Source organism: Salvelinus namaycush, chromosome 37 (assembly GCF_016432855.1).
Source record: "Salvelinus namaycush isolate Seneca chromosome 37, SaNama_1.0, whole genome shotgun sequence".
NCBI classification, from domain to species: domain Eukaryota; kingdom Metazoa; phylum Chordata; class Actinopteri; order Salmoniformes; family Salmonidae; genus Salvelinus; species Salvelinus namaycush.
In genome coordinates, this window is record NC_052343.1 from 998,848 (window position 1) to 1,070,936 (window position 72,089).

At 44.7% G+C, this 72,089-nt stretch overlaps 3 protein-coding genes across 7 annotated transcripts in view; all 3 read left to right on the forward strand.

Annotated features, from left to right (window-relative positions):
* The first annotated feature begins 7,501 nt into the window (after positions 1–7,501).
* Positions 7,502–28,038, forward strand: LOC120031349 (AT-rich interactive domain-containing protein 1A-like). 4 transcript variants are annotated; one of them, XM_038977059.1, is made up of 20 exons: positions 7,502–8,708; positions 12,310–12,528; positions 12,669–13,292; positions 13,487–13,621; positions 14,342–14,582; positions 14,865–14,954; positions 15,284–15,457; positions 16,132–16,477; positions 18,873–19,018; positions 19,543–19,649; positions 19,915–20,124; positions 20,392–20,596; positions 21,618–21,747; positions 21,922–22,109; positions 22,201–22,360; positions 22,559–22,684; positions 22,915–23,032; positions 23,168–24,032; positions 24,225–24,355; positions 24,836–28,038. In XM_038977059.1, exons 1-20 carry the CDS (start codon positions 7,794–7,796, stop codon positions 26,759–26,761), a joined length of 7,056 nt encoding a protein of 2,351 aa, XP_038832987.1. In that variant the 5' UTR covers positions 7,502–7,793; the 3' UTR covers positions 26,762–28,038. The 4 variants fall into 4 exon arrangements, with proteins under 4 accessions (XP_038832987.1, XP_038832989.1, XP_038832988.1 ...); XM_038977061.1 differs by having other exon boundaries at positions 13,487–13,594; XM_038977060.1 differs by having other exon boundaries at positions 7,505–8,708; positions 22,915–23,011.
* A 543-nt stretch (positions 28,039–28,581) lies between these two features.
* pigv (phosphatidylinositol glycan anchor biosynthesis, class V) lies at positions 28,582–31,061 on the forward strand. Its single transcript, XM_038976736.1, has 3 exons — positions 28,582–28,908; positions 29,056–30,222; positions 30,389–31,061. Exons 1-3 carry the CDS (start codon positions 28,846–28,848, stop codon positions 30,677–30,679), a joined length of 1,521 nt encoding a protein of 506 aa, XP_038832664.1. The 5' UTR covers positions 28,582–28,845; the 3' UTR covers positions 30,680–31,061.
* Positions 31,062–70,990: 39,929 nt separating this feature from the next.
* Positions 70,991–72,089, forward strand: part of zdhhc18a (zinc finger DHHC-type palmitoyltransferase 18a) — a 13,249-nt gene continuing 12,150 nt past the window's right edge. For both annotated transcript variants that reach the window (XM_038977196.1, XM_038977197.1), the window contains exons 1-2: positions 70,991–71,705; positions 72,059–72,089. The exon at positions 72,059–72,089 is cut by the window's right edge and continues 130 nt beyond it. In XM_038977196.1, the coding sequence (XP_038833124.1) occupies positions 71,476–71,705; positions 72,059–72,089 (261 nt within the window). In that variant the 5' untranslated portion in view covers positions 70,991–71,475. The remainder of the gene's footprint in view (positions 71,706–72,058) is intronic.

Genomic DNA, 72,089 nt, shown 5'->3' on the forward strand with positions numbered 1-72,089 from the left:
TGCTCCTTAATAGTTTTTGTTGTTTAAACTTCAGTTTATTTTAGTCAATTCTTCAACACTTTTTCATAGCTGCATTCTTGGTTAAGGGTGTGTTAAGTAAGCATTTCACTGTAAGGTCTACACCTGTTGTATTTGGTGCCTGTGACTAATAAAATTTGATTTGATAAAACACATGGCTGGTGAAGGAGACTGAGCCAAGCATAACTGGTCTAATGTGACAATATACCTTTATTTACAGTTATGTATACTGAACAAAACAATTTCAAAGATTTTACTGAGTTACAATTCATATATGGAAATCAGTCCATTCAAATAAATCCATTAGGCCCTAATCTATGGATTTCACATGACTGGGCAGGGGCGTAGCCATGGGTGGGCCTGCCCACACACTTGGGAGCCAGGCCCACCCACTGGGAAGCCAGGCTTAATCAATCAGAATGAGTTTCCCCCCCCCACAAAGGGGCTTTATTACAGACATAAATACTCCTCAGTTGCATCAGCTCTCTGGGTGGCTGGTCTCAGATGATCCCCGTAGGTGAAGAAGCTGGATGTGGAGGTCCTGGGTTGGCGTGGTTACACGTGGTCTGCGATTGTGAGGCCAGTTTAACGTACTGCCAAATTCTCTAAAACGATGTTGGAGGCGGCTTATGGTAGAGAACTGAACATTAAATTCTCTGGCAACAGCTCTGGTGGATATTCCTGCAGTCAGCATGCCAATTGCACGCTCCTTCAAAACTTGAGACATCTGTGGCATTGTGTTGTGACAACTGCACATTTTAGAGTGGCCTTTAATTGTCCTCAGCACAAAGAGCTCCCGTGTAATGACCATGCTGTTTAATCAGCTTCTTGATAGGCCACACCTGTGAAGTGGTGGATTATCTTGGCAAGGGAGAAATGTTAACTAACAGGGATGTAAACAAATTTGTGCACTACATTTGAGAGAAATAAGCTTTTTGTGCGTATGGAAAAATTCTGGGATCATTTATTTCAGCTCATGAAACCAACACTATAAATGTTGCATTTATATTTTTGTTGAGTATAAATACAGTATAAATAGGACATCTAGGGTACTGTATTTGTTTTTAAGTTCCTTTCTGACCAGGAGATGGCACCAGTGTATCCAAATCCCCTTCCCTTAAGAAATTATACTCCAGTTTTACAGGTGGCCAAAAAAAACTAAGTTAGGAGGGGTGAGGGCCACATTAAATCTGTGTTTCTGCACAACTGGCCCTGTGTCCGTTCTCTGGGATGGGAAGGCCCTGCATGTCTTCCAACGCGACAAGTGGCTTTGAGAGAACAGGGACAATTCTTTCCATCTCTCCTCAGACCTTTTGTCCTTAGTGAAAGGTCAAAGTCCTTCCAGGTTTTTCTGCTATAGTTCCCTGATATTAAAAATGCCCGTTTAAGATTGATATTTAGTATGGACCTCCTAGATAGATGCCTCTTCTCATCAATTGGGGATGTAGGCGCAGACACAGATGGTGCTAACATTGGAAAAATAATGGCAGACTGTAGTACCTTGAAAGGCCGTATCCCGACTGCCATTATAATCAAATCAAATGTTATTTGTCATATGCGTCGAATACAACAGGCAAATGCTTACTTACAAGCCTTTAACCAACAATGCAGTTTTAAGAAAAATACAAAAAAAAAAAAAGTTACAAATAATAAAGACCAGCAGTAAAATAACAATAGCGAGGGGGTACCGGTACAGAGTCAATGTGCGGGGGAACCGGTTAGTTGAGGTAATATGTACATGTAGGTAGAGTTATTAAAGTGACTATGCATAGATGATAACAGAGAGTAGCAGCAGCGTAAAGGAGGGGAAGCGGGGCAGTGTAAATAGTCTGGTTAGCCATTTGTTTAGGAGTCTTATGGCTTGGGGGTAGAAGCTGTTAAGAAGCCTCTTGGACCTAGACTTGGCGCTCCGGTACCGCTTGCCGTGCGGTAGCAGAGAGAACAGTCTATGACTAGGTTGGCTGGAGTCTTTGACAATTTTTACGGCCTTCCTCTGACACTGCCTGGTATAGAGGTCCTGGATGGCAGGAAGATTGGCCCCAGTGATGTACTGGGCCGTAAGCACTACCATGTGTAGTGCCTTGTGGTCGGAGGCTGAGCAGTTGCCATACCCGGCAATGATGCAACCTGTCAGGATGCTCTCGATGGTGCAGCTGTAGAACCTTTTGAGGATCTGAGGACCCATGCCAAATCTTTTCAGTCTCCTGAGGGGGGATAGGTTTGGTCGTGCCCTCTTCACGACTGGCTTGGTGTGCTTGGACCATGTTAGTTTGTTGGTGATGTGGACGTCAAGGAACTTGAAGCTCTCAACCTGCTCCACTACAGCCCGTCAATGACAATGGGGATTCTCCTTTTCCTGTAGTCCACAATCATCTCTTTTGTCTTGATCACGTTGAGGGAGAGGTTGTTGTCGTTACACCACACGGTCAGGTCTCTGACCTCCTCCCTATAGGCTGTATTGTCGTTGTCGGTGATGAGGCCTACCACTGTTGTGTCATCAGCAAACTTAATGATGGTGTTGGAGTCGTGCCTGGCCATGCAGTCATGAGTGAACAGGGAGTACAGGAGGGGACTGAGCACGCACCACTGAGGGGCCCCCGTGTTGAGGATCAGCGTGGCGGATGTGTTGTTACCTTCCCTTACCACCTGGGGGCAACCCATCAGGAAGTCCAGGATCCAGTTGCAGAGGGAGGTGTTTAGTCTCAAGGTCCTGAGCTTTAAGGGCACTATGGTGTTGAACGCTGAGCTGTAGTCAATTAATAGCGTTATGACATATGTGTTCCTTTTGTCCAGGTGTGAAAGGGCAGTGTGGAGTGCAATAGAGATTTCATCATCTGTGGATCTGTTGGGGGTGGTATGCAAATTGGAGTGGTTTTAGGGTTTTTGATATAATGGTGTTGATGTGAGCCATGACCAGCCTTTCAAAACATTTCATGGCTATAGACGTGAGCCTACAGGTCGGTAATCATTTAGGCAGGTTACCTTAGTGTTCTTGGGAACAGGGACTATGGTGGTCTGCTTGAAACATGTTGGTATTACAGACTCAGTCAGGGACAGGTTGAAAATGTCAGTGAAATCACTTGCCAGTTGGTCAGCGCATGCTCGGAGTACACGTCCTGGTAATCCATCTGGCCCTGCGGCCTTGTGAATGTTGACCTGTTTATAGGTCTTACTCACATCGGCTACGGAGAGCGTGATCACTGTCGTCCGGAACAGCTGATGCTCTCATGCATATTTCAGTGTTGCTTACCTCGAAGTGAGCATAGAAGTAATTTAGCTTGTCTGGTATACAAATCTAGAAGATGTTTTATTGTCATATACACCGAATAGGTGCAGTGAAATGTGTTGTTTTACAGGATCAGACACAGTATTACGCCAACCCTGGAACAAATTAGGGTTAAGTGCCTTGCTCAAGGGCACATTGGCAGATTTAGCTTTAGAGTACTGGGCAAAGTACCATCATTCATGAAGAGTGTGTTGTCGATGTGCTCTTGTCTGTGAAAGGGTTACTGTTAAATTTCACACTCCTCAAAAAGGCTCATTGCTCCCCGTCCTCTGTCATCTCAGTGAGAGGAATTAGTCGGGCGACTGGTCGTATATATGTTCGGTTCTTTACCTGGATCTCCACTGATCTAACACGACCATTGGTCCCAGGCATGATCTTTAGTTATACGGCCCACCGGCCAGGAGGCTTGAGGCAGCTGAGGGTCCACAATCATTATTACTTGGCCAGTTTCCAGACTGGCCATTTCTCTCCACCATTTCCCTCTGTGCTGTAGGCTTGGTAGGTAATCCCGAATTAATCGGGCCCAGAAATGGTCAGCCAAGATCTGACTGTGTTGCCACCGGCGTCTGCTAACGAGGTTGGTATCAGCATACATGACTTGATGAAGTGATGCATCTCGGCATCCCATCAAGAGTATATTCGGTGTAACCGGATCGGGGTAAGCGATGTCTGCAGAGAGATATCCCAATGGTTTGGAGTTCAGTATCCCTTCCACCTCTATCAGGACGGTACGCAAGACCGTTTCAGTGACAGTTTGGTCCCCCGAGTACGACTCGTAAGGCCGTCTTTACAGATTTCTCTCGCTCCCATGAGCTCCTGGAGGGTTAAATTCAAATGAGATTTATTGGTCCATCAGCTGATCCTGGAGGCATGGCTTGGAAGGCTTCCTCCAACCTGGCTTCTCCTGCCTTGAAGTTTGTGCCCCTGTCAGCCAGGATCTCGTAGGGTTTCCCCCGTCGGGAGATAAACCGCCGCAGGGCCATGAGGAAGGCTTCAGTATCCAAACTCTCCAGTAGGTCCAGGTGGACACATCTAGTTGTCAAACACTTGAATAGAATGCCCCAGTGCTTTTCCACTCGACTTCGCTTGATCGTCAAGGGGCCAAAGCAATCTACTCCTGTTGACCAGAAGGGTGGTTTGAGGAGGTGCAAGCGAGCAGGGGGTAAATCTGCCATTTTGGGCACAGTGGCTCCGTCCCGCCATCTCTGACATTCTACACAGGCGTATTGATGCTTACGAATGGCTCCTCATCCTCCAAGTATCCAGTACTTAGGCTGAGGCTACTAGCAGTTTCATAATGTTGGCTCCCTCTTCTGGTTGCGTGAAGGATAAACCTGGGACTGCTGATGAGCTCATTGGGCCTGTCACCTACTGTCCCAGACCCTCCATTGGTGGCAGCCGGAATTGGATGAGAGCCCTCCCACCTGATGTTTGATGACTGGCCTGGCCCAGGCCATGGACGAGAGGAACGATTTGCCGTGGTTGGTCATTGGTGGAAAGGCGAAGGAGTGATGCTTTGTCTAGATGAAGGAGGAATGCTAACTTGTGTCACTGGCATAGAGGGCGTTGGCGGAGCGGCCTGTCCCCCGTGCTCCGTGTTGGCTGTTGACCTTGGAGCCTCCGGGGACTGTGTGCCATGCTGTACCAGAGGAGCAGATTGGGAAAGAAAGGCAGACAGGTCAGGTCCATGTGGAGGGGTGGTCAGGTCAACTCCCTGTTCGTTCCTCTCCAGGAAGGATGAGACCATTTGTGCCTCCTCCAATTCCCTTCTTGCTTGGCGGTGCCGTCGCTGCTGTGCCAGGTCCTTGGCAATGAATTCCCGGTCCTGCAGAGCTCTACGGACCTGCACATCCAATAGGTGACATCGTTCGTCAGCCTGTCGTTCCTCCTCAATCTGATGCTCAATTTCATCCAACGCTAGTAGTTTCATCCTCTCTCGTAGGACAGCGGTCTGTGAATCGCTGAGGGCTAGTGAATGGCGGCTGCCATGGCCACTTCCAAAGGGGTATCCACTTGTCGAACTCTCACTCTGTCTAGAGTGCCTCAACGATTTCCCTCAGCAATCCAGTTCATTAAGAAGTCAATAGGAATCATCCTTGAGTCATTTAGGCTCGTAACTATTTATCATAATCATGAGAAGAATAATACAAACAGTGATCGGTTATTCAATCTATAATCCCCATTAGATTGATATCAGAATCGATCAGTTCAGCAAACAATGACGTTTCATATTTCACCCTTTCAAGTGTCTTAATATGTACATGTAATTTCATTACATATTAACCATATATCAATGGCATAATTGGCCTCTGATGATCTGTAGGGCCGTGATCATTGCCCATTCACATTACAACAATAGGTTTGAAGCGTGCTCTCCAAGCCCCGCTCCACGGTAATAACTATAAACAATAACTGATGGCCCACTCTCCCGATCGCAACAGATAGTTCAGATGAAAGGTAACAGATTCGGTGGACTTACGTGGATTCATGGACGCACAGAACTTCTGGATTAGACGGAGTTAAGGAAGAGAAAGCAGTGAGATCGGGCGATGGAGATTTCCTCCTTTTACGGAGTTGAGAGCTGTCGGACATTTCCACCTGACCTAATTAAAGCACCCCTGGCCCAGCTGAGCAAGTGGCCAAGAATTAAAGGATTCTTCCACCAACTCCATGGGCCTTTTCTACAGTTACAGAGTAGCACTTCTGTCGAGAATTCCCTAGTGTGTGTATGTGTCATAGAGTGGCACCTCCTTCCTCAGCACACTCCAGACAATGTGTGTGTTTACGTGTGTATGTGTAACGGATGTGAAATGGCTAGCTAGTTAGCGGGTACGCGCTAATAGCGTTTCAATCGGTTACGTCACTTGCTCTGAGACTTGAAGTAGGGTTTCCCCTTGCTCTGCAAGGGCCGCGGCTTTTGTGGAGCGATGGGTAACGATGCTTCGTGGGCGACCGTTGTTGATGTGTGCAGAGGGTCCCTGGTTCACGCCCGTGTCGGGGCGAGGGGACGGTCTAAAGTTATACTGTTACATATGTGATGGTCTGGTACTGAGTCTGGGACTGATCATCACTCTCAGGCTATGAGTGGGTGTGCCAGGGAGAATGTGAGGTTGAGTTGTGAATGTTTATACATGTGAGTGTGCCTCCTGACTGGCACTTACTGCCTTTTCCCTTAGCGCCCCCTGTACAACTGTGTTTGTGTATGGGGGGAACTGTAGATTAACCTCACATTGATCAGAATATGGCTTAAATGCAACAACACAATTACCCCCCCCCCCTCCCCTCTCCTCTTAAGAAATTGTGATACACTCAAAGTACAAGATCTAAAATGTTAATAAAAATGTGTTTTACATTTGACTCTGAGTAACTATTGATATGAGTGGGATCTAATAGTTATTATTCACACTGCCAAATCATGAAACACGACCACTCAATCATCAGTTGCCTGCTTCAGGGCAAGCAAGGTCAGGGTTGGCAAGCCAGCGTAGTTCAATGTTGGTGGCTGAGAAAGCTGTGTTCACTGCCCATCCCCCACACTCACAAGAGGAGTGTTTCTGCTAGCGCTGCTGCCGTTAGGAAAGAGAGACAGACCGAGAGGGGGTGGGTAGCGAATTAGTGTGAGGGTGCATTAGTAGTCTCGTTCTGGCTAAGTTTTCCCTGTAAAATTCTGAGCTAATATCAATTTTAGGCCCCAACTGGGTTTTGATATTTAGAACATGCTAACATGACCAGATTGTAGCTGATTTGTGTGACAACCTTATTTTTTGTTTCACTTCCTCATTCATTCTGGCGACCTCATCACATAGTATGCACTCCGCACACGATGACACATCGACACTGGTGAAATGCTACCCCTCAGTCCTGGCCCAGAGCAGGAGTCTTTCAACCAAACAATATTCATTGATCGTGGATACATCACAATGAAATAATGTATCTAATAGTTATTATTCACACTGCCAAATCATGAAACACGACCACTCAATCATCAGTTGCCTGCTTGACTGTCGCATGTTGAATTGTTCAAAAACAGTCGATAGAATGGAACAAAGCAACGATTAATGTTTTGAGAATCGTTGCATTTAAAACCCAAACACCACTTTATGAATGCAACCACTCTTGTGCCCTTATGCAATGTGAAAATGAACGAATCCACTCCGTGTTCCCACCTAGCTCAAATCCGTACTTTACTTCTGTCTGTACGGCTTAGTAAAATGGCTGTATCTCGCGGAGCCTCGTGCTGGTTCGCTCCGTTCCTTGCCTCTATTCTCGCTCACTAATAGAACCCCCGGAATATATGTCTGTTTATGCATCCTTGAGGTTTATTATTACGTGTCCAATTATTTTCACATCGGAATCAGGAGACAAAACCGGATTCGGTCCGGTGAAAGGGGTGGGAATGAGTCGGGACAAGGATAAATGGTTATAAACAATTATTTATATTCAATGCTAGCGTTTGATTGTGACTGACTCGCCGAGAGAGGGGGGTATTATGGCCGCTCAGGTCGCCAGCGCCGCCACTCTCAACACAAGTCCGCCTTCCGAACTAAAGAAACCGGATCGAGACCCAAATGAGGATTCTATACTGGGGGAAAAGCAGCAGGAAAACAAGCAGCCGGGATTAGAGCGCGGATCTCCGGGCCGGGGGGATCTGCAGGACGGGGCCGATGTTGAAAATGCAGGGGGAGGAGGGGAACCTGAGATGAAGAACGGGAACGGGAACCCTTCCAGGACTAATAATAATCAGAATGATTCCATCGGATCCGAGGGGAATAACCATCCCGGGATGGTACACCACCACGGGTCCGGTTTTCCTCCACCTTCTTATGGATACAGTCAACACTACGGCCGGGCCCCTTTTCATCAACATGGCGGACAACAAAGCCCTGGCATGGCAGCTGCTGCAGGTCCAGCCGTGCCGTCGAGTAATATGATGGACCCATATCAACCCAATTCGCACGACCATGGCTTTTCTAATCACCAGTTTAACAATTACAATCCATTCCCGAACAGAACTCCCCATTCTGGCCAAGGATACGGCATGAACCCCTCACGTAATACCCAGGCTCCGGCAGCTGGGGGACAGCCAGCTAACGTTAAGCAGCAACCAGCAGGAGGACCCACAGCAATGGCTGCATCTTACAACAACCAGAGATATAATATGGGGAATCCACAGCCAACGTCTACCCCAACTCTCAACCAGCTACTAACTTCTCCAAGCTCCACGCGTATATATCCAAATTACCCATCTAGTGAATATAGTAATCAGGAAGGCGCTAGTAAGGGACCAACAGACACGGGCAGTAGCGGTCAGTATGGAGGGGGGAATCCGGGTTGGCAACAAAGGACCCATCATCCGCCGCCTATGAGCCCTGGAAGTACAGGGCAACCCCTAGGTAGAAGCCAGGTAAAGGCCAATGTTCCACCGAATCTTTATTGCTGTACATTTGGTGTAATCTTATGTATGTAGTTCATAAACGTAGCAGGCCAGCCATTGTTGCTTGCCAGTTTGCTTGCGAAGACACTCTAAAATGGCTGCCTCTCGTTTTTCCAACACCACCTCATTAAACAGTATTTATTTAGTTGGTATGAAATGTATCACTTGCAGGCAACTGTTCTTCGGTAATCCTCCTTATGAAATCAAACTTCGAACGTTCAGAAAATGGAGGCCCGAATCTCGAAAGAGGTGAAAAAGCTCTAAAGGCCTATATTCATTACTCTGACTTGTTTCTCGGCAGGGCGGTATACAACGTAATTAAACAGTTATTCCATAATATGGGTATTTCTTATAGTTTGTACTGGTAACGTCAGTCGTTTCGGAGTACAATTTAATGCTTATGAATAGACTATACATTTTTATGTCGGCAAGTCTGTTTTGATCATTATGGAAATTGTGAAGGAAATGCACAACACTTGCAAGCCCAGACCACTGATGTTGCCTAGACTCAAGTGTTCGTGTGTGTTTGAAAGTGATTTGAGGTGGACTGCACAAGTAACTAAATGATGTAAAATGCTACATTTTAATCAACACACACTGGCCTATGTATTTATGAAACGGTGTCATTTGGCGCCTCTGTTGCCAGGAACTGCTTCCCCCACCACATTCTGCTTGTAAACATTGGCCTAGTGATTTGTGTGACTGACTGCAGATTGCTTTTCTCTGGGATTTGAATTGTGGAGGTAAAAATCCTGCTGTCAAACCCAGTTGACAGTTGGTTTTGGTTTGACATGCTAGCTGAGATCTGATTGGCTCCTCACCCTTCGCTCTTGGCCATTTATAATTGAATATGCTGTAAAGCAACAACAGTTTCTGATAAGTGCACACCACAAATCCATGATTGCTCATACTATACACATTTTTGGCAATTTCTCTAAATTACTACTTTGCAATCATCTGTTTCCCACACTTATGACATGCCTGTTTGCACTATTCCACATGCATTCTATAGTAAGGAGAGATGGTCAGAGTTTGGCCCATTGACCAAGTATTTCACGTTAACCTTTGTCAATCCAGTTTGATATTGTGATCCACTGTTTTTTTTATTTTATACATGGTATAGCCTAACCCATACCTGTTGAATTTCTATATTCATTAACAACCGCAACCGCGACCAACATGGCAAATAGAAGAGTTTGCGGAACTCGGTAGCCTACATGTATAAGTTCGGAACCGTATTTGCACCAACCTATAAAGAAAGGCAGATGAAAATGGCCATAGTGCGTGCTTAACAATGAGTGTAAAGATACTATCTCCTCTCATGTTGGGTCAAAGTAAAATGACAAGATAAATCACCCAAGTTAATAATTTATTATACTGTCATTTTAAATCGTTTTTGTATCTGCACCATGCATTTATAAGCTACAAATCTTAAACTAAGCAAATGTTCTTAGTGGTTGAGATGTGTACAGTCGATGGCAGATGAGCAATCCATCACAAACAATCCATATCACAAAAATGAAACATTTATCATGATAACAATTTGAAGGACCATGAGACCATGTGGGTGTGATATGAAATTGAAAGAAAAACATTGCTAAATTAACATTATTTGACAAGTTCAGGTTGCACCGACTCTATTTTGACAGGGGTTTTTCACATTTAGAAGCAACTGAATTTGACCCATGTAGGCCAGGGTTTCCCAAACTCGGTCCTGGGGCACCCCTGTGTGCACATTTTAGCCCTTGCACTACACAGCTGATTTCAAATAATCAGCTTGATGGTGAGTTGGTTATTTGAATCAGCTGTGTAGAGTTTGGGCAAAAACCAAAACGTCCATCCAGGGGGGGCCCTAGGACCAAGTTTGGGAAACCCTTATGTAGGCTACAACAAGATCTTGCTGCAGTACCTGAGAACACAATCTGGAGCAATCATATTTGGGTGTGACCACTGTAAATATCATGGAAAGCTGAAATCTGCTCTGACGACCTATCTACCCATGAATATCACCCAGAACTAACCAACTGTCATGAAATGTATGTACATACTTCGAGACTACAGTGTGGCCAATCTGATGTATGCTCAGCTGTCTTTGCTTACATGCCATAGCTCACTAGCATATTAAAGCAGTAATACTCATGCACCTTTACTTTTCCCTAAAAAACTTCTACCTGACAATGTTTTGGTCATCAATAGGATCTTTGTTAGGTTGGTGATGGTAATGCATGCCAATGTTAATGTGTTAGGGAGACATCATCCACTATGTCCCATTTGATGGGTTCATCTATCAATGACATACAGATGTATTCCTGAGGCAAGGTTAGGTCTACATCCTGTGGCATTGCTGTGTGTTGACCCTGCATAGCGAGGTGAACATGAGCCGTGTGTGTGTGAGACATGAGTAGCTGCTGTATCTCATGTGCCACTCTGTCTCTCTGTGTGTGACTAAGAATTCCTTCTAACCCCCCTTGGCCAATCACAGAGACAGTCCAGCCGCCTCTCCCCCACCTAGGGAGTCTCCACTCTGTCTTATGCAGATTAGCCATGTGCTGCTTTTATTTATTTCAATTAATTATCTGGAAGCTGGGAAATGTCAAGAAAGGCTTTTTGCCCTCCATTTCTAAAGGCCTTTGTTTAGCAGTGACGTGCCAGAGCTGTCTCAAGTCTCAGAGCAGTGTGCATTGACAAGGGTACAGATAAAGAAACAAAGCCCATAAGAATCCACTGTGGTAAATGAATGCTTATGTTTTCATTAGCTTGTCCATTTGTTGTTATTAACGTTATCAACATGGAATATTTTGACGACCCTTGTTTAGGTTGTTTTGAGTTGAGCAAGATAAACTGATAGACCTAAGGGTTAGTGATTTACATAGAGTGAAATTATAATGTTGAGATGGTGGCCTAGAGATTTAAGAACTTTCTCCACTGAGAGGATACTTTACTCATAGTTAGTTGTGTTTACATCATAACACAGTATATTGAGTAGGCTACTTCTCCTTCCATTTCTGATGTCATTCATTCAGAGCCAGAATTGCCCCCCCCCCCCCCCCCCCCAGAAGGGAAACCGGCTTGCAAGCCAAACAGGACCACAGCTGGGATGTGTTTAAGATTGGGCAGACTGCCCTCCATTTGAGATGAGATATATATATATATATTTATTTATAGCTCTGACTTCCGTAAATATGGCACAAAAAAGGTTAAAGTCAGGTTAATGACCGTGGGAAATGTGAAGGAAAAAAACTCCTCGTTCCCTTTGCTCTAGTAATGCTCTCACGTGTTCTATGGACTTCCCCTTTGTCATGTTTTTAGTTTTTGTGCCTATCTGGATGGGAAAATGCATACCTATAGCTCTTGCTGTGTTGGGAAGCTTGAAATGTGTGAGTTGGCTTGCATGTGAGACCCCTGCTAGATAATTAAAGTGCCTATAATATATAGTATAGTCATCTGCCTGTATACAAGTCTTTTGTGATCTATGGTACATCCGGTCAACCGCACTTCTCAGTATTTTTTAAAATAGTGTTCATGTTATGAAGTGTTGTTCATGTATTGCATCTTTGTTTCTGCTCCACAGCCCCCAGGTGCAATGGATCCGATGGCTAAAATGAGAGGCCAGACGTACGGAGGGGGCAGTCCATACTCCCAACAACCTGGGCAGGGGCCACCCCCAGGAGCCCAGCAGGGTCACGCATACCCGGGCCAAGGCTACGGTCCCCTTGGCTCCCAGAGATACCCGGTGGTCATGCAGGGCCGCACCCCTGGGGCTATGGGGGGCATGCAGTACGGGCAGCAGGTCAGTGGTGTCATAAAGCTGAATTATTCCTATATTCTCTCACACCGGAATCAGCCCTCTTCACACACTACTATATGGATTGCTTGTCATATGCCTAACCATTTTCTTGTTTTCTAACTTTCGTCTGTATTTGTGTATAGATGTCGTCTTATGGGCAGCAGGGACCAGGAGGCTATGGGCCTCAGGGCCAAGGGCCCTACTACGGCCAACAGGGCCAGGCTTTACACCCAGGCCAGCAGCAAGGGCCCTACCCCCAGGCACCTCTGGGACAGCAGGGTGGTCAGACACCCTACCCTCAGCAGTCCCACCCTCCCCAGACGTCAGCCTCACATGCCCAGGGTGGGCCGCCCTATCCGCAGCCCCACATGCCCCCCCAGTCCCAGGGCCCGCAGCCAGGTCCATCCCAAGGGCCCCCGCAGTCTCAGCCGCCCTACTCCCAGGGCCCAGCCCAGGCTCAGGCCCAGTCTGGTCAGCCTCCTTACCCCCAGCAGCAGGGGCCTCCCAGCCAGCCTCCACAGCAGGCTAGCTCCCAGGTCCCAGCAGGGTCGCAGCCCCAGCTTAGCTATCCACCCACGCAGGGCCCACAGCAGCCCCCCACACAGCAGCAGCAGCAGCAGCAGCAACCCCAGACACCCTCTCAACCCCCTCAGCAACCACCAGGTCACAGCCAGCATCCACAGGGCCAGCCTGCATCCTACTCCCAGAATCCTCCACAACAGCAACAGCAGTCACCTTACCAACGCTTCCCTCCTCCACCACAGCAGGTACAACTAAGTTTGGTGTGTATGTGTGCGCGTAATTGATGTTTTATGATTGAGGTACCTTTGATATCGTCATTGAACGTTCAGTACCGGTTGCCATACTTGCTCACCAGATGGAATGTATTGTCACTGTGTATTCTCATGTGCGCATATATGTGTATGCTCTTCAATACTGATTGTCTCGTTCTCTCCCCCAGGAGATATCCCAGGACTCGTTCAGTTCCCAGTCTAGCGCCCCTCCCTCCAACCAGCCCAAAAGTGTCTCGGAGGACGTCAGCATGCAAGGCCAGCCGTCCAGCCTACCGGTGAGTCCTCACCCAACCTGTGCAAAGGTATACTATACATCTATAAATCATTATTACATTGTTCTAAAATCATAATGCATTGAAAAACGTTTGCATGATTCCGTGTGACCCATTTTAGACTTAACATAGTAAAACCGTTGTGTGTGCAGTTGTGGTTAATTAATGCTACCCCTGTTTATTGTGTATATCATTTGAGTGTGTGTGTCTGTAGATGTCATTGGGTATGCGTAGCGTGTTTTGTGGACTTGCAGAAATATTGTCTGGGAGATGAATATTAGTAAATTTGAGCAGAGCTCCGGCCTGGATAACACGAGAGCAAAAGTGACGGCGCACACGCCTAGCTTCTGTGTGAGAGCGTGTATCAGATTCAAACATGGCAGGGTTACGGCGCGCTGAGTCGGCACACGTCCACCGTAACCATGACAACCCCCTGCTCTAATATGCCCTCTTTTCCTCGACAAGATCAATAACAACAACTGTGTGTGTGTCACATGTCTCCAAACCTAATAGAAAGTGTGCTGTCATGCTTTCTAAAACTGAGGAGATTAAATTGTGCTTGCATCCTGAATGTGCTTCTGTTGTGCTAGTAGACAGAGCTACAGGAAATGCATGGAGTCGTTATCAAGACGTCTCACTGCTAACTGTACAGTCAGCTAATAGCTGTCGTGTCGATTCCATCAGGCCGGCGTATTTCCACAGCGTCTCCTCACCATAGGCCCCGCTGTCTCCTGTCTTGTGTGTCTGCAGGATCTCTCAGGCTCCATCGATGACCTGCCCACGGGCACGGATGGCGCTCTGAGTCCTGGCGTGAGCACTTCAGGTGTGTCAAGCAGCCAGGGCGAGCAGAGCAACCTGGCCCAGTCGCCCTTCTCGCCCCACACCTCTCCCCACCTGCCAGGCATCCGAGGGCCCTCACCGTCACCCGCCGGCTCCCCCGCCAGTGCCACCACCTCCCGCACGGGGCCCCTCTCACCCGCCACAATGCCAGGTGAACACACGTACACAAGAGTGCGCACACATGCCATTTGTTATACATATACACGATGACAACAATATTAATATAGATTGAAACAATGGAACTACTGCAGCAAAGCACCTTTTAGAACCGTATGATGCTTGCCTGCAGTAGCTCCACTGTTTCAATCTATGGGAATTTTGTTGGATTAACAATATTTAAGGGACACTTAAGTTAACTAAGTAGTGACATTAGTGGCCTTGTTCCTACTTAGACTTGTTATTTACATACTGAGACGACCCTTCTGTTGTTTAGGGACCCAGATGCCCCCTAGACCATCGAGTGTACAGTCTGATGGGAGTCTGCACCCCGCCATGAGCCAGTCTCCGATGGCCCAGGAGAGAGGTGAGTTCACCCTGACTGAGAATCCCCTCACACAGTACTACCCCGCTCTGCAGGGACCACTGACAGTGTGCTGTTTTAAAGAAACTTTGGTTGCACTTTATTTTATGGTACCACTGGTATTTACCTGGTACTTAATTGAACATTTTGTGGTAACAATGGGTACTTTCTGGTACTTCAAATAATATTACATGTAATTGCCATTTTACCATGTACTTTCTAAGTAAATACTGTCTCATTTCTGTACCAAAGCCCTCTGATGTGTTTTATGAGAGATTTCCAGTGTTGGAGGATTAACATCTCTTTCACGCTCTCTTCTCTGACCCTGCCAGGGTTCATACAGAGAAACCCCCAGATGCCCCCATACGGTTCACCACAGTCTGCCTCTCCCCTGTCACCCCGACAGTCCTCTGGAGGCCAGATGCACCCTGGGATGGGACTTTATCAGCAGCAGAACAACTCCATGGTGGGCTATGGACCTCAGGGTGGGCAGTATGGCCCACAAGGTGAGTTCTGTGGGTTACACTGTGCAACAAAGGAGAGGGGCTGGTGGCAATTAGTTAAAGGATCCTTTGGTTTAGTTTTGCTTCAATAGAATAGAACTCACTTCTATGTTAAAATTTCAAAATTTGGTACACTTGAAAAAGAACAACTCAGTTGATATACCAAATAGACTTTTAATCATTTTGATCTTTAACATTTTGGTTATCCTCTGACTGCCAATGTATAAATGCATCCCACTTAATTATCTCACCATCCTTTGAAGTTGCTTCTTGTTTGTTCCCCCAGCCAAATCCATGGAATATGTATTTTTGCCTCATAGGAATTCCATCCTATCAGCTCATCCCTCCCTCTTTGAGCCTAGTGCAGCTATTTTTAGCCATGGAGAACAGTCAGCTGACATAGCAGAGCCCCCCCCCCCCCCTGTCAGTAGAGCTGCCACTGTGATGGCAGGCTCATTAGCTCAGTGTGCACAGCTCCACTGCCAGCTCAGTATAGTGCCTTGCACAACTTCAACAGACATTAGCAGTCAAGTACACCTTTCACAATAAAACCCCAAGTTGATTAAATATTTAGTTTGTTGTTTTGCGCTTATAACTAGTCTTCCCAATGTCACCTGAGCAGTGTATTTATTTTTTTACACATTTTTTACACACTGTTTTTGTTAATTTTATTACAGGTTACCCCCGGCAACCTGGATACAACAACATGCCCAATGCCAACTACCCTGGCCCTGGCATGGGCAACCCCATGAACCCTGGCCCTGGCATGGGCAACCCCATAAACCCCATGTCTGGGCAAGGGGGGCTGCCGTACGCAGGCATCCCCCCTGGTAGAATGCCTGCGGGCCAGATGGGAGTGCGTCCCTATGGCCCTAACATGGGGCCCAACATGCCACCCAATATGGGTAACATGCCACCTCAGGTGGGCTCAGGGATGTGCCCTCCCCCCGGCCTCAACCGGAAGGCCCAGGAGGCTGCAGCTGTAGTCATGCAACACGCTGCTACCAACTCCATACACAGCAGGTACACTATACTCTTTTCTAACCCATATTACACATGTACGGTGCATTTGGAAAGTATTCAGACCCCTTCAGACTTCTTCCACATTTTGTCACGTTACAGCCTTACATGCTGACCAGACCAGTTGTTGATTTTGTCCACCCACACTAGACGTGATCAGCAGGTTGAAAATCAAAACAAACTGAACCAACAATATTAATTTGGAGACAGGTCCAAAGCATTAAACATTTAAGGCAATTTAGCTAGCTACCTTGCTCTTGCTTGCTAATTTGTCCTGGGATATAAACATTGGGTTGTTATTTTACCTGAAAGACACAAGGTCCTCTACTCCGACAATTAATCCACAGATAAAACCGTAAACCAAATCATTTTTTTCTAGTAATCTCCTTCAGGCTTCTTCTTTGGACTTTATATGGCGGATGGCAATCAACTTTAAGGTGCATTACCACTACCGACTGGAGTGTGGACCTCAGTTCATCTTTCAATCACCCATGTGGGTATATGCTCCTACAAACCAATGAGGAGATGGGAGAGGCAGGGCGTCAAGCGTCACAAATAGAACTAAGTTCTATTTTAGCGTCTGGCTACGCGTACGCTCGTTGACGCGCAATGGCGTGAATGCAATGATTGAATAACATATATATGTACATTTATTATGCGACGCGGGCAGTGTGGTCAGCATGTTATTCTAAAATGGGTTAAATTGGGTTAAATTGGGTTAAATTGCTTCATCAATCGACACACAATACCCCATAATGACAAAGCAAAAACTGTTTTTTTTAATAGAAATGTTAGCAAATTTATTACAAGAACTGAAATATCACATTTACATAAGTATTCAGACTTTTTACTTAGTACTTTGTTGAAGCACCTTTGGCAGCGTTTACAGCCTTGAGTCTTCTTGGGTATGACGCTACAAGCTTGGCACACCCGTATTTGGGGAGTTTCTCCATTCTTCTCTGAAGATCCTCTCAAGCTCTGTCAGGTTGGATGGGGAGCGTCGCTGCACAGCTATTTTCAGGTTTCACCAGAGATGTTCGATCGGGTTCAAGTCCGGGCTCTGGCTGAGCCACTCAAGGACATTCAGAGACTTGTCCCGAAGCCACGCCTGCTTTGTCTTGGCTGTGTGCTTAAGGTCGTTGTCCTGTTGGAAGGTGAACCTTTGTCTGAGGTCCTGAGCGCTCTGGAGAACGTTTTCATTAAGGATCTATCTGTACTTTGCTCCGTTTATCTTTCCCTCGATCCTGACTAGCCTCCCAGTCCCTGCCGCTGAAAAACTTCCCCACAGCATGATTCTTCCACCACCATGCTTCACCGTAGTGATGATGCAAGGTTTCCTCCAGACGTGACGCTTGGCATTCAGGCCAAAGAGTTCAATCTTGGTTTCATCAGACCAGAGAATCTTGTTTCTCATGGACTGAGAGCCTTTTGGCAAACTCCAAGAGGGCTCTTGTGCCTTTTACTGAGAAGTGTCTTCTGTCTGGCCACTGTACCATAAAGGCCTGGTTGGTGGAGTGCTGCAGAGATGGTTGTCCTTCTGGAACTCTCAAGCCCTATCAGAGTGACCATTGGGTTCTTGGTCACCTCCCTGACCAAGGCCATTCTCCCCCGATTGTTCAGTTTGACCGGGCTGCAAGCTCTAGGAATAGTCTTGGTGGTTCCAAACTTTAATTTAAGAATTATGGAAGCCACTGTTCTTGGGGACCTTCAATGCTGCAGACTTTTTTTGGTACCCTTCACCAGATCTGTGCCTCGACACAATCCTGTCTCAGAGCTCTACCGACAATTCCTTCGACCTCATGCCTTGGTTTTTGCTTTGACATGCACTGTCAACTGTGGGACCTTATATAGACAGGTGTGTGCCTCCAGTCAATATTTTTTTAAATCATTGTTAATGTGTTGCGTATGCCTTATCTGGTCCTAACTAGTAGATTTTCCTCTACGTTGAAGGTCCAGTGAAGGCAGTGAGAGGAGTGATTAGAGCAACAGGAAATAAACAAAGGAGAGAGCAGATGAGATGAGGACAGACTTACTGAGAGGTAGACAGGCAAAGGCAGACGAGATGATCATCCGGCCGCTGTCACTACGAGGAATACCTGGCTCTCACATTACATCCAAACATGAAATGCATTGGAGAATTCAGATGCAGGTTCAGCATATTTTCCCTCTCTTTAGTCTTCACATGTGTACAAAGTCACTAGACCTTTTCATATCAAGAACTCAAACAATTCCCCCTTGCAATGGCACTCATAACTCACTCTTTCTTATTTAGTGATATTGTTGCATAACTGATTGATTGTTTTTCAGCATAAGAGTTTAATTTCTCAGCAGGAGAGGAATATTTTTCACTCTGATATCATGCTACATGCTAAAAGTGTGGTTGTCCCTCATCGTTCAGGATGCCTGGCTACCCCAACATGTCCCCTGGCATGATGGGCTCTGGCGCCCCCTATGGCCCTCCCATGAACAACATGCCTGGCATGATGAACGCGCAGGGCGGCCCGCCTTTCCCTATGGGGCCCAACATGGCCAATAACTCCAGTGGTGAGTACTGTAGTCCAATACTGTTGCTCCATGGTGCCCCAGGTATTTCTGATATGGCAGGATGACTTTGGTTGGGACGGTGGTCAGTGGCATAGGTTTGCATTGGGGTGGCTAGTAAGTAAGGATTGACGCAATTTGTCTGCAGTGTTTTCACAATAGACCTTTTTTTAATCTGAAAGTTCTAGCATAGACGGATAGTGCGGTAGCTAAGTAAAACAAATATAGTTTTAGTGCAGTGGTTGTTAATCTAAGTCACACTTGAGGAAAGGTTTTGCATTGGTTTCACCAGAGCACTTCCTATCCTGTTTGAAGATAACGTTGGTCAATGAACAATGGCTGCGGTATGAATAAGTTCTATAGGGGAAACTTTGTTGTTAGTCTGTATTCCTCTGAAATTAGAATACAAAAAAATGTCAACTGCCTCTGTTCGTTCAGCAGTTGTTTGTTATATGTCCTGATCCCGAGAATTGTTGTTCAAAAGCCGTTGAACAGTGCTCAACCCCACAATGTACCCTTGTACCTAGGTTTGGCCCCCAGTCCAGAGTTTGGTATGGATGGGAAAATGAATCAGGGCCAGAAGATGAACAACAAAGTGGACGGAACACCGAAAGCAGAACCGACTAAATCCAAGGTGATAAGATAATGGCTTTGTCTGTCCACTTGGGACAATTTTGTTTAAGGGCTTGTGTGTACGTTAAAAGAAACTACGTTATAAACCATATTGTTTGTAAACTGTTAACACACGTGTTACGATCATACTTTTGACATTATTCCATGGTTATTACAGTTGCCAATGAGCTAGCTACTAAAGGGAAATAAGACCAATGGGTTTATAACCCAACCCTTTCCCTCATGACGGCTCTCTTGACGTCCTGTGTTCTCTTGACGCCTTACAGAAGTCGAGCTCTTCCACGACAACCAACGAGAAGATCACGCGTCTGTATGAGCTGGGCCCCGAGCTCGAGAGGAAGATGTGGGTGGACCGCTACCTGGGCTTTATCGAGGAGAAAGCCATGGGCATGACCAATCTGCCTGCTGTGGGCCGCAAGCCCCTAGACCTCTTCAGACTCTACGTCTCGGTCAAGGAGATTGGAGGCTTCGCACAGGTCAGTGTAGGTTTGTGCTGTACTATGCATGCATATACTGTAGTGTGTTTGATCTATGTGTTTCCCTATTGAGGCGCCCTCTTGGCCAGGTTTCCCTTATAAAAGAGGTCTTCTGACCTCAATGGGAATTCCTGGATAAATATTGGTTCAATAAATAAGTTTAACACATGCACAAACACACCATGCACAATCTCTTGGTTATTATTTGCTCATCCCCTTCTCTCTGGTCCCTGTTTTAATGTCCCTGTCTTCATGCTCTATGTCCAGGTGAACAAGAACAAGAAGTGGCGGGAGCTGTCCACCAACCTGAACGTTGGCACGTCGAGCAGCGCTGCCAGCTCCCTGAAGAAGCAGTACATCCAGTGTTTGTACGCTTTCGAGTGCAAGATCGAACGCGGGGAGGACCCCCCTCCTGAGATCATCACTGACAACAAGAAGGCCAACCAGGCCAAGGTCCAGCCACCCTCCCCAGGTCAGTGCCAGACGGTTATCCACACTATGCTGGGTCGTAATTACTAGGCATCAAACGAAAGAAAGCGGACTGAAACTGGTTGGTACTACCTGGTCTTGTCCAATATGAAAAGCTCATTTTCGTTGCAAAACGTTACAATTTTTTGCCTTTGTTGATTTGAACAGGGAGTCCCATTGAGACCAAGATCTCTCACAAGGGAGACCTGCATACGCATAATTTACAAAATACAATATAGAAATCTATATTTTTGTAAAAAAAATCACATTCATCAGCAAAGAGGTCCCCAATCAACATTTTGAACTGCCTGAGAGGCACCAGAACATCCAGTTGTAGGGGAACTCTGTTCCATACATGGGGTGCAAAGAAAATAAAAGCAGATTTACCTAACTCTGAGGAGACTGAAGAGATTTCCAGAGTTAGCCATCCCTGAGACCCGGTATGGTAACTCATACTTATTATTCGTTATTAACGAAGTTAAGTACGGCGGGAGTTTTTGTTAGAGAACTTTATAAATAAAAAGAAAGCACTGAATCGACCTACTTGAATTCGAAGAGGGCCAGCTTACTTTCTGGTAAAGAATGAACCTGATGCCATAATAAAATTAAGTGCGCTATGTTAAATGCATCTAACGGCTTTAATGAATTGGCAGCTGTATTCATATAGATAATGTCGCCACAGTCTAGTATCGGTAGAAATGTCAATTGAATGACCTGTATAATTAAGCAATAAGGCCTGAGAAGGTGTGGTATATGGCCAATATACCATGGTCAAGAGCTATTTTTAGGCACGACGCAACGTGTAGCCTTAGTATTTTGGCCATATCCCACAAAACCCCCAAGGTGCCTTATTGATATTATAAACTGGTTACCAATGTTATTAGACCAGTAAATAGTAATCATTGTCATACCTGTGGTATATGGTCTGATATACCACGGCTTTCAGACAATCAGCATTCAGGGCTCAAACCACCCGATGAAAGTCAACTCTCTCTAACTGAAATGCCCCTCTTTTGTTCCGGTAGCTGGGTCAGGTTCTCTCCAGGGCCCTCAGACCCCCCAGTCCACCAGCAGCTCCATGGCCGAGGGCAGCGACCTCAAGCCCCCCACACCCGCCTCCACCCCACACCCCACCCAGATGCCACCCGGGGCCAGGTGAGTTGCAGCGCTTCAATCTCATCCTCTTTGAGTTATCAATTGCATTCAGGAGATTAAATTCTTCAATTGGAATTTTAATTTACTTATTGAATTTAAATGGAACTCACTCCAACTTTGCTATCCGCTTTGATAAACCCCTATTTACTCCCTAAACGTCCCTCTATCTTTTAGGAGCAATGTGGCGCTGCAGGACCCATTTGCTGACGGTAGTGACCCTGCTTTCCCCAGAAGGAACTCCATGACCCCTAACTCTGGCTACCAGTCTGGCATGAGTACCCCAGAGATGCCAGGTCGCATGGGTCCAGGGCCCTACGAGGGTCCAGGGCCTAACAAAGACCCCTTTGGTGCCATGCGGAAAGGTGGGTAGAAGAGGCTACAAGAAAGATCCCTAGAAACTGATGGTGCTGGGAAGTTGGGTCCCTTGCTGACGGAGTGTGTATTTCTTTCCAGTTGGGGAGCAGTTCTTGCCTGCCAGTCAGGGTCCTAACAGTGGGATGGCTGAGCAGCAACAGTTTAACCGTGGGCCTCCTCCAGGTGCTATGGGGAACATGTCGATGGCTCAGAGACAACAGTACGGACCAGGACCTTACGGACAAGGCTACGAAAGGAGGTAAGACCCTACACACGCTTAGATCGTAGAAATGTAATTACTATAAAGGACATCCACATTCAAGTCAATATGTCTATGATGGGGGGACTGGAGGCCATATTGAGTATAATTCTATTTCTATACAGCCACCATCTTTGACTGCGAAGAAGGCTGCTCATTTCCTTTTTTAACCTTGTCCTGTATGGTGTTGTTTACCAGGCCAGAGCAGGGGATGGGCCCAGAGGGCAGCATGGGATCTGGTGCATCGCAGCCAAACCTGATGCCCGTCAACTCCGACACGGGGATGTATTCGCCAAACCGCTACCCACCACAGCAGCAGCCACGGTAAGTTCACCACCCAGCACCACTCTCTCTCAGGAGAGGTCTGGCACAAACTTGTGCAGACAGACACCATGTACTGACTGTCTCAGCATTTATAGTCTTGCAATATTGTAAAGATTGGGTTGTTTTTCAGAGGGTTTATTGGCCCAATAGCAGTGTACTGTAGCAATATTAGGTACATAGGCACTCGGCTTATTTGGAATGTCATGCTGATGTATTGTGGTTGTTTACAGGAATGATTCCTATGGTAATCAATATCCTGGCCATGGTACTCCCCCTGGTGGTTCCTATCCCAATCAACAGCCAGGAATGTACCCACAGCAACAACAGGTGATGGCTCTAACCCACTGTGTAAGCACTGGAAATCAAACTAATGTGGTAACCACGAGCCATGTGTTATTACCCCAAAAAGTAGTACTTACTGTATAGATGAGTAACAGCCATCAACATTCATCTGATGAAACTAAGCATATTTGCTCTATATAGAACTACAAGCGTCCCGTGGAAGGGGGCTACCCACCAGCGAAGCGTCACGAGGGGGAGATGTACAGTGCGCCCTTCAGTGCAGGGCTGCAGCAGCAGCAACAACCGCAGCAGCAGCCAGGGGTGGCCTCTGCACCCCCTGCTGGCCAGCCAGAGATGTACCAACCCCAGTACAGCAGCGGCTCCTTCACCGGCACTGACCGCCGCCTACCTGGTCCCCAGGGCCAGTTCCCCTTCCCCTTCAACAGAGAGCGCATGCAGGCTGCCACGGGGCCCAACGCCCAGCCCTCCATGCCCCCTCAGATGATGCAGCCAAGCCCTGATGGACCCCCGGGTGGCGTGTGGCAGGGCCGCGGGGAGATGAACTATCCCGGCAACTACCCCAACCGGCAGGGTGGCCCCCCAGGGGGCCCAGCCCAGGGACCTGGCCACCCCGGCATGAACCGCGGTTCGGAGGAAATGTCATCAGAGCAGCGCATGAACCACGAGGGCCAATGGGGGCCAGGTCAGATGGGCCCTCGGCAGCCCCCCTACGGCCCTGGAGGGACGGGCCCGCCCATGACCCGCACCCTACAGTCCAACTACCAATCTGCTCAGGCCATGCAGAACCACATTCCACAGGTGTCCAGTCCCTCCCCCATGCCCCGCGGGGGCCCCATGGAGAGCCGGACGTCGCCCAGTAAATCTCCCTACATGCACAGTGGCATCAAGATGCAAAAGGCAGGGCCCCCGGTTCCTGCCTCTCACATAGTGCCCCAGTCTGTGCAGTCCCCTCTGATCCGTAGAGACATGCCCTTTCCCCCAGGCTCAGTGGAGGCCACCCACCCCATCCTAAAACCACGCCGATGCCTCACAACGAAAGATATCGGTATGGCTATCACATTCCAAAACTCCACCAACAATCAATGTTATTATACATGCGTTATATAGTATTTAGGGATCACATTTGGACATTACAATGATAGGTTGCTTCTGCTCTCTATGAACGAGTTTGTATTGTGTGGTCCATCAGTACTGTGAAGGGTATCCGCTTGAGTTAAAATACTGTGTATCTCCATAGGGACCCCAGAGGCTTGGAGGGTGATGATGTCCCTAAAGTCTGGCCTGTTGGCTGAGAGCACGTGGGCCCTCGACACCATCAACATCCTCCTGTATGACGACAACAGCATCTCCACCTTCAACCTCAATTCGGTGAGCTAACAAGACTGGTAGCTTAGCGGGTAGAGGTTTGGGCCAGTAACCAAAAGTTCGCTAGTTCAAATCCCGAGCCAACAAGGTGAAAAATCTGATGGTGCCCGTGAGTAAGGTGCTTAAACCTAATTTTGCCAGACCCTAGATGTGACCCCACTTTCTGAGGGTGTCTTGGGGAGAGTCTGCTATACAAAACACATTAATACACACTTGTACAAGTGTAAATAGGACAAATATAAGCACCCACTAAATTATTATTACTACACTGGCCACAATGTGGGATAGAGGTTTTAATAAAAACCCTACATGGTAAACCTATCCAATCAGAAATGTAATATTTTTTGATTTAGGGCTTTTTCTTTTGTTTTTACATTTATCCTTTCACAAATGTATTACATTTGACCTATTCCCAAACCCTTTTCCAGATTTTCTGTCATGCACATAATATCATACAATGCAAAATATTGATCTTCTCCTCAGCTGCCTGGCCTGCTGGAGCTGGTGGTGGAGTACTTCCGGCGCTGCCTCATCGAGATCTTTGGGATCTTGCGCGAGTACGAGGTGGGCGATCCCGGCCAGAGGACTCTACTGGACCCTGACGCCCTGAAAAGAGACTGGAGCTGCATGGAAGATGAGGAACCAGGGGTGGAGGAGATGAAGGTAGAAGGAGAGGATGAGGAGGATGATGACAATGAGGAGGAAGAAGAGGTGGTGGTGCAGTGTTCAAAACAGCCGGCCGGGACGACAATTGAGGGACAGGCTCAGGTGAAGCAAGAGGATGAGCAGGAGTCGTGCTCAGAACGGGACACTCTGAAAGAGAAGGATGCTGAAGATAAGGAGAAGAGCTTCTCTACCTTTGAGCAGCCCAGCTCTTCATCGGACCCCCCTGGCCTTGGCCCGGCTACCCCCCAGGAGAGACCCAAACAGGCTAGCAAGTTCGACAAGCTCCCCCTGAAGATGGTACGGAAGAAGGACCCGTTTCCGGCAGGCAGGGCAACCCAGAGAGGAAAAGTGCAGGAGTTTGACAGTGGGCTGCTCCACTGGAGTGCCGGCGGTGGAGACAGCACGGAACACATCCAGACCCACTTTGAGAGGAGGGAGGAATTCCTGGTCCCACGAGAACGAGTGCTGGTCGTCCCCACAGCCAAGAGGAAAAGGCCAGAACCAGAGAAGGTGGGGGACAAGGACAATGCTACCCCCACAGAGAAAGACAAGCAGAAGGGGGGGAAGGATCAGAGGCCCTCCCAGCCATCATCCACAGAGAACGCCTCAACAACAACCGACGGTAAGGAAGGGAAGTCCGAGCACTCGGACGCTGAGACAGAGGAAATGTCACAGACGGAAGAGCCCCAGAGCCAGCAGGAGCACGACAAATCGAGCGGACCCGCTCGTCAGCAAGTCCCCCAGCGTGTGGTGGAGGACGAGCCTCACAGCAAGGACGAGGGCCCACTGGTTACACTGGCCAACTGGCAGGATGCTCTGGCCCGCCGCTGTGTCTGCGTCTCCAACATCGTGCGCAGCCTCTCCTTCGTGCCTGGCAACGACCAGGAGATGTCCAAACACCCTGGCCTCATGCTGCTGCTGGGTCGCCTAGTGCTGCTGCACCACCGCCACCCTGAGAGGAAACAGGCCCCGCTCACCTACGAGAAGGAGGAGGAGTCTGATGACTGTCTTGGCCAGAGGGATGAGTGGTGGTGGGACTGCCTGTCGCTGTTGAGGGAGAACTGCCTGGTCACTCTGGCCAACATCTCTGGCCAGCTGGACCTCTCCATCTACCCCGAGAGCATCTGCCTTCCTCTGCTGGACGGCCTCCTCCACTGGGCTGTGTGCCCCTCGGCTGAGGCCCAGGACCCCTTCCCCACGTTGGGGCCACACAGCGCAATGTCCCCCCAGAGACTGGTCTTGGAGACCCTCAGCAAGCTGAGCATCCAAGACAACAATGTGGACCTGGTCCTGGCCACGCCGCCGTTGGGTCGGTTAGAGAAGCTGTATGGGACCTTGGTGCGGCTGGTTGGGGAGAGAAAGGTGGCCGTCTGCAGGGAGATGTCGGTGGTGTTGTTGGCCAACCTGGCCCAGGGAGACAGCATGGCAGCGCGCGCCATTGCCGTGCAGAAGGGAAGCGTGGGAAACCTCCTGGGCTTCTTGGAGGACAGCCTGGCAGCCACCCAGCTACAGCAGAGTCAGAGCTCTCTGCTGCACCTGCAGGGGATGCACTTCGAGCCCACCAGTAATGACATGATGCGGCGGGCGGCCCGGGCCCTGCACGCCTTAGCCAAGGTGGAGGAGAACCACTCAGAGTTCACACTCTACGAGTCACGCCTCCTCGACCTCTCCGTGTCACCTCTCATGAACTCGGTGGTGTCTCACGTCATCTGCGATATACTTTTTCTGATTGGCCAGTCATGACAGCTGTAGGGAGCTTTGGCTCCACCTCCTCTTGGTTTCGTCCCCCCCCCTCACCCCCTGGTTACAACCTGGCTTGTATGTGTGTAGGGGGCAGGGAAAGTTCAAGTGACTGTTTTTAATTTATGCAATTTATCCCTTCAGATTCCACTCTGAGCCCCCTTTCGCTGTTCTCACTCAAGGAGAAGGGACGTCACAAAGCTACAGTGGTGGATTTACAAACCAGAGACTCCACAAACTGTCACAACTTGTAACATTAATGCCAACTAGATGACAGAGTGGAGAACCTGGGTTTAGGAGTGTTCCACATGTTTTATTTTTTTTGGGGGGGGGGGGGGTGTATTTTTAATAAAGATAAATAGCTGAAAAACAAACTGTAACCAAAGTTGCTGTCTCGTTTACAGGAGATTTGGGGATAATGTGTGCCCTTGTGTGCCCCTCGAGCACAGTGAGTGAGGCAGACTGGTTCATGTTTGGAGGTAAAGCAGACTGAGGAACAGCCTGATCTGATGGCATAGTTGCTGTAATTGGATGCTTACCAGTCAGCCTACCACTCAGTAGGCTGTTGAGACGCCTTCGCTGGGGAGGCCTGTGCAGTAGATTGTAGGGCATTTTCTCTACCGTACTGCTCGAGTGTCAGGCATTCTGTAAAAAAGTTTCACACAGAAAAACGTTGCCAATGCAGCTCTACTAGAGTTAAAAGGTCATTTTAGTTTTCATGTTAAAAGCTAAAAAGGCTTTCCCCAAAGTACCGAGAACCTACTACAACACCCTTACCTCCTCTCTTTAGCCCTTGATTGTATGAATTGACCCTTGTAAAATAAATCACCTCTTAGGATTGGTTTTCAACTTCAGATGCAGCTTTGCTGTGGTGTATATATATGATATTGTACATTACACTTCCTTTCTGTGTCTGTTTCTGTGTCACTATTCCCACACATTTTGTTGATGAGGAATGGAAGGTGACCCATGAGTTTGGTTCCTGTCATCCAGTCCCTGCTGATAGACCCTTCTCCGGCCTCTCACTCCACGGCTCCTTAGTACGGCAGACTCAGATCAAATCTGTTATCTCCTCCTGGTACCACAAAAAAACTCTAGATGAAGAAACACACTTGACAATTCATTTCTCCAGGATTCTGCATATTTGTATTTCAAACTATGTAGCTAAAAACATGTAAATTCCTCCTTTTCCTTTTTTTGGCTCAATGAATATCAATTCAGTATGAAATCTTTATACTATATGTTCCACGTGGTAAGAATAAATGTACATTAAATCTTCATAAGATGTTTGGTTTTGTTCCGTTGGACTTGCAGTGTCTTTCTCAGATGTACAATTTATTAAAAAGCAGTTTGTCTTTCACAATTTTTCTACAATCCCTGACCCTGTGAAAGTACTGGGTGTACATGTATTTTTTTTATTTTAGCCCAGTACTAGAACACTTGATTCAACTAATCGCCAAGCTTGATAAACTGAATCAGGTTATTATGTTAGAACTGGGCTGGGATAAAATCCTGCACACTGGTGTGCAATCCTCTTTGTCTCAGCTTCCTTGGTTATGACTGACTAGTTTCTAGGATTTGAATCAAGACAAACTAGTCGATTGTAGATAAATGATAAATCTATCATTTATATGGTAACGTAATTAGTATATTTATTTAAGGTCATAACTTATTGTAGTATTTCATTATGCAATAATGATAACTGATCATTCAAAGCAAATATTATTCCCCTCTAACAGCTGGAGACGATCTTTTTCACTCGAACTTTTATTTTGAAATAAAGAAAATTCCACCGGAAGTAAAATATAGCGGACCAACCAGTTCCAACAATAGAATATGAAGGTTTCTGACCTTAATGTCTAGGGTTCTGACCTGGCTCCTCTAATCAAAAGGTAAAGATATGTGTAACGTTTCATTTTTTTAAAGCAAAAAATAGACCGTGTGTGAATGTCAACGTTTCGTCCCGTTTGCCACCGTCTATTTCGAGTGTTTGTAGAGGCTGAAAATTGTGTTGCCTTCGTTCCATCCACACCAAGCTAGCTCGCGCTAGATATTGTTATGGGAAAGGCTGTTCATTGTAATGACAGATGGACGTGAAGACGGTTCTGCAATTCGCCGCCACCACAAGAGGCTTGTCACTACTAATACAGGTCAGTAATAGTAATATATTTATTTTCAATAGTTGCTGGTTAACGACAACATGACGTCCACAGACTGGAGGACATGGATGTTAATCAATTTGAAAAGTGTCATTGGTGTGTGCTTGTCATCACATGTTTGCTATGCCTCCCTTTCAGGCTCTCTTAAATGCTGCAATCCCAGATCACGAAGCTGATGCATTCACTCCTCCACGTGCAGAGGAGCCTCGGCTTCTGGACCCTGCAGTGCAATGGTTTCTAGGGGGCCTTTCCCACTGGGATGCAGAGCATTTCCTCTTCATTGCTGAGAGGGGTTACCTGTATGAGCACAACTACGCCTTCTTCCCCCTGTTCCCTGTCATACTGCGGGGGCTTGCAGAGACTATACTACGGCCCCTCAGTGGCTGTCTTACACTGCGTGGACGCCTGCTACTGGCTGTTGCCTTTGGTAACAGCGCCCTCTTCCTGCTGAGTGTGGTAGCACTGTATGGACTCGGCCGTGTGGTGCTGCAGGACCGGCGTCTTGCTCTTGTCTCAAGTTTGCTCTACTGTCTCACCCCTGCCAATGTCTTCATGATGGCTGGTTACTCAGAGAGCCTGTTTGCTGCACTGACCTTCGGTGGCCTCTTTCTCCTTGAGAGAGGATACACCCTCAGAGCCTGCCTGGCTCTGAGTATAGCTACTGCTGCGAGAGCCAATGGACTTGTGAATGTAGGATTCTTGCTGTATCTGCCCCTGCAACAGGCCCTGTCTAAGATCTGGGTACTGCGTAAGGACAATAACAGGCACCACAAATGCCTCCACTACACCTGGATCGTCGCTCGTCTCCTGTTCACGGCTGCATTGGGCACAGCAGTTATTGGGCTCCCCTTCTTGGTCTTCCAGTACTATGGGTACAGGGTGTTCTGTACACCCTCCCTCTCCTTGGAGCAGGTTTCCCCTGCCCTCATCCAGCTTGCTGAGGATAAAGGCTACAGGGTCCCTGACGAAAACGCGCCCCCACCCCTCTGGTGCCTGCGACCCCTCCCCTTGCTCTACTCTCATATCCAGGATGTGTATTGGGATGTGGGCTTCCTGCGCTACTTCCAGCTTAAGCAGATACCCAACTTCCTGCTGGCGCTGCCCATGGCAACTCTGGGCATAGCGGCGGCCTACATATACTATAGGGCTAACCCAGCCAGGTGTCTGAGACTGGGGCTGTGGGACGGAGGGGCAAATAAACGTCCAGACAAACCCACACCTGGATTTTACAGCCCCAGGGTGTTTTTGTATGTGGTGCATGCTACAATGCTCCTGGGATTTGGAACATTCTGCATGCATGTGCAGGTAAGGAACTAATCAGTGGAAAATGTTTATGTAAGGGGATTTTAACAGGTCTAGTGGGGGAACAACAGTCACTATGTTAAACAAATTGCTGCGTTTGAAGATTTCTATGAAATACTGGCAGCTCGTCTACTCCGTTAATGTTATTCTCTTTTACTGATTTCTCCAGGTTTTGACCCGGTTTCTGTCTTCCTCCTCCCCTGTACCTTTCTGGATCAGTGCCCACCTGCTCTTACTCTACGAGCCCCTCCTTCAGCGAAGGTCACCACCCACATACAATAAGGGGCAGCAGCGGGGGACACCTAGGACTGTCTTCTTGTACTTACCCCAAAACCCCATTGTTCATCTACTGTCCCGCTGGAAGACATGCTCTATTCCCACACGATGGATTCTAGGGTACTTCATCTCCTATTGGCTTATGGGCCTGGCACTGCACTGTAACTTCTTACCATGGACTTGACCTGACACTTTCTACTGAAGTGTGCACAAAATACTATTTGAGGGCAATAATAATAGCTCTGAAGCGTGTCATTTTCTGCCTGCTTCATAAATAGACAGTTCCGTTTTGAGATCGCAACTGGCTACTCCCCTCTGTTAGTGTTAGGCAATAAGGTTCAAGCGTTTTATTTGCACTCATCTCATTTTCAGAAAATTGCGTATTTCTTTAACAAGAAAAACATTGGATTGATTCGTAATCCAGCATTGATGCACTGATTATTCCATTCACTTAAAGGTTCCATTATATCAAATTGTCTCTGAAAATGTACAGGGTGCAGTTTGTGCTTTAAGTGCATGTGTTATTGTATTTTTTGTTTACTAAAGAGATACTGTGTAATAAAGTATTGCTGTGTTTTTTTTAAGTTAATTAAAATAGTATGCATCACAAATAATTAGCGTTTGTTGATAGATTCTGCTTGCAGTATTTCAACCATTGATTTCAGCACCACCGACAGCAAGCCTTTCTAGTTGAAAGACCTAGAAAGTTACGATCTTAAGTAAATGAAGCTAGCTAGCGAGCTTGCTGTATTTTATACAGACCATGCATGCTACTGTAGTTGACCTTCTGATAAAACTTGCATCATTACTCTAGAACATTACTAGCAAATGACATTGAAACTTGAAAGGTGAGCAGTGCACATAATTATGGAGAGTCTAAAAACAGACTGTCTAAACTCAAAGGCGAGTGTGAATGTATTGTTTTGAATTATAATGACCCAACCGAAGCCGTGCGGGCGGGTTGTCCACTTTGACGCCTAGCTCAATTAGAACGTGTCTCTATATTTGCGTTGGCGCTGTAGTCACAAAACAAATGTCATTCACTTTTTTCAAGCTCATTTGAATTGGAAGTGGTAGCTGTCTGATGAGTATGCAGGCCATGGAAGAACTAGGACATGGGGCCGTGCATTATCTTGCTGAAACATGAGGTGATGCCGGCGGATGAATGGCACGATAATGGGCCTCAGGATCTCGTCACGGTATCTCTGTGCCGTCAATAAAATGCAGTTGTATTCATTGTCCGTAGCTTAAGCCTTCCCATACCATAACCCCACTGCCACCATGGGGCACTCTGTTCACAACGTTGACATCAGTAAACTGCTTACCCACACGATGCCATACTGGGATTCATCCGTGAAGAGCGCACTTCTCCAGCGTGCCAGTGGCCTTCGAAGGTGAGCATTTTCCCACTGAAGTCAGTTATGACGCCAAACTGGAGCCAGGTCAAGACCCTGCTGAGGATGGCGAATATGCAGATGAGCTTCCCTGAGATGGTTTCTGACAGTTTGTGCAGAAATTGTTTGGTTGTGCAAACCCACACTTTCATCAGCTGTCTGGGTGGCTGGTCTCAGATGATCCCGCAGGTGAAGAAGCAGGATGAGGAGGTCCTGGGCTGGCATGGTTACACGTAGTCTGTGGTTGTGAGGCCGGTTAAGCGTCCTGCCAAATTCTCTAAAACAACGTTATGGTAGAGAAATTAATATTAAATTATCTGGCAACAGCTCTGGTGGACAGTCATCATGACAATTGCACACTCCCTCAACCTGAGACATCTGTGGCCTTGTCAAAACTGCACATTTTAGTGGCCATTTGTTGTCCCCAGCATAAGGTGCACCTGTGTAATGATCATGTTTTTTTCCAGATTGGCGGCTACCACGTTCACTGTAGCCTTGGAAGGTTTCATCCCATGTAGGAGCTGCACCTATTTTGCACAGTTCCAGGATAATATTGACCGGCCAAATTTCCAATGTGGAAACTCAGTTTATTGAGGAATGTCTGAGCTGGACATCCTGCTGACCAACCGTTTCGCCCACCTGCTTCCAGAGATTTCCTGCTCCATCATCTACCCTGTCTCCTGAGGGTCCAGCTCAGGGAGTTTCTACCACACACCTCTACCCCCGGGCTCCCTCACATCAGGCTTCGAGGGTGTCTGAGGCTCCAGCATCCCACCCTGCTCTGAGTTTCTATTGATTATGTGGGTCCCCCATCTCCCGTCGGTCCTCAAGGAGGCACAGAAAAGGCCAAACATCCACAGCCATTCCGCAATAAAACACATTTAGAATCAAGGCAGGTAAAATAGCAATAGTGGGATGGCGCTAAATACCTTTCAGATGGGACTAGGACTATGAGATGGAGTCTGTAGAATTGGGCTTCAAGGCCCGTTTAAAAAAAGTTCAGATGGACAGGGAGAGTATTTCAAAGGGAGCAGAAGGCTCTGTTCTCCATAGTTCGGAGACGTGTCTTGGGGACTTGAAGCAGTAGGGATTGGCTGGAGCGGAGATTGCAAGGTGGCTCGGTGAGGTCGGTGATGTAGGTGGGGCTCAATCCGTTCAAGGCTTTAAATACAAGCAGGATGATTTTAAAGTCGATCCTGTAGTTGACCGGTAGCCAGTGGAGTTGGACCAGGTTCGGGGTGATATGGTCTGACTTCTTGGTCCTGGTCCCTGGCAGCACTGTTCTTGATTAGTTAGTCGTTCCGAGAGAAGATAAAGGCGTGGATGAGTTTCTCTGCATCTGTCTAGGAGAGTGATGTATGACCCAGGCAATGTTTTTTAGAAGGAAAAATGTTATAACATATTTTTTTATGTGGGCATCGAAGGACATAAAAGTATCAAACTTGACTCCCAGGTTGGAGATGAGAGGACCGATAGATGGCCTGGCCGTTGATTGTAGGGAAGATGTTTCCAGCACTGGTGACCTGCTTGGGTGTCCCAATAAGCATAGCCTCAGTCTTGCTACTGTTCAACTGAAGAAAGTTCTCTCTCATCCATGCCCTAGGCAGCTGCTGAGTTTTACTGGAGCGGAGATGGTGTCCAGTTTGGTGTTAATGGGTATCGTTAGCGTAGCAGTTGATGTTAGTCTCTGAGGATTTGGCCCGAGAGGGAGCATGTAAATTAAAAACAGGATAGGCCACAGCACTGACCCCTGTGGGATGCCGCATGTCTGCAGACTACTCCGATCTGGACTCTCCAATAGTGATGCATTTCTTCCTATTGGAGAGGAAGGGGAGGTTGGAGATGGGCCTGTAGTTGGATATGATATCCTGGTCAAGGTTGGGTTTCTTCAGTAAGGGTGTGACTGCGGTTTTGAAGATCGATGTTGATCAGGGTGGTGACAAACATAAGCAGGCTAGATGAGCAGGTTTTGAGTAGGGATATGGGGTAGGGTTATGGGAGCAAGTGGTAGCCTGTATGACTTCAACTACTATGAAGATCCTGCCTCGTTTTGTTTTGGCCTACAGTACCCTCCACATGTCCCATCACCTCCAATGCAGAATAAGCATTCTGGTAGTTTGGAACTCCTGTCTGGAGAGCAACATCTTAAATGGAATGCAATCAGGTTTTAGGTCTGGCCACAGCACTGTTTCAGCAACATTGAAGGTTTTAAATGACATTCACTGTGCTCTTGATAAGAAGTTACATTGTGTGTCTGTCTTTATTGATTTGTCGAAGGCTTTTGACACCTTGGACCATCAAGTCAATCAATCAATCAAGTTTATTTTATATAGCCCTTCGTACATCAGCTAATATCTCGAAGTGCTGTACAGAAACCCAGCCTAAAACCCCAAACAGCAAGCAATGCAGGTGTAGAAGCACGGTGGCTAGGAAAAACTCCCTAGAAAGGCCAAAACCTAGGAAGAAACCTAGAGAGGAACCAGGCTATGAGGGGTGGCCAGTCCTCTTCTGGCTGTGCCGGGTGGAGATTATAACAGAACTATGCCAAGATGTTCAAAATGTTCATAAGTGACAAGCATGGTCAAATAATAATCATGAATAATTTTCAGTTGGCTTTTCATTAAGAGTTGAAAACAGCAGGTCTGGGACAGGTGGCGGTTCCATAACCGCAGGCAGAACAGTTGAAACTGGAATAGCAGCAAGGCCAGGTGGACTGGGGACAGCAAGGAGTCATCATGCCCGGTAGTCCTGACGTATGGTCCTAGGGCTCAGGTTCTCCGAGAGAGAGAAAGAAAGAGAGAAGGAGAGAATTAGAGAGAGCCAAGATTTTCAAAATGTTCATAAATGACAAGCATGGTCAAATAATAATCAGGAATAATCATGCTGTATTAGTGCAAAGATTAAAATGTTGTGGAATTACTGGTCATGCTCTAGATTGGTTTATAAATGATCTATCAAATCGTAAACAATGTGTAATGGCGGATGGTTGTAAATCTGAGTCCATAGAGGTGTGCTCAGGTGTTCCGCAAGGTTCTATTTTGGCCCACTGTTCATTTTTATGCAGATGATACTGTTCTTTATTCAAGTGGTAGTAGTTTATCTTTAGCTTTTGAAAATGCCCAAAGAACATTTAACATCATACAACAGAATATGTATGATTTTAAGCTGGTTCGAAATTCGGGTAAAACAAAATGCATGGTATTTTCAAATGCCAGGCATATTACTAATCATGTCATTGTTACATTGGCCGGACATACTATAGAGCAAGTTAAAGTGTACAAATATTTGGGTGTGTGGGTTGATGATAAGCTGAGCTTCACTGTGCATGTAGAGAACTTGATAAGGAAGCTCAAGCTGAGAATAGGTTTTTATTACCGGCATAAGGCTTGTTTTTCTTTTGAGGCCAGGAAGGAGCTGGTACAATGTACATTACTGGCGGTTTTAGATTTTAGTGATGTTATATATATGCAGGCCTCAACCACTACCCTGAGAGTACTTGATTCAGTGTATCATGCAGCCCTCAGGTTCATTACAAATCAAAAATGTCTCATTGTGATCTCTACAGCGCTGTTGGCTGGTCATCATTGACCTTGCGTAGGCGTTAACACTGGTATACACTGATTTATAAGGCCATATTGGGTAAAATACCATTTTATCTCTTTTTTAGTCAGGTCGGTAAATAAATATCAATTACGGTCCCATTCTCATTTGCTTCGAACTTAGAACAGGTCATGGTAGAAATAGTTTTAGTTACTTAGCTCCATGGTCCTGGAATTCTCTCCTGAACATTTTAAAATTTGATGATCTAGTTTCATTGGTGGAGTTTAAACACTTGATCGATGTATATATCACAGAAGAGTGTAATTGTTTTAGGACAGCTGTTTTTAGTCAAGAGTTTCGTGTTTTTAATGTAATATGTAATTGTTGTACTGTATGTGTGTTTTTATAGTTTTGTTTAATGTTGTGTTAGTGTATGTAAGTTGTTTTGTCTGAAACATTGTTCCCTCTGCTGCTATTGGACCAGGTCTCTCTTGGAAAAGAAATGTTATCTCAATGAGAAAAACCTGTATAAATAAAGGTAAAATAAAATGAGAACAGTAGGACACCCATATCTCCTACTAGCTCTTCCATGGAGTCTCCAAAATCCAATCTACTGAAAAAGTTTGAGAGCATCGTTTTGGGGGTCATCTGGAGGGCAGTGAAGGATTTACATTTTAGTAATTTAGCAGATGCTTATCCAAAGCAATTAGGGTTAAATGCCTTGCCCAAGGGCACATCAGTTTTTTTGCACCTTGTCAGCTCTGGGATTCGAAACAGCAACCTTTCAATTACTGACCCAATGCTCTAACCGCTAGGCTACCTGCCACCCTATGATGTTACTAATATGTCAGAGGAGACAAAATACAAAACAAAACAAAGTGAGTAGAGAGCCCAGGGATGTCAATGCTATTATGGAGCCTGGCCCTAAAGCCAACAATGCTGAGAACATAATTCATGTACATAGGGCACAAACAAAGACAGAGAGTACATATGAAAGCAATCTTGACAGTTCTGATAGGGAGGCGAGCCCCAGCCAACATGTATGTCCCATAAGCATGTCCAGGACAAACTTGATGTCCAATGAGCTGGTAAACCATGCTGGAGAAGGTTAGCTCTATGATTGCCAAGGAGGAAATTGAGGTAATCTCTATGGCTGAGTTTGAGAAATCCATCCAGTCATCTAGCAGGTCATCCAGCCAATCATCCTGTTCCTTTGACCTCAGACGAGGCACTTTGTTGTGTGTCAGATGGCCAGGCCCACCACAGAGGGCAGAGGAGGACGCCAGCTCTGATTGCAAGCTTCTGGGCGGACATTGCTCCAATATGACCTCTCCTACACCCCTAGCGTTGAAAGAAGAACCGACACTGGTGAGATTGAACCTTATGCTGATGAAATCATCAGTGTAATCTTGCAGAACATTGAGTAAAATACTGAGGACGAAGGTGTAAGTGAACTGAAGAATGAGCCCATGAAAATCAGACAAGTGACACCACACAGACATTGGTAGCGATCTTGTGTTTTCAGGCTTCCAAATACGCCATCATGCAGTCAAGGTAGCTCACAGTATATTCCAGAAGATCAAAATGCATCCTGGCAAGATAGAGCAGGGCGATATCCAGACGGGTGGACAGCAAAGAGCAGGTGGATGGCATCCTTGTTCTAGAGATTGTTGAAACTGCATTGGAGAAGCTGGATGATCATGTGAGGAGGGATTCCTCTGAGACAGACGCTTCTAATAGGAGTCAAGGAATATCAGAGAACTTCAAACTAAAGATGAAAAGGATCTCAATTTAGCCAGTCAGGGCTGTCCTCGAAAAGGTTGTGGCAAAATTTGGCAGCTCCAGGGAAGACATTCCATCGCTGAACTTACCATCCAACCACTGCAGCCCAAAAGTTTCCATGTGTGCTGTAAGGAGTTGGAGAGTGCTCTCTTCTTTGGCTGACGACATCATATCTGTGGTCCTGAATAAGCTCGTGGAGACCTCTGGTGGTAAAACAGCTCAAGTCACATGGAGATAAAGAACCTTGTCCGAGCATTGTCTTCCAAAAACCCAGAATCTCTTCCGACAGACTTATCAGGGTCTCAAATTGAATTGGTGTCAGAGGAAATACTTCAAAACATTGTTGGAAAGCTAAAAAAGATAATCAGTCAGGAGTTTGAGTAATTCAGGGGAACAAACAGAGTTTGGTTTTCCATGTGAAGCTCAGGATTTTGTTGAAGAAATCTTACAGACACTCAAAGGTCCAGGGTCAGACATTAGTCAGTATGGGCCAAAGGCTATTGACCATGTATCCTCCTCTATATCTTAGAACTTATTTATTCAAACACACAAGTGAGACTCGCCTCCATAAAGACAATGCAAAGATACCTAGTAAACATCACGAATGAATGAGACCCTGGTCTCAATTGGGCTACCCTGAATAAAAAAAAGTTTATGAATAAAACAGCTCACCTGCTCTCTAATTCCCTGCGTGACTAGCACAGAGCTGGCCAAGTTCCGTGACTCGCTCTCAAAGTCAGCTACGTCTCTTCTGAAGGAGACATATGGTGAGCGATCCACAAACCTCAAGATGGAAAGGGAACTTCCAGCCTGCATCTCATATCAAAGATTTGAAAACCTGGTGATACAGCCTTACATGTATGTAAAATAACCTAGTGATGCAGCCTTATGTAAATAGCATAGACATCATTGTACAGAGAGTTACAGTAGAGGCGTTGTCCCCTATTGCACATGGACACACAAAGGAGTGTAACCAGGAAGCTAAACATCCTTTGTCTGAAGTCAAGACTAAGACAATACCTCAAACAATGCAGTGGCCCCTGAGAACAAGCGGCCCTTGACACTGATTGCAGTCGTACTACAGATACCTGTCAGCGAAACTACATGCAAAGCTAACAATATCCTCCATGTACTTACTCAAGTCCATAGTGGAGAAGTTTGTGAAGGTGATGGATCAGTGCAAGCTACCGGACATCCTCTCATGTCAGTCAGAGTAGGGAGTGCTATGAGCGAAAAGCAGCCTTCCTAGAGTGGTGACGCTGAGCTGCTGATCAGTCTGAACTTCAGGCATCAGGGGAGGAGCTGAAGATGAACACAAAGAGCTCAATGATTCATCACCTTCACTCTGTGATGTTGTGACCAAGTCTGTGATGATTTCTTTGCTGTGGGATAACTCTCCCCAGGCCTCAACAAGCAACACATGTAAGTCCACAACTATCATCTTATTTAAAAGGTAAAAAGTTAACGCCTCTCTATTGGCGAGGCACTTTTCTGACCAACCAAATTATATTATTACATAGGCCTACCACAGCTTCAGTTTTTGTAGAGCAAATGTATCCTTTATGGAGAGGGTTGGTGGGTGCTGATATTTTTCCTATTTCACACATGTACCAGTGTGTATTAATACACGTGTGAATTGGAAATTTGTTTTTTGCATATCCCCCGGAGAGTGCGTTCACGGCCTTGAGTGTATTTACTCACATTAACCTTTACTAATAAGTACAGAATGAATTCCCTCAATAGAAATTAGATATCTAAGTATGAGAATAAAATATATATTAGCACCTGTTCCATGTTAATAATTTGTAGTCTATGCTTTTATGATTCATGTTATGTAGGTGTTAAAATAGGCTGCTTTTATGGAATGGAAGTTAATTGAAAAACATCAAACATGTTGTGAGCATTGAGCAGTAATTGATCACTGTGCTGCCATCCTGTTAGAAGGTAACAGATTATTTTATTACAATGGTTAAAATGTATTTTCATTGTGTTCCATGGTGTTATTCGCCCCCTAGTGGAGCTTTCTGGTACTTAGAAAGACTACGCAAACAGGAAGTGGAGAATTCGTTCTGCACGCATAGAAGCAGCTAAAAACAACGCTACGGTGCAGGTCTTTCAGTGTAGTTATTTCTTGTCACGCTTCAGCTTTGGAAAATATTCGTTTTTTTACAACATAAACGTTTTCAATATATTCATTCAAGAAAAGTCACGCCTTGGGAGTTTTATTGAAGACTTAGTTGTTAGCTATCTGTCTAGTTTTGCATGGGAACGCAACTCAAGGGCAGAATAGTAAAAAAACATCATCACGGCGGGCTCAAGCACAAGAATAACCACACACGGTGGTTATGTTTCTACGTTCATCAGCCAAGAAAGCCTCTGTTCCTGTGGAAGACCAGCAGTCTACGGTACAACAACCAGAGCCAAGTGTTCGACAGAGAGAGATGGAGGAGCCTCTTCAGCACATTGGGACCAAGTCTCAATCTACAAGATCAAGATCATCAAAACAGTCAAGCAGATCCTCAACGCGAGTTCTGCAGCCATCAAAGCACGCGCCAAGGCAGACGCAGCGCGTGCACAAGTCTCCTATGCTAAGAAGGAAGCTTCTGTGATGAAACAAAAGGCAGAAATAGAGGCAAGTTTATATGTTCTCCAATTTGAGAGAACAGCTGCTGCTGCATTGGCTGAAGCTGCAGCCTTTGAAGAAGCTGTAGAATCAGAACGCAGAGAGCTTCGCAAAGAACTAGACACAGAGACACAGCCCTTAAGTCCAGTCCAGCGTATATGTGAGTATGTGCAACAACATGCTAGGCCCTACTTTGCTGAACTTCCATTTGAAGTGGCGAAACAAGAGCTTAGTGTTGACCCAGCTACATGCCATAATCCAGAAAGTAGCAAACAACAGAGCATGAGCAGAGACTCTCCGTTCAAAAGAAATGAACAGCAGCATGGTGTAAATGGAAAACAAGCCCACTTCCAGTCACACACACAAAGCGTCCCTGAGTCACAAGTGGCACCAGACCTCATCAAGTACCTCCTACGCCGTGAGATGGTGAGTTCCGGACTCCTGAAGTTTGATGATCGCCCTGAAAATTATTGGGCATGGAAAGCATCCTTTCTCAATGTGACTAGAGACTTGAATTTATCAGCCAGGGAAGAGTTAGAGTCGTCTGAGCAAGCAAACAGAATTAGATCTGTCCATATTTTCAACGCAACAGCAGGGCTTAACATGGTCTGGCAACGACTAGAAGAGTGCTATGGTACACCCGAAGTGATTGAGAATGCACAGTTGAAGAAAATTGATGATTTTCCAAAACTGGCTAACAAAGACAATCACAAACTAAGAGAACTAGGTGACATTCTTCTCGAACTGGAGTCTGCTAAAGTAGAAGGGTACCTTCCAGGCCTCGCTTATCTGGACACATCTCGGGGGGTAAACCCTATTGTAGAGAAACTTCCATTCAGTTTACAAGAAAAATGGATTGCACAGGGATCCAAATACAAGGAGGACTATCCGGTAGCATTCCCACCATTCTCGTTCTTCTCGAGATTCATCAGGAACCAGGCGAAAACTAGAAACGACCCCAGTTTCACCCTCTACATCTCAACTAACCAGGTGTCTATGAAAAGTGAGAAACCTGCCAGGTACAGCAGCAAGACACCTGTGACTGTATACAAAACAGATGTGTCATCTGGGGCCTCAGACCACCAAACCCAGTAAGACAAAGGTTGAAAACCCTGACCATCACTGCCCAATACATAACAAGCCTCATCCTCTTAAAAAGTGTCGTGGGTTTAGATACAAAACTCTAGATGAGCGCAAATCATATCTCAAAGAAAATGGCATTTGTTTCCGATGTTGTGGGTCAACTCAGCACAGAGCTAAAGACTGTAAGGTGTCAATCAAGTGCTCTGAGTGCGACAGCCATCTTGCTGCTCTGCATCCAGGCCCAGCCCGTTCAAATACAGACACCGCTACAGCAGAGACAGAGCATGGCGGTGAGCAAGGTGACGATGCTCTTCTATCTGTCACCTCAAAGTGTACGGAGATCTGTGGTGAAGCAGTCAATCCAAGATCATGTTCAAAAATATGCCTAGTCAAAGCTTATTCGGCTGGGAAAAGAGAGAAAGCTGTCAAAATGTATGTAGCGCTTGATGAACAGACAAACAAATCTCTGGCCAAGACAGAGTTTTTCAATCTCTTCAACATCAATGACAACTCTGCTCCATACACCATGAAGACCTGTTCTGGGGTAACAGAGACTTCAGGCAGGAGAGCCGTCAACTTCATGGTGGAGTCTATAGATGGGCACATGCAGGTCACTCTACCTACTCTGATAGAGTGTGATATGATGCCAGACGATAGGATGGAGATTCCCTCCCCCGACATTGCGTATCATCATCCCCATCTGCAACCAGTTATGGACAAAATTCCAGCTGTGGACCCAGACGCTCCCATCCTCCTGCTCTTAGGACGAGACATCTTAAGGGTACACAAGGTACGAGAGCAAATCAATGGGCCCCACGACACTCCTTATGCACAGCGACTCGACCTCGGCTGGGTCATTGTGGGTGAGGTCTGCTGGGAACGGCTCACAGACCAGCCAATGTTAACGTGTTCAGGACAAACATACTTCAAAATGGTCGCACATCCTATCTGAGTCCTTGCCCTGACATCATCCAGGTAAAAGAGAACTACAACAGCGTAGCTCAGAAACACATCTCTCCCTCTACAGTGCACTCGAGAGATCCAAGCACAACTGTGAACACAGACAGCCTGGGATGTTCCGTGTTCGACAAAACACAAGACGATGATAAACCAGCACCATCAGTGGAGGACAAAGCCTTCTTGGACATTATGGACAAACAGGTTTTCCAGGATGATGGAAACAACTGGGTGGCTCCACTACCCTTTCGCCCCACTAGACGTCGCCTTCCTAATAACAGGGAGCAGGCCATGAACCGTCTCACATCACTTCGCAGGACTTTAGACAAAAAGCCTGACATGAAGCGTCATTTTATTGACTTCATGCAAAAGATGCTGGATAACGACCAAGCCGAACCTTCACCGCCACTAGAGGGAGACAAAGAACGTTGGTATCTGCCCATATTTGGTGTTTACCATCCACAAAAGCCTGAACAAATAAGAGTGGTGTTTGACTCCAGTGCTAAGTGTCAAGGCGTGTCACTTAACGATGTTCTGCTCAGTGGTCCAGACTTAAACAACACACTCTTGGGTGTCCTAATGCGTTTCCGCAAGGATTGCATTGCACTAACGGCAGATGTGCAACAAATGTTTTACTGTTTTGGTGTACGTGAGGATCACAGAGATTACTTAAGGTTTCTCTGGTATGAAGACAACAACCCAAATAGAAACATAACTGAGTACAGGATGAAAGTACATGTATTTGGGAACAGCCCTTCACCAGCCGTAGCCATCTACTGCATGAGACGAGCAGCGCTACAGGGTGAGAAGGAACACGGGTCAGAACCCAAGCAATATGTAGTGAGGAACTTCTACGTCGATGATGGGCTGACATCAGTAGCTACTACAGAAGAAGCTATCAACATTCCAAGAAAAACACAATCAATGTTGGCGGAGTCCAACATGAAACTACACAAGATTGCATCCAATAGCAAAACAGTTATGGAAGCCTTCCCTATGGAGGACCGTGCAAAAGACTTAAAAGATCTGGACCTAGGAGTGGATCCTCTCCCCTTTCAACGGAGTCTGGGACTTTCCTGGGACCTGGAAACAGACAGCTTCTCATTCCAGGTGTCCCACAATGAGAAGCCTTTTACGCGGAGAGGCATCCTGTCCACAGTGAATAGGCTTTATGACCCCCTTGGGTTCGTGGCTCCAATAACAATGCAAGGTAAAGCCTTAATCAGAGAACTCTCTTCTGATCAGAGTGAGTGGGATGCCCCCCTTCCTACAGAAAAAGAAGAGGAATGGAAAGTGTGGAAGGAATCTTTGATGGAGTTGGAACATATGTATATTCAGCGGACCTACATCCCAGTCTCCTTGTCTACCACTCGAAGAAGAGAGCTACACATCTTCTCGGATGCCTCTACAGTAGCCATAGGAGCGGTAGCCTACCTGAGAGTTATTGACTCGGAAGGTCAATGCCATGTTGGATTTGTCATGGGGAAATCAAAATTGGCCCCTCGTCCGGCCCACACTATCCCACGCCTAGAACTGTGTGCGGCTTTGCTAGCTGTTGAGATGTATGAACTGATCAGAGACGAAATTGACATTGGTGTAAATGCGGCCAAGTTCTACACAGACAGTAAGATAGTTCTCGGTTACATCCACAATGTCACCAAAAGATTCTATGTGTTTGTTGCCAATAGAGTAACTCGCATCAGGAAGTCTACCCATCCAGATCAGTGGTGTTATGTAAACACTGACAGCAATCCAGCAGACCATGCAACCAGGCCTATACTTGCTGCGCTCTTAAAGTACACCAGTTGGTTCTCAGGTCCACCTTTCCTGACCCAAACAAACTCAAGTGAGCCTGAGAACATACATTTTGACCTTGTAGAGCCTCACGCAGACGCAGAGATTCGACCAGACATCACTGTCTTTGCCTCTAAGGTTTCTGGAGCTCAACTCGGTTCTCATCGCTTTGAGAGGTTCTCAAGCTGGAAAGCTCTCAATCGAGCCACAGCACGACTCATTCATGTTGCCAGATCCTTCCATGAAGGTGCGGACAACACCAGCTGCAGAGGCTGGCATGACTGTAATAAACCATGCGGTACAAGTGAGTTGTCACAAGCCAAAACAGCAATCATTCACTGTGTGCAACATGAAGCCTTCAGAGAGGAATTCAAATGCCTTGAAAAAGGAAAAGAGTTCCCAAAACAAAGTACATTCAAAAAAAACTTTCCCAGTACTGACAAAAAGGTTAGGAAAGTAGAACTAAAAAAGCAAGGAGCTGCTAAGGTGTTTCTGAGACCAATCTCAGAGATTGTTCTTCTTTCTGAAGCATCCTAGAGACAAAAGATAATAATAGAAAGGACATTATTTGTTTCTTGATATGTTTTATTTCATAGTGGCACAATTTCATTATACCAGGCGGGGAGTGTGCTGCCATCCTGTTAGAAGGTAACAGATTATTTTATTACAATGGTTAAAATGGATTTTCATTGTGTTCATGATGTTATTCGCCCCCTGGTGGAGCTTTCTGGTACTTAGAAAGACTACGCAAACAGGAAGTAGAGAATTCGTTCTGCACGCATAGAAGCAGCTAAAATCAACGCTACGGTGCAGGTCTTTCAGTGTAGTTATTCTTGTCACGCTTCAGCCTTGGAAAATATTTGTTTGTAAATTCAATTCAAGCATTTAGCTAATGATGATAATCTTGTTATTGATAGAGTTGCTTACATATCAATGTTGGTTGGTTGCATTTATTCACAAATTGCAATGCCTTTCATGTATGCCGTTAGCTGTATTACTTTGCTCGTGCGTCATGCAAACGAATTGTAAAATATACAATACTGTAGTTTTCTTACTGTTTCTAGTGTAATATGCTTTGTTATTCTATATAGATGGTTGTACATTATTAGAGTAATGAAAGGAGTTAGCCAATTACCATATGAGTAACAATTAGCTATATGGTTTGGCATCATGCCAGATGCATGGTGCCTTAGCACGTGCTTTGTATTTATGCAACTTCAATTGTATAATGTACAGCTACAGTATGTCGGTGTGAATTGAATACTAAAGTATATTATTTTCTGTATTTTGCAGTTTTACAACATAAACGTTTACAATATATTCATTCAAGAAAAGTCACGCCTTGGGAGTTTTATTGAAGACTTAGTTGTTAGCTATCTGTCTAGTTTTGCATGGGAACGCAACTCAAGGGCAGAATAATCACACAAAAAAACATGTGGGCATTGATCAGTAGTAATTACATTTTTATTAAATTAAGGCTACAATGTTATTTCCTATAAACTATTTGGTTAATCAAAAATATACTTAAAAAATGAAACTGGTAGTTTATTTGAAAGTGACCAAAGAGATTTTGGATAAATCCGATGCATTATTACATCATGTGCATTGGTACCATAAAGATAGTGACTGTTACATCACTATTACATCATAGAAACGGTTCGTCAGTGTGGCATTATTATAACAGAGAGATGGTTATCAATAACTGGATCATTTTTTCCTGAGGGTAAGAGAAACGTATCCACTGAAAACCTTTTCAAACAAAATAGAAATAGAAGCTATCGCAGCTGCAACATTGTCATGATCTGTACACTAGTCATGTTAAAGAAGATTATTGGCTTGGTGGCCATTTGGTCACCATGTTGTATGACTTCAACACCACAGATTACGTTTCACTTACCCCTGTGTTTTTCAGATGTGAAAAGGATCATGTGGTCTAAATGCGTGAAACCTGAGCTTCCCTGGCACAGTAAGGCTGCCAGCAGTGTGAGAAGGTCTTTTAGGAAGACGTCACCAGTCAAGACCGCCGTGCACACTGAACAGGAGCCACACATCAAAGCCACCCAGAATGAGGAAAACCCCAGCCAGTCACAGGCCAAACACCATGAGACACCCATATGGGCCCAGAGAACCAAGGAGCAAATTAAAAGTGCATTGGAATCCCCAGCCAATAAGGAGCCAACCTTAACAACTGCACCACAAACACCTGACTGTAGCAACAAGGCAGGATGGTTTAATGTACTTGAGAACCAACCCAGGACAAAGTCAGCCCGGCAGAGTGTGAGGGTCCAACAGATGACACCAGATGACGACAGTCTATTTTCTTTTCTTGAGAATCAACACGCTCAGCAAGTTGAAACAATTGATGATATTGTGACCTGCTTAATAGGCAAAATCTATTACGATGAGACAGGTACCCAACTAGACACCGCCATTCCTGGCCTGAGTGAAACAGCTTTGGACCTCATTGATAATGTGGTTGATGAGCTAAAGAACACCCCAAGTGACCTGTTTGGTTTACATACCGACGAGTCTCTGGTCCTCCCATCTAGTTATAAACATCAGGTGGCCAAGAGTGTTCACAAAGAATTGCTTTCCTGCACTGGTTCCCAAGAAAGCTTGTGGAAGGCTGTATCCTCGGGACACATGGTGAAAGAGATTTCCAGCTCAATCTCTCTGGAGGTGTCCAAAGTAACCAGCAGGATTGGGGCTGTCTATCACACTAGTGTCGATCACACTGATAGTCCAATCTCACCCGGCCCCAGAACGGACACAAATGCTTCCTCGGTGTCCTGTGCAGCCTCCGACATCTCTGAAGATCTTGTCCTCAGAATCCTAGACTTCATATCATACTGTCGGTCACCAGACAGCACCTGGAATGGGCCACAGAGCCGATGCTCCACTGACATGACCGGAGATCTCATGGATGCAGTCATGGTGGAGCTCTTCACTAACACAGCTATGCTGACGATTCCAGTAGGTGAGCACCAGCAAAAATGGTGCAAACCCTCCCTTACAGATCTGGAGAAAGCTGCCAGAATAGTGTATAAGAAGATGGTAAAGGAAACTGGCTCAGCTGAGGCTTTGCAAGACGCTCTCAAGCTCAGAAGGAAGCTTGTAGTCACAGCATTGGCTGATATAGTGGCAAAGCAAGTGTACAAGCTCTTCTCAGAACAGGAGTCAGACTCCACATATCTCCCAGACCAAACCAGCCACAAAGATGACTGCCCTGTTACAAGCCACAGTAACAGACAACTCACACCTGAGCTTGCTGCTCCTCAATCTGCCAGTGAGTGCATAGTGAACTGCAAGGCTGTGTGGGAGATCATCTCCAGACTGCTGCAGGAGATTTGTCCTAACGTGCCCATGGAAGAGAAGCCCCACCTTTATGCTCAGGATCTTTTTCATAGTGCTATAAATAAGCTGTCTGAGTCTCCAGGGGTAACAGTATGTGCTGATGAGACTATCTGTGACGTCTGCCGCCATCCACAGGCCATTGAGTTAATCTGCGGTCGTGTTCTGGAGTGCCTGCAATTTCAGATTAACCTCATGGGCTACAATTTAAGCTCTGCCCTGGATGCCCAAGATGAGGCTCTCAGCTACTTCATTGTTGCTCATCTTGTGCAAGAGACCCTGCTGTTGATCTCAAATCAGACCAATGGCAGCTCCCCTGAAGTAGACTCAGGTTCCCACCGTCAACCTGAGAGTCAAACACAACCATGTGTAGTGAGCAGCAAAGTAAATTACGAAGATTGGCCCACTTGTCAGTCAAACATCACTGTACCAAAGGGCCTTTCCACCATTTCTGCAACCAAGGGCTTGTCACCTAGGGCTTGCCTTTCCACTGTGTTTGCTACCAAGGGCCTACTACAGATGCCAGGTCAAACATACACTGGCAGAAGAAGGCACACAGTCCTGAGTGTGAAAATAAAAAAGGTACAGTAGGTGCTTATGCAGTAACAGATTGGAAATTCCCCAAACTATCAAACATAAATTTCACTGAAGTGACTTCATGTTTATTTGACTTAAAATGTCATACACTTTATTTTATGCAGTTTTGTACACATTCTTTCACAGCTGAAGGATTTAACCATGCGTTTGTATGTCAATACAGCACTCTCACAGAGGAATTCATATCACACCGTCAGAAAGGATAATTCGGTTGAAGAAAATGCAGAGGGAGTCATCTTCTGAGGTCTCATCAGGTTTGAACCATGTATTTGCTTTCAACAAGTTTATCTCTACTTCTTAAGGAATTATATTCTGGTAAATTGTTGTAGAAAGTATGACTGTCTAATTATAATTCTCAGTGGAGATGTTTTCTGAAAGCCATGGACACAGAAGATGGTGTTTTGGATGGCTCCTCTCTAAGCTGATGTGCACTGAAGACATCCACTGGTTCGAGTAATGTTTGAGTGTAACCAAACATTCAAACCTAAGCTGAATGACAAATACAAGTTGAAGGGTGGAGGAATGTAAATAAATCAAAGCAAGCCTACTTTGACCTATTATTGTGATTCAGTAACAGGTGATTCACCGTGGTTTTAGTAAGTCATAGAATTCCCATTATATGTATAGTCATTTCGGCGGCCGACCTTCCACAGCTAGCTAAGTATATGACGCAAACATTATTTGCTGGTTTGAATGATGACTGAACAACAGCATGGCATATTATGAACACGGTGCCAGAAACATTCCATTTAAAAATATACAGTGCCTTCAGAAAGTATTCACACATTTCATTATATGTATAGTCATTTCAGCTGCCGACCTTCCACAGCTAGCTAAGTATATGAAGCAAAGATTATTTGTTGGTTTGAATGATGCCTGAACAACAGTATAGCCTATTATGAACACAGTGCCAGAAACATTCCATAAAAAAAATATACAATGCCTTCAGAAAGTATTCTCACTAGGACAATAACCTAAAATGCACGGCCAAATCTACACCGGAGTTGCTTGCCAAGAAGACACTGAATGTTCACGAGTGGCAGAGTTACAGTTTATACTTAAATCTGCTTGAAAATCTATGGCAAGACCTTGACATGGTTATCTAGCAATGATCAACAACCAATTTGACAGAGCTTGAAGAATTTAAAAAAAAAAAGAAAGAAGAAATGTTGCACAATCCAGGTGTGGAAAGCTCTAAGAGACTTACCCAGAAAGACTCACAGCTGTAATCGCTGCCAAAGGTGCTTCTACAAATATGTACGTATGCAAATGAGATATTTCTGTACTTCATTTTCATAACATTTGCAAAAAAAAAATTTGAAACATGTTTTCACTTTGTCATTATGGGGTATTGTGTGTAGAAAAAAAACTATTCAATCAATTTAGAATTCAGGTTGTAACACAACAAAATGTGAAATAAGTCAAGGGGTATGAATACTTTTGGAAGGCACTGTATATTTTGAAATGCTATAAAAGGAAGAACAATTAATGTGACAGCAAAAATTATAATTTTTTATTTGGGGGATGGGGGAAGGTCTGTTAGAAGTTAGTAGAGCTCTTTTTAATTTTCTTAGTAGAGTTATATGGTGCGGTGGCGTATTGCTGCCACTCAAATTTGTTTTATGTCATGTCACAAGTAGAGATGAAACGGTATGAAAATTTCATATCACGATTATAGTGACCAAAATTATCACGGTTATCAGTATTATCGCGGTATTGTTAAAATATGCTGGAAATGTTAAAAAAGTACTGATACACATTCTGAAATAATTTCACCAAGTTTTATATTTAAAACCAACAAACAACAAATAAAATTAGCAGCACTATGCACTTTTTGCATTGTGCATAAACACTAAACTAATAAACATTAACATTAAAGATGGCACCATGTGGCCATGAGAGGTAAAAGTTTCCCTAGTGCAGGTTTTAATGAACACAACCTTAAGTAAGCAAATCAAATGTGCATATAAAAGCAACACAAGTAAAGCAATGTGCATGTAAGAACAATACAACCATATGTAAACAAATCCAATGTGTATGTAAGAACAATACAACCATATGTAAACACAGCCAATGTGCATGTAAGAACAATACAACCATATGTAAACAAATCCAATGTGCATGTAAGAACAATACAACCATATGTAAACACATCCAATGTGCATGTAAGAACAATACAACCATATGTAAACACATCCAATGTGTAGGTGTTGACGTTAAAATAACAACACAAAATATGTAAACAAACCAAATGAACAGCACTGGTTGTATGTCCGTTCTCTCCTTCATAAAGAAATAAGGTGCTGCTGGCCTAACATCCTGTATGTATGCATCTTTGTTCACCTGAGATTGAAATGTAAAAATGTCATCATATTTACTTTGTCCGGTTTAAGTAGTGATCTGCAAGGGGAGACAATGTGCCCGCTGGCACTGAACACTCTCTCTGATGGCACGCTGGTTGCTGGGATGCACAAAAGCTTCCTGGCAACCCTGGCAAGGTGAGAAAGCTCTGATGCATGGCCCCTCGTTGTTTCATTATAATTATTATTACACACACAGAGTCTATCTTCTGTGTTGCATTTGAGTAATTGCAATGAGCCCAACAATTGACATAAATACAAGAGTCTTGTATAGGAGTCTACAATGTTTCTCCTGTTGGAACACTTTAACAACCAAGTCCACGACTGCCGGATTTTAAATAAACAAAATACACTGCTCAAAAAAATAAAGGGAACACTTAAACAACACAATGTAACTCCAAGTCAATCACACTTCTGTGAAATCAAACTGTCCACTTAGGAAGCAACACTGATTGACAATAAATTTCACATGCTGTTGTGCAAATGGAATAGACAAAAGGTGGAAATTATAGGCAATTAGCAAGACACCCCCAATAAAGGACTGATTCTGCAGGTGGTGACCACAGACTACTTCTCAGTTCCTATGCTTCCTGGCTGATGTTTTGGTCACTTTTGAATGCTGGGGGTGCTTTCACTCTAGTGGTAGCATGAGACGGAGTCTACAACCCACACAAGTGGCTCAGGTAGTGCAGCTCATCCAGGATGGCACATCAATGGTGACACATGCACATTTGTGGCCTGCTGGAGGTCATTTTGCAGGGCTCTGGCAGTGCTCCTCATTGCACAAAGGCGGAGGTAGCGGTCCTGCTGCTGGGTTGTTGCCCTCCTACGGCCTCCTCCACGTCTCCTGATGTACTGGCCTGTCTCCTTGTAGCGCCTCCATGCTCTGGACACTACGCTGACAGACACAGCAAACCTTCTTGCCACAGCTCGCATTGATGTTTGCTCACAGTTTGCTCACAGCGTGATGAGAGGCAAATATACTTGTAAGGGAGTCCAAACGGCAGCATTACATTTTGCCTTGTATTTGTACCCATTCCATGCAGTCATTAAAAGACAGACAACCTGCAGAATTGTGTCCAGAGCCTTATCTTCCACCTACACCAGAACACAACGCAGAAAGGTACCGGTACAGAGTCGGTTACATTGGTGCCGTGACCCGGATCAACATGGATCATTGTGAATCGGCGTTGATCAACACCAGCTTGGTCACCGGGAGTTGCTATGCTATAAATAGGTTGGAAGTGAAATATCTTACACACACAAGGGAAAAAAACGAATGTTTGTTGGGTATATCTCTTAGATTAACTGATTAATTTGAAATTGTTGATACATATATTTCATTTTATTTGTGTATATTGTTAGTGAATATGACTTATATTGTTGGAAAAGGAGACTGTGTTTTCGGTGATGAGCTTTTACTGGGTCTTGGGAGAGGGAGGTTTTTCAGGGAGTTGCCTCAGACCCCAGCTAGAACTATAGATGTTGTAGATTCACCAAATTTGTACTCTACTCAGGTACCTAACGACACACCCTCAGCTCCTATAATTATGCCTAGATAGTTCAGAGGTGGCCAATCCTGACTTTGGAAATCTTATCACACAACTCGCTCATCAGATAGGACAGCCTATATCAGCTCAGATTAGGAAGGAAGGTGAGAGGAAGGAGGATAGAGGCGCACATGCTCAGAGCACCAGTACAGGCCAGACATTCACTGACACACCTTCCCTTCATTTATCTGGTATGAAGTTGGTAATGCAGTCTGACGTGAGAGAGCCCCCATGTTTCAGAGGGGATGGGTCTGACAAGTACTCAGTACATGAATGGGAGGAGCTCATGAATGTTTACCTGAGAAAGAGGGGTGTGCCGGTCATAGAACAGTCACAGGAGATCATGTCCAAGCTTCTGGGGAGAGCTAGAGACATCGTAAATGTAGCAGTGTGATGTTGTTCCCCTAGATTACGCACCAAATTGCACACAAGGACCAATTCAAATAGGCCAGGTCAAGAGGGGATGTTAATAATCTGATAATAATAATAATAATTCAGTGTATTTTTTTATTTAATTACAGCTGCATAGCTAATGTTTTTATTTGGTGTACAAACACTTTTTCATACCAATATTGTACATACAAGTGATTGTAAAAGTTTTGTATATTTTGGTTTGGCCCATCGCGGGTTATCTGTATTCCCATACCACTTTATCGTTCTCTTTTGCCTGACCCTCGGCTAGCAAGGTATGTTGTCCTTGGCTCCGAAACTGTTTAATATAAAACCGTCATAAGGTTATATAATGTACTGTTTTGCAACCATACGTTTGTTATAGTGTGGACAGTGTAGGAATTTATGTTAACAAGTTTCACAGAGCTCACTGACTGGGGTATCTGTTGTAACTTCTGAGTACTTGTGACAGTGGTTGAGTGAGTGTCCATGTGCTCGCGCAGGTGCCGGAGAGCTGTGACTGCACCAAGGGTAACGTGTGTGTTGTCTCTTCGTGTGCAGGTATGTCTTTTATTTTGTCAGAATTATGTTCTGTATAGTTTTACTTGTATATGCTGTTGTGCAGCGAGTGTGTGCACGCAGCACCTGTTAATTCCTTTTGGCGCTCTTTTGCCTGACCCTCGGCTAGCAAGGTGCCGGAGAGCTGTGACTGCACCAAGGGTAACGTGTGTGTTGTCTCTTCGTGTGCAGGGCAAATAAAAAGAGTTCAACGAGCAGACCGTCAGTTGTGGCAGCGTCCTAATTGAAAACACACAACGCAGAACGAACCACGCTACATAAAGATAACACTCCACAGCAATACATCTCTGAAACCTCACGAGAACCCTAAAGTGATAATAGATATACTGAAACAGCATTTCAGTGAGTTGACATACTCATCCATGCCTCTTGCCGAACACTGCCAGTATTAGGAGAAAATGCCATGGAGTACTGGTTCCGTCTGAACAAGGCAGTAGATGTGGCCAATGAGTGTTTGAGGAGGCAGGGTCGGAGCATCGAGGACTCCAGCCGAGAGGTAACGATGATGTTTGTGAAACACTGCCCAGATCCTTCTTTCTGCGGTTTTAAAGTTCAAAACAGCTGATAAGTAGACGGCAGCTGAGATACAAGAACGTCTAGACGAGTATCAGTCTGAAATGATAGCTAAAATGCTGACCAGGTCAATGCGCCCTGCTGCTGTGAGACAGGTGATCACACATGTCCAGACGCCTGTACTTGAAGATGAAGTGCCATCTTGTCCAGTGTCTCCTAGCCAGAGTGAGGTACTTGTCACACCCTCTAATCAAACTGAGGGAAACTGCATGCAAACCTTGATAAGCTTACTTGATCGTGTGCTAACGCAGAACACTCAGACAACAGTAAGACTGCAGCACCCACCTCACCAAGAGTACTCTTACAGGAAATACTGCAAGGTGTGTAACGGTACAAACCACTCTATGCTTGCACACTGTAGAAGGGAGGGTCTGTGTTTGTCATGCTTTGAGTCAGGTCACTGGTAGAAAAATTCTCAGAAGTCTGGGTCTAGATATATTGAGCCCACACAAACAACCCATGCAGCTAGCAGGCCCGCATTTGGAGGTTGGATATTTTATTTATTTATTTCACCTTTATTTTAACCAGGTAGGTTAGTTGAGAACAAGTTCTCATTTGCAACTGCGACCTGGCCAAGATAAACAAAGCAGTTTGACACATACAACAACACAGAGTTACACATGGAATAAACAAACATACAGTCAAATACAGTAGAAAAATCTATATACAGCATGTGCAAATGAGGTAGGATAAGAGAGGTAAGGCAATAAATAGGCCATGGAGGCGAAGTAATTACAATATAGCAATTAGAACACTGGAATGGTAGAATGTGCAGAAGATGAATGTGCAAGTAGAGATACTAGGGTGCAAAGGAGCAAACAAATGTATAACAATATGGGGATGTGGTAGTTTGGTGGGCTATTTACAGATGGGCTATGTACAGGTGCAATGATCTGTAAGCTGCTCTGACAGCTGATGCTTAAAGTTAGAGGGAGATATGAGTTTCCAGCTTCAGTGATTGTTGTAGTTCGTTCCAGTCATTGGCAGCAGAGAACTGGAAGGAGAGGCGGCCAAAGGAAGAATTGGCTTTGGGGGTGACCAGTGAGATATACCTGCTGGAGCGCGTGCTACGGGTGGGTGCTGCTATGGTGACCAGTGAGCTGAGATAAGGTGGGGCTTTAACTAGCAGAGACTTGTAGATGACCTGGAGCCAGTGGGTTTGGCGACGAGTATGAAGCGAGGGCCAGCCAACGAGAGCGTACAGGTCGCAGTGGTGGGAAGTATATGGGGCTTTGGTGACAAAATGGATGGCACTGTGGTAGACTGCATCCAATTTGTTGAGTAGAGTGATGGAGGCTATTTTGTAAATGACATCGCCGAAGTCAAGGATCAGTAGGATGGTCAGTTTTTTGGCTCAAGAGAAACAAACCCTCGAGTGTGATGAAGATTTAGAATGACGATATGTGAACGCATGTAGTGCAGCACCAGAAGGGGTTCGGGTCCTAGCGAAGAATATACAAAGAGTAATGCCATTTGTTTTATGCCCCAGTCATTGTAAATAACCAGTTCCAATTGAAAGGGATGCTTGACACCGGCTCCATGGCCTGTACTTTAAGCGAAGCAGCAGAACAAAGAATGCTTGCGGAAAATATTAGTCTAGAGAAGAAGCCACTATCAGAGCCAGTCATTCTTGTTGATGTAGGGGGGAAAACGGCACAACCAAAATGCATGTATGAAGTTGACCTTAACGTGTATGGGATTAGTTGTTTAGTTCCTGTGCTCATAGTCCCAGGTCAGCATGATGATCTCATTCTCAGTACAAACTTGATAAAGCACTTTATGCATCAAATGAAGGGTAGTGACGAGTACTGGAGACTCCTATCAGAATGTACTTCGCAGCCATAACCTGCAGGTGAATACTTCTTGAACATGATGACTAGCCTGACATGTTGGCAGAGTGAAGAAACGCCCAGAAAAATAGGGACAGTCAAACTCCACCAGGCTGTCACACTCCTTGCGAAACAAGAGCATCTAGTATGGGGAGGCTTTCCAACAGTGTGCCAATGTCTCCAGGGAGCACTATTGTGGTCAAACCCACTTCATCCAAGACCATGCCACGAAACATCATGGTGAGCCGAGTCATCACACACATGTGGGGTGACAGGTGGGTGCCCATGAAAGTCACTAACCTATCACTCTAAAGAGAAACTGCAAGCTGGCTGATGTGTCTCCTTGTCTGGCTGTGGAGGACTTCACTGTTTTCCAAGGCTCCTGCAAGATGGAAGGGGGAACTCTAGGAAAGCAGCCCATCACAACCGACTCTGTGGATTTGAAGCAGAGACTGCTAGATGTATGGTTGGGAGAGGTTGACATCGAATCCTGTAAAATCAGTCAAGCATCAAGAGAGGAATTAGTTCAGTTACTTACTAACTACAATGATGTGTTCCCCAAGAGCGCTTTGGATTGTGGCGAAGCCAAGGGCTTTGATCATCGCATTCGGCTCACAGATGACAGACCGTTTCACCTACCATATCGTAAGGTTCCGCCTGCTCATTACCAGAAACTACGACAAGTATTGACGGAAATGGAGGAACAGGAAATAATCAAGAAATCCGTCAGCGAATATGCTTCCTCTCTAGTAATGTTGTGGAAGAAAGATGGTGGGCTTCGTATATTTACAGATTTCAGATGGCTAAATGCAAGGACACTCAAAGATACACACCCACTTCCACACCAATCTAACTGTCTTGCAGCCTTAGGGGGCAACACCTACGTGTATGATGGACTTGACGTCAGGCTTTTACAACATACCTATGTGTGAAGAGGACAAAAAGTATACAGCCTTCACTACCCCACTGGGTCTGCATGAATACAATCGAATGCCGCAGTTCAGCTTAATTTATGAGGATGACCTAAACTTCAGTAGCCTGCTGTGTTACTTAGACACCCTCCTGGTGTTTGCGCCAAGCGAAAGAGAAGCCTTGGATAGATTAGAGCTGGTGTTCCAGAGACTGAGGCAGCACAACCTGAAACTGAGCCCAAAAAATGCAATTTCCTGCGGAAGTCTGTGAGATTTTTGGGTCATGTCATTAATGGTGACGGGGTGGCTGTGGACCCGACAAAGGTGGATGTGATATCCAAGATGACAACGTCTGATCTAATGGAGGAAAATGGGTGCACACCTTCAGTACGAAGGATCAAATCCTTCTTAGGAATGATATTCTACTATCAACATTTCATTCCAAACTGTCCTGCAATTGCCAAGCCGCTCTTCGCTCTCACTGCAGGTCAGAAGAGAAGGGGGAAGGTAAAGCCTGAGAAGCAAGCTGGCAGCTTCAGAAAGTTGAAACCTACTGACTGGACTAATGAGTGTGATTCTTCACTTAACAGCCTTAAGGAGAAGTTGTTAAACTGTGCTGTTCTTGGTCATCCGGATTTCACAAGGCCATTGATCCTGTTAATTGATGCCTCCCTGGACGGGTTGGGCACTGTACTGTCTCAAATACCTGCTGGTGAAGATAGAGCTTTTGCCAGTAAAACACAGAGTGGCTCACAAAATAGATATCCTGCCCACAGACTCAAGTTTTTGGCCTTGAAATGGAGTGTGTGTGAAAAGTTTAGCCACTGGCTCAAGGGACATTCATTTACAGTTTGGACTGATAATAATCCCCTCACGTACATAATGACAAAACTAAAACTCGACGCCTACGAGCAACACTGGGTAGCCAATTTGGTGCCCTAATCATTCGATCTGAAGCACATAGCAGGTACAAAGAACATTGTGGCTGACGCCCTCAGTAGGGACCCATTTGCCAAGTTAGTTAGTCACAGGTTGATCAGTGAGAACTAAACTCAGCAAAAAAAGAAACGTCCTCTCACTGTCAACTGCGTTTATTTTCAGCAAACTTAACATGTGTAAATATTTGTATGAACATAACAAGATTCAACAACTGAGACAAACTGAACAAGTTCCACATACATGTGACTAACACAAATTGAATAATGTGTCCCTGAACAAAAGGAGGGGTCAAAATCAAAAGTAACAATCAGTACCTGGTGTGGCCACCAGCTGCATTAAGTACTGCAGTGCATCTCCTCATGGACTGCACAAGATTTGCCAGTTCTTGCTGTGAGATGTTACCCCACTCTTCCACCACCAAGGCACCTGCAAGTTCCCGGACATTTCTGGGGGGAATGGCCCAACCCTCACCCTCCGATCCAACAGGTCCCAGACGTGCTCAATGGGATTGAGATCCGGGCTCTTTGCTGGCCATGGCAGAACACTGACATTCCTATCTTGCAGGAAATCACGCACAGAACGAGTAGTATGGCTGATGGCATTGTCATGCTGGAGGGTCATGTCAGGATGAGCCTGCAGGAAGCGTATCACATGAGGGAGGAGGATGTCTTCCCTGTAACACACAGCATTGAGATTTCCTGCAATGACAACAAGCTTAGTCCGATGATGCTGTGACACACCGCCCCAGACCACGGACCCTCCACCTCCAAATCGATCCCACTCCAGAGTACAGGCCTCGGTGTAACACTCATTCCTTCGATGATAAACGTGAATCTGACCATCACCCCTGGTGAGACAAAACCGCGACTCGTCAGTGAAGAGCACTTTTTGCCAGTCCTGTCTGGTCCAGCGACGGTGGGTTTGTGCCCATAGACGACGTTGTTGCCGGTGATGTCTGGTGAAGACCTGCCTTACAACAGGCCTACGAGCCCTCAGTCCAGTCTCTCTCAGGCTATTGCGGACAGTCTGAGCACTGATGGAGGGATTGTGCGTTCCTTGTGTAACTCGGGCAGTTGTTGTTGCCATCCTGTACCTGTCCCGCAGGTGTGATGTTCGGATGTACCAATCCTGTGCAGGTGTTGTTACACGTGGTCTGCCACTGTGAGGATGATCAGCTGTCCGTCCTGTCTCCCTGTAATGCTGTCTTAGGCTTCTCACAGTATGGACATAGCAATTTATTGCCCTGGCCACATCTGCAGTCCTCATGCCTCCTTGCAGCATGCCTAAGGCACGTTCACGCAGATGAGCAGGGACCCTGGGTATCTTTCTTTTGGTGTTTTTCAGAGTCAGTAGAAAGGCCTCTTTGGTGTCCTACATTTTCATAACTGTGACCTCAATTGCCTACCATCTGTAAGCTGTTAGTGTCTTAACGACCGTTCCACAGGCGCGTGTTCATTAACCTCTCTTGGGTACGTGAGATGTTAGCGTCCCACCTCTTCAACAGCCAGTGAAACTGCTGGGCGCCAAATTCAAATACAGAAATACTCATAAAAATTCAGAAAACAAAACATATTTTACATAGGTTTAAAGATGAACTTCTTGTGAATCGAACCACGGTGTCAGATTTAAAAAATGCTTTACGGCGAAAGCATACCGTACGATTATTTGAGAACATAGCCCAGCAGACAAATCATTACAAACAGTAACCAGCCAAGTAGAAGAGTTACACAAGTCAGAAATAGAGATACAATTAATCCCTTACCTTTGATGATCTTCATATGGTTGCACTCAGCAGACATTCATTTACTCAATAAATGTTCCTTTTGTTCGATAAAGTCTCTTTATATCCAAAAACCTCCGTTTTGTTTGCACGTTTTCTTCAGTAATCCACAGGCTCAAACGCAGTCAAAACAGGCAGACAAAAAAATCCAAATTGCATCCTTAAAGTTCATAGAAACATGTCAAACGATGTTTATATTCAATCCTCAGGTTGTTTTTAGCCTAAATAATCGATAATATTTCAACTGGACAATAACGTCGTCAATATGAAAGGTAAACAAGAAAGGCACTCTCTCGGTCGTGCGCATTAAAAAAATCTGTGACACTTTAGGGTCCACTCATTCAGACTGCTCTTACTTCCTAATTTTTCAGAATACAAGCCTGAAACAATGTCTAAAGACTGTTGACATCTAGTGGAAGGCATAGGAACTGCAATTTGAGTCCTAAGTCAATGGATACTGTAATGGCATTGAATAGAAAACTACAAAACCCCAAAATAAACTACTTCCGGGAATGGATTTTTCTCAGGTTTTCGCCTGCCAAATCAGTTCTGGTATACTCACAGACACTCTTTTAACAGTTTTGGAAACTTTAGAGTGTTTTCTATCCAAATCTACCAGTTATATGCATATCATATCTTCTGGGCCCGAGAAGCTGGCAGTTTAATTTGGGCATGCTTTTCATCCAAAATTCCGAATGCTGCCCTACCCTAGAGAAGTTAATTGTTTATGGTTCATTGAACAAGCATGGGAAACAGTGTTTAAACCCTTTACAAATGTATGAATTATCTTTGAAAAACAGGGTCCTGAAAAAAATACGTTTCTTTTTTTTGCTGAGTTTGTGTTGACTGAATATAAGCAAATGATGTCTGCAAAATAATTAAGTTAGGTTTATCCACAAATAAATAATTCTAAATAACAAGCTGGCTTTATTTACAAATTAGTGAGAATGTCTCACCCCATGTTCAAGAATTGCCTTTTTCCTCGCTCACTCCAGGTTAAATGAAAACGAAATCTCCAAATATCGTTACTTTTTAAACAAAGCGATTATTATTATTATTAATTAATTTAGAAATATATAAAATCCCCTTAGATTTTCTCACAGATCCTAACGGAACATCCCGCTTCGATATTAATTTAGAATCCTCCAATCCTCTAAATGTAATTATTGGCAGAGTCAAGTCATTGAAAAACATTTTTAGTTATACTGTAGGCCTACCATAGGCAAAATGAGTCTCACTAGTGTTGAGTAATGTGCTGTTAAAAGTGGTGTAGGTCTTATTTATTTAAAGAGTATATTGAAGTTAGAAGCAATAGGATTTGAAGAAAAAGCCTACAACTATTTTAGCACCGTTTAGTGCTGCTCTGAGACAAGCATGGGGACTGATTTTGATAAATCAATGAGATTTTATTTTCACTTAATCTCCATTTGGGTATTGTTTAGACTATAATTAGAAAATGCAGATGTCACGACTTCCGCCTAAGTTGGTCCCTCTCCTTGCTCGGGCGGTGTTCGGCGGTCGACGTCAACGACCTTCTTGCCATCGCTGATCCATTTTCCATTGGTTTTGTCTTGTCTTCCATCACACCTGGTTTCAATCCCATCAATTACATGTTGTGTATTTAACCCTCTGTTTACCCTCATGTCTTTGTCGGTGATTGTTTGTTGTATGTTTTGTGCAAGTCATGGTCTGGGTGCGACAGGTTTTGTACCCTTTTTATATTATTTTTGTATATATTGGTTTTCTGAGGTTTTTAGCATTTATTAACTGACTTACATAGTCAAATAAAGGTTAAACTAAGAGCATAACATTTCTGCTGTAATGGGTGCGTGCTGGTGGCAGGGAAGTCAGGCGCAGGAGAGTGAACTTGGTATAAACGGAGCAGTTTAAGGAAAGAAATTCCACAAATTCACTTTTAACAAGGTACACCTGTTCATTGAAATGCATCCCAGGTGTCTACCTCATGAAGATGGTTGAGAGAATGCCAAGACTGTGCAAAGCTGTCATCAAGGGTGGCTACATTGAAGAACCTCAAACAAAAATATATTTTGATTTGTTTAACACTTTTGTGGTTGCTACAGTATTATTCTACAAAGTAGAAAATAGTAAAAATAAAGAAAACCCTGGAATGAGTAGGTGTGTACGAACATTTGACTGGTACTGTATATATTGCTTTGCTAATGTTTGCAATAGATTGTTGTTACAACAGACAAATAATTCAAGTTTGTTCAAACAATCGTTCATGTACAAGAGGCAGCACAGTCATGGAGGGAGTAAGCACTGAGCAGCAGCTAAAAGGACTCAAAGGGAAGTGATAGCGGATCCAGCACATGCGCAGAAATCTCAGCATCTTTAGTCCAGAAAAAACCTGTTCCAGAGAATTCCGAACCCCAGCCACTCTGTAATTCTTACATTTACTTACAGTAGTGAGTGCATACATTTTTTTCGTACTGGTCCACCATGGGACCACAACCCTGATGTTGCAAGTGCCATGCTCTACCAACTGGGCCACACAGGTTCTTATCTACAAAGGTTTTTGACAAATATTTAATAAATGCTCATCATTTCATAAACATAGACAAGTAGCCTGTCAATATGCAATGGGACCGGGGAGGACAACAAGGTGTGCCTCGATCCATGACACTACAATTGTTATGATCTACACAATGAATATTGTTTTTTTCAATATTATTACGTGTGCACTATCAAAGTTAGTTTGCAGTCAGGGTTAGTAGAATTTATTTTCATTGAGTTTTGAGTTTATTTTATTTTTACAGGGACAGTGCACATTGATCAACGTTTCAGTAAAAGTGCCGGTTTTAGCCAGCCGGCTAATTTTCAACCGCAGTCCCTGGGCAGGTTATTAAAAACAATTACAATACAGACAATCATTGAGCAGTGAGCACACGCAGAGCAACATAGGACAAGCAAGACGTAGCATACAGACAGAGCAACATAGAACAAAAAGCAACAAGACAAGATTCATATTTGGTTCAGTAAGATGAACAATTCTCAGGTCTCTAAACTGCTACAATATTGCTACAAACAAACTTTATTAGCTGGCAATAATCATACCTCATCGGCATGTTACTGTTCAATTCTGAAGTGTTTGATTTTTGTACAGCTCTGACACGATTCTGTGTACAGAAAACATTTAACTACATTACCTTTTTTTCCAACGTTGGGCCTTGCTGAACAGGTCCCATACTTTTGGCAACTGTTTGCTAGCAAAGCTTGCAATTGCTTGTATTCTTACATTTTCAGTTATAGGAAATAAATTGTACATTTTGTAGGTTATGATCAAAACAACAACCAACTCTCTGCTATATAAAGAGAGAGGGCAAATGGTAGAAGAGGGAGAATGTTAAACAGGCTCTTCGAAAAGATATCTCTCTAATTTCTACCAGCATGTCACATGTGCAACCAGAGGAGAAAAAAAACCTCTAGACCACCTTTACTCCACAAACAGAGATGCATACAAAGCTCTCCCTCGCCCTCCATTTGGCAAATCTGACCATACTCTTATCATCCTGATTCCGGCTTACAAGCAAAAACTAAAGCCGGAAGAACCAGTGACTCGCTTAATACTGAAGTGGTCTGATGACGCGGATGCTATGCTACAGGACTGTTTTGCTAGCACAGACTGGAATATGTTCCGTGATTCATCCAATGGCATTGAGGAGTATACCACTTCAGTCACCGGCTTCATCAATAATTGCATTGAGGACGTCGTCCCCATAGTGACGCGAGCCGACCAGACGAGCTAAATGCCTTTCATGCTCGCATTCGAGGCAAGCAACACTGAAGCATGCATGAGAGCACCAGCTGTTCCGGACGACTGTGTGATCACGCTCTCCGTAGCCGATGTGAGCAAGAACTTTAAACAGGTCAACATTCATTCACAAGGCTGCGGGGCCAGATGGATTACCAGGGCGTGTACTCAGAGCATGCGCGGACCAACTGACAAGTGTCTTCACCGACATTTTCATCCTCTCCCTGACCGAGCCTGTAATACCACGTTTCAAGCAGACCACCATAGTCTCTGTGCCCAAGAATGTGAAGGTAACCTGCCTAAATGACTACCGCCCTGTAGCACTCACGTTGGTAGCCATGAAGTGCTCTGAAAGGCTGGTCATGGCTCACATCAACAAAATCTTCCCGGAAACCCTAGACCCACTCCAATTCGCATACCGCCCCAACAGATCCACAGATGACGCAAATTCAATCACACTCCATACTGCCCTTTCCCACCTGGACAAAAGGAACACCTTTGCGAGAATGCTGTTAATTGACTACAGATCAGCGTTCAACACCATAGTGCACACAAAGCTCATCACTAGGCTAAGGACCCTGGGACTAAACACCTCCCTCTGCAACTGGATCCTGGACTTCCTGACAGGCCACCCCCAGGTGGTAAGGGTAGGCAACAACACATCTGCCACGCTGATCCTCAACACTGGTTCCCCTCAGGGGTGTGTGCTTAGTTCCCTCCTGTACTCCCTGTTCACCCACTACTGCATGGCCAAGCACGACTCCAACACCATCATTAAGTTTGCTGATGACACAACAGTTGTAGGCCTGATCACTGACAACAATGAGACAGCCTATAGGGAGGTCAAAGACCTGTCAGTGTGGTGCCAGGCCAACAACCTCTCCCTCAATATGAGCAAGACAAAGGAGATGATCGTGAACTACAGGAAAAGGAGGGCCGAACAGGCCCCCATTTACATCAACAGGGCTGAAGTAGAGAGGGTGGTGAGTTTCAAGTTCCTTGGTGTCCACATCACCAACAAACTATCATGGTCCAAACACACCAAGACAGTTGTGAAGAGAGCACGACTACACCTTTTCCCCACAGGAGACTGAAATTATTTGGTATGGGTCCCCAGATCCTCAAAAAGTTCTACAGCTGCACCATCGAGAGCATCCTAACCGGTTGCATCACCGCCTGGCCTGGTATGGCAACTGCTCGGTATCTGACCGTAAGGCGCTACAGAGGGTAGTGCGTACGGCCCAATACATCACTGGGGCCAAGGTTCCTGCCATCCAGGACCTATATACCAGGTGGTGTCAGAGGAAGGCCCAAAAAATTGTCAACGACTCCAGTCACCCTAGTCATACACTGTTCTCTCTTCTACCGCAAGGCAAGCGGTACCAGAGTGCCAAGTCTAGGTTCAAAAGGCTCCTTAACAGGTTCTACCCCCAAGCTATAAGACTGCTGAACAATTAATCAAATGGCCACCCGGACTATTTACACACCCCCCCCCCCTCTTTGTTTTTACACTGCTGCTACTCACTGTTTATCATGCATAGTCACATTACCCCTACCTACAAGGGCATGTAAGGAAGCATTTCATGCCTGTTGTATTCGGCGCATGTGACAAATGTTATTTGTTTTTGATGATATAGCTAGCCAAGTTTGACTTTGTGTCTGTGTTATCTGTGGCCATACAGTATATTGTATACACAGTGGTGCATCCAGAACGGTTACGTCATGCGAGGTGACATTGATACTTCCTGTAGGTATCATGTAATCCTGTCGAATTTGTATTATGACTTTTTGATGCCATTCATAAATTATTGTAGCTGCATCTTTCATCAATTAGAATCATGCAGACGTTTTCTTATGCATTATCAGTTTTTCTGAAATAATGTAACCTATGTAAAAAAAAGTAATGACATACATTTTGTTCCCTAAACCAGAAGAGTTGTGAACTACAAAAATGGTGCCATTTTGTATTTCTTTCCCTAACCCTAGGGTTAGGAATATCTTCATCAATTTAATTCTAATTGACGTGTAAAATGATATGTACATTCATTAATACCTAAGGAAAGCTGTACTGCATCACCACATGCCAGTTCAATGTTTCAAGTAGTGCACTTTTTGAAGTGTGTTTTTCAGTCATTGATATTCAAGCTTGGAATGTGGGTCTGAAATGATTTAATAAAGGGACCCTTAGGGAACCTTCATCCCTCAGAAAAGATAGAACAAATATTATAACAAATATTATGGTTGAACTCAAATGTGCTGGTTGATGCATTGGAATGGTTCCAAAATGACCTTTCTGACAAAACACAGTGTGTAGCTACGAAAGGAGCTCCCAGGGCTCAATTTTAGGTCCGGTCCTTTTTACACTGTATACAAATGATATAGGGAAGACTGTTGACTCTGCAAATCTCCATCTGTATGCTGATGACACAATTATTTATTCTAGCGCATCTAATATTGAGAAGGCTTTTCAGGACTTGCAGATGGCCTTTGATGTTATTCAAAGGCAGCTTTTCCAACTGAAACTTGTGCTTAATGAAAGGAAAACAAAGTTTATGGTTTTCTCTTCCCTGAAAGTAAACAGATGGAGTCACTTGCAGATTTTAGTTATAACAGGCCAGCAAATTGATAGGGTCACCTCCTATAAGTATCTTGGGATTTGTTTAGATGAAAAGTTGAATTTTAAACAGCACTTTGATAACTTGACCAAGAAACTGAAGTTGAAATTAGGGTTCTATTTCAGGAACAAATCTTGCTTTTCAATGTTAGTCAGAAAATATCTTGTTCAAAGCAGTTTTTTTTAATCAGTGCTGGATTATGGTGATATTGTCTATATGCAGGCCTCAGCAAGTACCTTGAAAACTCTGGACACAGTGTATCATGGTGCTTTAAGATTTATCACCAATACTAGATCACTAACCCATCACTGTGATTTGTATGCTATGGTGCAATGGACCTCTCTCTCCACCAGGAGGCTAAAGCACTGGTAGTACACTTTTTTGTACAACGCATTGATAGGACAACTCCTTTTGTATCTCTGTTCTTTACTGGCCAGATCAGTCACTCAATATAGTCTTCGTTCACAGTCGCTTGTCCTTGTCCTTGTCCTTGTCTGTTCCTAAGGCTAGAATTGAGATGGGGAAAAATTATTTTTCCATAATGCCCCTTCATCTTGGAACATGCTTCAGAAGATTTTAAAGTTAGGGGAGTTATTGTCCTTGTCTGTTTTTAAGACTCTGATCGACAACACTGTTTGTGACAACGACAGTTTTTAATCTTCAATTGTATCTTTAACTTGTGACACTTTGTCTTTTGTATGTATTCTGTAATGTTTTATGGACACGTTGCTATTTCCCTGTTTTGCCTTCTTGCCAGGTCGCCCTCGCAAAATAGGTTTTTAACCTCAATGGGTTTTACCTGGTTAAATAAAGGTAAAATAATTTTTTCAAATTAAAAATAACTGTATTTATGGAAAAGATGTTTGAAAAGGGTATTTTGTTTTTAAATTACATTGTAAATTGGAATGGTAGAGTTTTGTCTTTCATTATCAGAATTTATCAGAATTGTATGGGAAGGTCTGCTCAATCCAAGATTACAACCAACTGAATACAGCATTACCCCAAAAATGGAGGAGACAGGGAAATGGTCTGTCTGCCCAATATAAAATTATCAAAACTGTCTGATATTCAAAAATAGCATAAATAGGAAAGTTACCAGTTTTGAGGACCAGGATGTTGACAGCTGTGCCATACAGATGGCAAAATATCTGGGAAAAGATTTGAGGTACCGATTCCATGTCACAGGATATCAAGATTCAAGACTTCGTGCCTTTCAGCTAAAACGATTGTACAGAATTCTTGCCACCAACAACATGTTGAATATTTGGGGCATAACATCATACAGACCTGCCAACCCTGTCCAACCTTTTAGAGTACCAGATGCGCGCAGCAAATTGAAGATTAAACTCTCGTGCGCGCCGAATTGGGGTTTTCTTCTCCCCCTCACCCTCGTGCGTGCACTGTTTGTGAGTCTGATTGCGGTCATTTGTTTTTATGTTTTCAAAATGATTTTTTCTTTTAGTGTTGATTAGGAACCGTGTCTAAAAAGCCAATACTTGTGAGCTGGCCCTAGTGATTTGCCCTGTTTGAGAGGTGCACGCTTTCCTCTGCTATAGAGACCAATTTTCGTGGTATCCAATCGCTAGTAATTACTATCTTGTCTCATCGCTACAACTCCCGTACGGGCTCGGGAGAGCCGAGCCTCCAACCCGGAAGCCAGCCGCACCAATGTGTCGGAGGAAACACCGTGCACCTGGCCCCCTTGGTTAGCGCGCACTGCGCCCGGCCCGCCACAGGAGTCGCTGGAGCGCGATGAGACAAGGGTATCCCTACCGGCCAAGCCCTCCCTAACCCGGACGACGCTAGGCCAATTGTGCGTCGCCCCACAGACCTCCCGGTCGCGGCCGGCTGCGCAGCTAGCGCTGCGATGCAGTGCCCTAGACCACTGCGCCACCCGGGAGGCCCTCGTATTGTATTTCTTTGCAGCGTATGCATCATTTCAGATTTTCGAAAATGATCAAATCTCAAATCTAGTGCAAAGGCATTTTAGAAGCGTTGACTCTAAAGCTAATACCGGACACTCATTCATTCTTCATCGCAACTCCATTTAATTGAAATTTATTTTTTATTACACTTTTTTAATGCTTTTTGTGACGTGGATCATAATTACAGTTACAGTCTATCAGGTTGCGTCATCCTCGTAATGTTACGTGGAAAATACAACTAATGGAACGCAGAATTAAATGTATATCACACTCGCACAAATGCGACCAGTTATTTTTTGTATTTGCATTTAATTTCTTTCACTAGCAAATGTGAGTGAACTGCTGGCACTTTAGAGCCCACTGACCATCTTATGTTCGCTAATGTTAGATTGAAACAATTAGTGTTTACCTTTCCACAACACACAGAGTCAAAGGTTTTTTTTCCATGTGTTTACGCACAGCTGACAGTCGGCAAACTCAGCATCACAACTAACAGGAGGGGCAGACAAAGGGTAGCTACGTCGAATAATGATGTATTCATTTCCATGTCCGTTGACACAAACTCCGTACATGTCTGTGTGTTGCAGCTCAAGAATCGGGATGTTAGATTTACTCAATGGATTTATTTTTTATTCAAATGTAAAAAAGATTAAAAAAATAAAAATCAGGCCCTATTCATTTCTGCGTACTTTCAACTGCGTACCATACTTTTTTGTGGGGGAAAACTTTTTGGGCCTAGAAAATTTGGATAGGCATTTTTTCTACTTATTTTATTTCTTTTGCGACGTGCGACGTATATTATTTCGTAATACAATCGTTTTATACTAGTGCATAGTACTTGGAGCAACCTCGTTACATATACAAATAATGACCTATCCCAGCATATTAAAATAAGACAGTACTTTAGACTAGTTGCCAACTTGCCAACAGCATAAAACTCATCTTCAGATGCACTTTAATCTCGATGGGCAAACAAACCTATATTTGATGTTACAATTTATACCACGGCGGGCAGTAGTACTATAAAATGGTACCTTACCTTTAGTAGACGTATCACAAGGCGCAGACGGCGAGGCTTGTACGCAGTTGAAAGTACGCAGAAATGAATAGGGCCTGATTTTATTTTTTATCTTTTTTACATTTTAATAAAAAATATTAAATATTTAATAAATATTTAATTAAAAAAAAATATATATATATAAAAAATCCATCTCTTGCAGTTCAAATATGGTGATGATTTCATCATAATGTATCTGTCAGTTCACGCTCAAAAGACAGCAAACTGAAGTGGTTCAGCCGGGTGCTTGTCATTGATGTGCGAAGACGATTTTCTATCCTAGTTGTTGTTGAGAAAAGTCTCCACACTGCATGATGTCATTGGAAGTGTGACAATGATCCTTAACAGAGAGTTTATATTAGGGAAGATATAATCAGGGCAGCTGTTAAGTACACTCATTATGGAGGAAAAGTCACTCTTTCCCATGTTCATTTTGCGACTCAACTGCTGAATAAAAACAGTGAATTCAGCATCCTCAATTGATATTTCATAATGATCGCATGTGGTCTTCAGTTGCTCTTTAAGGCCGCAGGTTTGGGATTCTTTGGAAAAGGAGGCTGCCGCTTGCATGATCCCGTATGTGTCTTCTTGAAATCTTGAGTTCAACTCAGTAATCCGTCTGTCTAGAATATTGTTCCAAAGTTGCCTTATGTCCCTGTCACTCTTGATTCTGGATGTTTTCCCTAATGAAGTTGTGACTACAATGTCTGTCAATTTTACAGGCAGTTTTCGCTGCCGTGATGCGCTCACATCCCAATTACTAATATCATGCTTAATCATCATCTCTTCAGTTAGCTTGAGAACTTTATCAAAGTCTCCCCCTGAGTTCTCTCTGAACGTAGAAAAGCTGCTTTTGAGGATTTCATTTAAACCAATACAGTCCGTCACAGATAATGTAGAGCTTTGTAATCCCTTCGTAGCAAAATCACTAGTGTCAAAAATGTACTTAAACGTGACTAACAGGAATAAAAACTTCTTGTTCTGGATTTGTTGTAAGAGGGCATCGGCTTCTAATTTGGTTTGTCCACAAGCCTCTTGTCCTCTTTGTCCACAAGCCTCTAAAATGACATCTAGCAGTAACAGCACTTTACTCACAGACCCTGATTTTGAACTCCACCGTACATCCGTGGATCTTTCTAGCTCGATACACGGTCTATCGGGATGCAACTCTTTCTGTACTTCTATGAATCGAGCATGTCTGTGAGATCCACTCATAAATGTGTGTAGCTGGTTTACTGTATCAAAAAAAGTACTGACATGTCCCGACACTTTTGCCGTGGTGCACAGAACTAAATTCAGACGGTGGGAGTAACAATGCACATATACCGCTTGCTTAAATGTTTGCTTTAGTAGGACATGTACCCCTCCTCTGTTCCCTAACATGACTGAAGCACCATCGAAACAAAAACCCATACACAGAGTGGGATCCAACTCCAGGGGTTGCAACACTTAAAGTATTTTCCTTTTGGTGACTGGCCCAACGCTACCTTCCGCCCCAACTTAAATCGTTGGTAAAAAGAAAGACGCATTACAGACACCTTCCGCGTCTGCTGTATAGGTTAGGGATCGGCATCCCGTCAACGGGACAGTTGTAAATCGTGCAGCGCCTTGTGTCAAGAATACAGATTTTAGATAAACAAGAAATGTCGATACATATAAGTGTCTTTTATCGTCTGAAAGCTTAAATTCTTGTTAATATAACTGCACTGTCCAATTTAGAGTAGCTATTACTGCGAGAAAAAAATGCCATGCTATTGTTTGAGGAGAGCTCCTAACAACAAAACACTTTTTTCACTGCGATAGGTTTGATAAATTCACCTCTGAAGGTGAAATACCTACTTACATTCTGAAATCTTGCTCTGATTTATCATCCCAAGGGTCCCAGAGATAACATGAAGTGTAGTTTTGCTAGATAAAATCCTATTTCATATCGTAAAAAGGTCCATATAGCATGCACGATCGATTTTGTATTTCCATTCGTTCAATTTGCCTAGAAAGGAATCTGTCAACGAGTCAAATCACGTTCTCATGTATTCCTCAGAGATACTAGAACGTAACAAGATTTCACTATATCATTAGGGGTGTAGTATATCCTATAGGACACCATATTTGGTCAGAGAGCGACGCCTTCATGGCACGCCGATGACGCTGGCGGTCTTCACCTGAACAACTCTAACTTTGTCAAATAAGCACCAATCGGGGTCAAACAAATCTAGCTAGATAGCCAATGAGCTGGGCTTTACGGGATTATCCGGAAACCCTGTGTCTGTCGCAAAATGTAGGTGCTAACCGTTTGCGACAGCATGCCTTTTCCTTTTGGACAAAAATTCTAAGAATATTCAGAGTTATGAAGTTATGAAAACTGGTTGTTTTGCAAATGTTGAATTTATAATATGGCTACTAATACTGGAAAAGCTAAATCAAAGTCGAAGTATACAGATGTGACGATATTCTTGCAGAAAAATGTCATATCAATGCAACTGTCTCCTTCACGATTTGCCCATATGTAGCTGGGTGACTTCACACTAAATGTCATGGAGAATGCTCATACTTCAAGTTATCCGCCTGAAACTTTGCACATACACTGCTACCATTTTGTGGACACCATCAGAATTACCAGAGTGATGGCTAGAACTGGGACCTTTCTCTTGCATTTCAAAGATGGTGGTAGAAAAAAAAACGTTTTGTTTTTTCTTTGTATTTTCTTCTACCAGATCTATTGTGTTATGTTCTCCTACATTCAATTTACATTTCCACAAACGTAAGTGTTTCCTTTCAAATGGTACCAAGAATATGCATATTGTTGCTTCAGGGCCTGAGCTACAGGCAGTTAGATTATGTATGTCATTTTAGGCGAACATTTTAAAAAAGGGGGCTATCGCTAAGAAGTTTTAATTAAAGGAATTAATTCTTATTATGTCCATTCGTCAGGTTAGGACGCCGAGGGATGAGAACACGTTGGTATGTCGGGTATTGGTTTCCCGCAGTTATGTTATTAACGACCGTGAGGGTATGTGTTCGGCAGGCAGATGCAGGAACGCCTCGAAATGCAGGCTGCAGTTGCACAGTATTGAGTTTTTTGGGGCGGAAGGCAAAGATGGCCACACCGCTTGTTGAGTATTTATCTAGTTAGAAAATAATATAAGCTTGTCGTTAATTGTGAAGCAAAGGACTAAATAGTGGAGTCTGGCAGTCGCATACAACGAACGATTATTTATATATATATATATATATGTATGTATGTATGTATGTGTGTGTGAGAGACACAGAAGCTGTCTAGCTACATTTTGGTGGCGTGTCGATGGCTAGCTAACTAACGTTAGTATGAATGGGAACGCGGTCGCTGTTTTGGCTGCAATGAGCTTGATACTTGGCGAAATAAATTGCTAGAAGAATAGTGATAGTTAGCTAACGTTAACTGGTTTGCTTGCATGATCGCTTAATGATCTCGTAACTAGCAGAAACATTCGATTAACGTTAGATAAATACCTAACGTTAGCCAGCCCGGTGGTTAGTAAGCTAACGTAAACAGCTACTGTAGCTAGCTAACTTAATTTGATCACCGGACCCTTATACATTATGAAAAACTGTGAGTACCAGCAAATTGACCCACGGGGACTTTCAACACCCTCGTCAACGCAACCCTGTACCGAAAATAATGTGCAGAGGTCTCGGAGAAAATGGGAAGTATTTCCAGGGAAAAATCGCTTTTATTGCGATGGACGGATTATTCTGGCCAGACAAAGTGGTATCCTGCCTCTGACACTCGGCCTTATCATTGTCACAAGTGGCCTTTTCTTTGCATTCGAGTAAGTGGCTATGCATCATAATATTGCTTCGCTTTTGTTTAACTTGAGGTTACCAGTCTAGACAGCCATCTAACGTCAGTTGCATAGCTAACTAGGTAGTTAACATTACTTCGTTGAGTAGGCTTCCTCGGTTATTCAAAGTTGCTGACTAGTTAACTAACAGTGAAGCTCAGGGCCATACATACCTACCTAAAAATCTGTTTTTGCGTTTGTTTATTTTGTCTATTTGAATTGAGCTTGTCTCTGGCTCATGTAGATTTTAGAGTTGTACAGTAGGCCTATTAGAATGGGTGTCTCAACCACTCAAGGCCAGGGACAGACAAGCTCTCATATCCACTCTTGTCCTCTTGCAGTTGCCCATTCCTGGTGACTCACCTGACCGTC

Coding starts and splice junctions, on each gene's coding strand:
- LOC120031349 (XM_038977059.1), top strand. CDS start 7,794: ATGGCCGCTCAGGTCGCCAGCGCCGCCACTCTCAACACAAGTCCGCCT. Junction 22,110..22,200: donor CTTTGGTGCCATGCGGAAAG/GTGGGTAGAAGA, acceptor ATTTCTTTCCAG/TTGGGGAGCAGTTCTTGCCT. Junction 24,356..24,835: donor CCACCTTCAACCTCAATTCG/GTGAGCTAACAA, acceptor TCTTCTCCTCAG/CTGCCTGGCCTGCTGGAGCT.
- pigv (XM_038976736.1), top strand. CDS start 28,846: ATGGACGTGAAGACGGTTCTGCAATTCGCCGCCACCACAAGAGGCTTG. Junction 28,909..29,055: donor GCTTGTCACTACTAATACAG/GTCAGTAATAGT, acceptor CCTCCCTTTCAG/GCTCTCTTAAATGCTGCAAT. Junction 30,223..30,388: donor CATTCTGCATGCATGTGCAG/GTAAGGAACTAA, acceptor TGATTTCTCCAG/GTTTTGACCCGGTTTCTGTC.